The following is a 53,111-nucleotide window of genomic DNA, read 5'->3' on the forward strand; positions in this document are numbered from 1 at the left end:
GGCTTATTTTATTCTGTTACCTTGTTTAGTAGTGCTAACTAGGTATTTTATTAAAATGTTAAATAATATGTTTAAGATTACTTTTTCTGCGGTTATTTTTGCCAAACAAGTCAAAGTGACTTTCTATGGCTGATACTACAACGAACGGGTTTCCCTAACAAGTACTACCACCTGTTTAAGACGCTCTATACTGGTAAAAAAATTCTTCTGTCACTTAACCAGCATTCATCGTATCAGGGCACACTGATGAAGTTGTCAAGTCTTTGACTTACCCTGGATCTGCCGTAGCGGATAACGATTCAATTGAAATGGAAGTCCAGTCACGCATCGCTAAAGCTGTGTCTATTATGACTGTGTCGATTATGACATTCCATGTGGTCAAAGCCTATTATCAGCCAAAAAACAAAAATTGTAAATCTACAACATCACCGTAACGCAAGTCCTTCTATACGGTTCTGAAACAAAGCCAGCTGCTGTTTTTGTTTGTGGTGCCATAGTTGTCATCCAAAAAAAATTCTGACACTAACGCATCAGACCCCCAACTCTTGTCAGCTCGCCGTAAGAGCCCTATGGTGGTTTGGCCACGTAATTCGCCTGCTAGCAGAAGCACCCGCCAGAATACTTTTCAATTTTGATCCTCCTGAACATAGCTGGAAGCACCCCCGTGGAAGACCCCAGTTCAGATTGAGGGACAGCCTTACCCATGTCTTCTCCTTGACCTCCAAGAAGCAGTCATACTTGTGCAGGACCGTTCGGAATGGAGGTGAAGAGTCACATCTCTCTCTTTACATTGAACCACCAGCAGGAGCTTTAAATCTAGTCAAGTAAAATCTAGACAAGTAAAGTCTAGTCAAGACACGATGTGCACACAGACTATTCAAATAGTGTGTCTGTATTATCACAGGAGTGGCTTGGGAAAGTCGATTTGAATTTTTCAAAGAATTCTTTGTGGCCGAACGGACGTCAAATTTTAACTTAGAGTATATAATTTGACCCAAAATTCCAAAAAAAAAGTTCCATGTATCTTACACAAAATTTATTTTTTTACATTATATGGCTCTACTACATTATCTAAATGAATATTTTCTAAAAGTAGACTGAAAGCTTTAACAATAATCATTATTTCGTTTTTCTTCATATCAGATAAAAAGGTGTTACTATTTTACTCAAATTTTAATTGAAATAGGTAATCCAAAAAAATAGTTTTTCAATAAGAAAGAAAGAAGAAATTACTTACACCCTGAATTACAAAAGGAGATGAGATATATCAACATCATTTCCGCATTTTTACCATTTTTGCTTATCTATCGTAATAATAGAATAACCAATATACATGCTGCTTTGAATAGCAACAAACTGTAGGATATTTTCTAATTTCTAAAAAAGACATAAAAAAACAAAAAAAAAAAACACGCAAAGTGGTGAGTGTATGATACCTTAAATAAAGGAAAATAGTCTCAACAGAAGAAATAGCAATGGATTCCACGCCAAAGTGCACTAAAAAATCAAAAACTTTCAGATTAGTGCTTGCAAATATCAATTTTATCTTCCATATGATTTTGGATTATCGTAAAATTTTACAGAGTTCAAAAAGTTCATAAAAGAACAGTTTAATAAGAAAATAGGTCAGAGACTTGTGTACTTTTACTACTGAAGAAAACAAGCTAATTTTGGTTTCTCTTTCCGAGCAAGTTTGAAGTGTATAAAAAGTTTAAATTAAATAAACTTTAGGAAAATTAAATACAAATCTGCTCTGTTAGCAAAGCCAAAAAATCTATTTAGTTTATCAAACAAAAGATTATTAAAATGATTTCAACCTGTATATGATCGGAATTAATTTGGCCAAGGTTTTAGTATGATTTCTAAAGAAAAATATTTCGTTAGAATGTCGTATGAGTAGGCAGTTTGGACAAACACAATAATCTGTAGCATGTAACTCTAGACTTGTTTAAAAACAGCAACTATATTTTATTAGATGTGAGTTTCTTCGGTTCTTAATTTTATTTTTTTGGCATAAAAAATTTTGTCTTTTCTCAATATTTTATCTATAGGCTATTTTGTTCAAGCTAATTTTTTCCTTTTTATTTTCTATCCCTTTTCACGGTGATAAGGGTTTTCGGATGTTAAAAGAAATATTCGGACTTTTTTTTATTATATGCATAAAACAATTTTTTATTTCGGAGTTTGCAGTCATATTAAAAGTTTTATCCATCTTCAGTATATCTCATTTTAACCATAAAGGTAAAGGCAGTGAGATCTACGTGACTGCTTAGGTACTATATCAACAAACCTGTCTGGGATCTTAATTTTATAGCATAGTTCAGGTTCTTTTGTTTCTATTAAATGAGGGTCCTAATCAAAGAAAACATCTTGTGTTTAACATTTAATAGTTACAGTACACTTGCAATAAAGGGTGGAGTCTACATAAGGTTTTCCTTTGTTATAAAAAAAAGAATGTACCAGAAACTGGCAGTGGCGTCGTTTTCGGGGGGGGGGGCAAGGGAATTACTCCCAATAATTTAAAAATTATTATACAGTCAATACCACTTGAATAAACAGACATGGAGCCCTCTTGCCCTCTTTTAAAAATGCTTGAAATTCGCTCCTGGAAACTGACATGATATTTTGTTTCCAATGAAGAAAATATTTATTATTTTTATTCTGGTGATGTTGTGTAGTGAAGGCAGTTAAAGCCTCATTAGCAAGCAAGAGAGCCAAACCGTTTTACTGGATATCGTTTTGACTAGAGATACGCTAAGTCCCTGTAACATTGCCGTACCCTAAAGTATTTAGTTGTTGCATATAGCTTTAGAAAATATAAATTATTCCCTGTAGCTGGCAGGTAGTTTTTTCCAGGAAAATGAATGAATTATTATGAATTTACAAAATAAAAATATGTTTTTATATTTTTAAACGATCTATGGTTTAACTTATGCCACAAAGCTAGGCTTAAAATATAAATTATCCACTTGGGAGATTGGAGAAGAAATTTATTTAAATCTTGTTGTGAATGCACCAGATCTAGCTTGTAGAAGTGGTACTTAACAGAATGCACTTCTCAGACCAGTGAATAAAAACAACGAAAAAAGGTAAAATATATGTTAAGCAGTTAAATAATAGAAGCAGAGCGACGAAAAAAAAATTGAGTTTCTTTGCGGCACAAACTCATGCAAAATAATTTTCCTTTCGAGATGATTTGTCCTCAGAGAGATCTTCTTGACCTGAATGCAAAAAGTGCAACTAAGCTTACTTTTTCTTTGGACCATATACAAGATATGAAGTTTACCCATGCTTCTATACTTTACTTTCAAAGCCTAAAAGCCAAATACTTATGTACTTAAGTGCAATCGTATGGAACTTTTACTGCTGAAACTTACATACCGAGTACTTGGTAGGCATAACAAAATAATTCTCGAGAATTTGATCTATCACAGGTTAAATTTTTAGCGCAGAATTTTACATAAAATAAGCTCTATTTCTTTTATATTTATGGTTGCATTCTATGCTATTCTGCCATCTATTTTGGTTTTTCGAAAATGTAGTAATATATTTGAAAATAGATAAGCGTGGACGTTTCTGACAAATAAGTAAGCACAATAAACCGTATAATTCAAGATTGTGTTAATATTTTTGGAAGTAAATGAATCAGGGAAATGAATATTTGGTAAAATTCTTGTTTAGTGACTTTTGACTATCTCGGAAAGGGGTTAGGTTAGGGAAATGAAATTTTCAGGGATGTGGCTAAAGGCTAAAGTATGTCACCAGAAGGTAATTTGAAATGCCCACCTCTACTCCTTCTCCCTCTAGAGGGTCCTACCTTTAAAACATGTGTGTTATAAAAATTAAACCTTGCAAAATAGATCTTCTGCTTGAATTAAGTAGGATAGCCTACAATAAATTTGTTTTTGGCTTCACAATTTTGCTCAATCCCAATTTATAAGGTTTTAAAGATATTCAAATACTTTCCCTAAATTTTGAAAAAAAATTGATATGGCTCAGAATTCTATTCCCAGCTTCACAACTTTGCTCAATCCCAATTTAGGCTATAAGGTTTTAAAGATATGCAAATACATTTCCTAAATTTTGAAAAAAAACTTTGATATGGCTCAGAATTCTATTCAAATAACATAAATTGCATTTTCAGAACTAAAGGCAGAGACAAGAAACTGGTAACTGAAAAATAAACTTCAGGGCCATCTAGAGGGAGAAGGAGTAGAGGTGGATACTTCAAAATACCTTCCTGGGATATACTTTAGCCTATCGACCCATCCCTGAAAGTTTCATTTTCCCAACCCTATCCCTTTCTAAGATAGCCTAAAGTCAATAAACTAGAATTTTACCAAATATTAAAAATTTTGACCTTAGACCTGAATTAGTTTATAGTGTATTATTTGTTGTGGCTATTATATATTATATTATTAGGTGTGGCTCTTGAGGTGTTTCAAGCAGGCAAAACAAGCTAAGTATGTCTACTTCTGTATTAACAGCATTGTTTATAATAGGCCTAAGTATTCTTCTTAATTTAAATTCTCTTAGGTGTTTTCTATAATGTCTGGCTTGTGAGGTGTTTCAGACAGGCCAAACTAGCTATTTAGGTCTGCTTCTGTATTAGGCTACTAGTATTGTTTGTAATAAGTATTCCTCTTAATTTAAATTCTCTTAGGTGTTCTCTATAAGGTGTGGCTTGCAAAGTGTTTCAAGTAGGTCAAATTGGCTATTTAGGTCTACTTCTTTGTTACTAGCATTGTTTGTAATAAGTATTCTTCTTAATTTAGATTCTCTTAGGTGTTTTTTATAAGGTCTGGCTTATGAGGTGTTTCAAGCAGGCCAATTTGGCTATTTAAGTCTGCTTCTGTATTACTAAGTATTCTTCTTAATTTAAATTCTCTTAGGTGTTTTCTATAAAGTCTGGCTTGTGAGGTGTTTCAAGCAGGCCAATTTGGCTATTTAAGTCTACTTCTATATTACTAGCATTGTTTGTAATAAGTGTTCTTGTTAACTTCAATTCTCTCAGGTGTGTTCTATGAGATGTTTGAAGCAGGTCAAACTAGCTATTTAAGTCTACTTCTCTATTACTAGCATTGTTTGTAATAAGTTAGTTAGTAAATTATTTGTTAATTATGGTAGGTTTAGTAGAGGACAACAGATAGGGGAACATCCTACAGATAGGTAAGGTACTTCCATAGGAGGCACAGACCTAGGGGGACCTTGTCCCTGGGGGTCCATAATAGAAAATGGGCCACTGTTGCCCAGAGCCATAAATACAGATAGAGGAGGAAGAACAGCCCTCAAATGTACACCCGATAGGGCCCACTGGTGTGTCAACATGTTCCAAGGGTTACAAAGCTTTTCCTAGTCATGGGTTAAATTGCATTGGTGATGCAGAACACCCTTGTGGGAGGATCCTCTATAGGAGGACAACTGTGGCAGGGCATAAGATCCAGATCTATAGACAATGGTCTCTGCAAAGGGCTGCCTCAATCCTTATGGGGTACCTGCAAGACTAGGGACTGTATCGTCAACTTTTCCTGCTTGAGGAGTGGCACCCCTTGAGGAATTTATAGCCCAGTAAACAATACAGCATTTGCATGGGACTCTGATTGTTGGATATTTCTTCTGGGCTTGGTTGGTTTTGATGGGTGTTTTTGGGCCAAAAAACCTCTTCTTAGCTAATTTATCTACTATGTGTTGTCTCCCTGTAGTAGCATAATATTTGTAGGTATGAATATATGATGAGTCAGAGGTAATAGGCATGGGATTGTCAGTGCAGGATTTTGACTCTTGTTGATAGATGAGTGTTGCCAAATGCTGAGAAATATGTTGTGACCAAGATGGACCTAGGATTACACAATGCCTCTTATCATACTGGAGGTCCCAGGGACTTCTTGCTGTCTGGTTCTAAGCTGGCTTGAGTAATGTGGTGTTGGTCCCCTTCCTGCATTGGTACCTGGGATCATTGCTTTTCCTGAGGCCAAAATAATTTCAATAATTTATAAATTAGAACTAGGAATGTTACAACTTTAAAAAATGACTATTGTATTGACATTTTGACTGACAAATTTAGATGGTTTTAACTGGACTTAATGGGAGTTTCAGAAACTCATATCCCAGGAGTAGGAAGCATGAAATTAGGTGATACAGAATTTGTTTACTCAGCCAGGAAGGATGGGGTACATAGGCAGGGAGTAGGGCTCATGATGAATAAGAAAGCTGCTAAGTCTTGTTTATACTTGTAAGGTATTGTTTATACTTGTAAGGTATTGATAATAGAATACTAATTGCTCATTTTATGACTAAAAAGTTCAGGGTATCAGTTATAGTAGTATATGCACCTGCTGAACTGACTGGCAGAGATCCTAGTGACTCAGATGAATTTTACTTACAGTTACAGGAGCAAATAGACCAGGTAGAAATATAGTGTTTTTACTAGGAGATTTTAATGCCCAAGTTAGTAGAAACAGGGGTAGATGGTATCCTAGCCTTTGTATATTAGGTGTAGGAAAAGGAAACAGTAATGGCTACAGACTTTTGCAATTTTGTAGGTGTAACAACCTAATTATAACCAATACAGTGTTTGGTCATAAAATGACACATAAGTTGACATAGTATTCATGTGATGGTAAGACAGCAAACCTTATTGATTATGTTATATAAACTGAAGACTAGCAGGATCAATACAAGATACTAGGGTATATAGGAATACTGTTATTGATGTTAAAAGTAAAGATTACCATCTAGTAGTGTTTAGGGTTAATTTAAAGCTGAAATTTTGGAAGGGTCACTACCTTCCAGGAAGTTATGATGTTGGTAGACTCCAGGATGAAATTTGAGAGAAACTTTCCAGGAACAGTTGAATACTAAACTTGAGAGTTTAAAATTTGACAATGTGGAAGATAGATGGAGTAATTTTTGAAATACAATTTGTGAAGTTGCTGATGGTTTCTTAGGGAAGAAAGCTACTACTACAACTAGGAATGTTAGTGAAAAAGCTTTATGTTTAATAGAGAGTAGAAGGGAATTGTACAAGAATTATCTGAGTGATAGATCATATAAAAACAAAAGGAATGTAAACAAAGTGGGGAAACCATTAAAGTATGAACTAAGGAGGGATAAAATTGTCAAGGTTTTGGAAGATGCAGCTGTACATCATAATAGTAAAATATTATACTGGCATGTTAATAAATTGCAAGGCAGTAGTCAATCTTGACTTGTCCCAGTGAAAATAGGAATGGGGCCACAATTAGTGATAAGAAAAGAGTTAAAGAGAGAAGGGCAGAGCATTTTGAGAATGTGCTAAATCAAGATACAGTTACAGGAAAAATATAGAGGAAAATGAAAAAGTTTGTGATACCTTGAATGTGAAGGAAGATTTGTTTTGTGAGGAAGAATTAGCAACATTACTAAAAGGATTAGAGAAAATGATAAGGTTCTAGGTGCTGATAGTGTGGTAGATGAGTTTCTTGAATATGGTGGATTTGAGGTTATAAATAAGCTACTGAGGATTATGAATGTGGTTTTTGAAAAAGGGGAAGTACCTAATGATTTTAGGAAAACCTTATTTAAACCACTGTATAAGAAAGATGATAAGAGTGAGTGTTGTAATTGTTGAGGCATTAGTCTGGTCTCTATAGGTAGCAAATTACTTAGTAATATGATACTTTTTAGACTGAGAGATGCTGTAGACAAAGTTTTAAGAGAAGAATAGTGCAGGTTTAGAAAAGGTATAGGATGTTTCAACCAAAGTTTCCCTATTAGGTTAATAATTGAGAAGGGCCTTAGTTGTCAAACACCTTTGGTCCTCAGTTTTATAGATTATAACTAAGCATTTTATTTTGTGATAGAAGAGCTTTAGCAAAGGTCTTATCCTTATATGGTATACCAGACAAATATATTAAAGTGATTCATGCTATGTATGAGAATAATACTGCTGTGATTAAGGTAGGAAATGAGGTTAGCAGCTGGTTTTGTATTAGATCAGGAGCAGGGTTGTGTTCTATCCCACTTTATATAGATTATTTTGATGGACTTTGTCTTAAGGAGCACAGGAAAGGCAATGGGAAACCACTGAATCAAATGGGGGAGGGGGAACTCTCCTGGACTTAGATTATGCTGATAATTTAAGCATATTAGATGGAAGTGTGAGCAAAATGAATGAACTCTTAGACTTTTGTGAGTTCAGGGTTCTAGAATAGGCTTGAAAATTAATGTTATGAAGACTAAGTCACTAAGGCTAGGAATAAGTGAAGATGAAAAGGTGATGTTGAGTAACAAGAAGATTGATCAGGTGGGCAGCTTCACTAACCTTGGTAGTATTATTAGTAAAGATGGTGAGAGCAGTGAACATGTTAAAAGTAGAACAGCCAAGGCTCAGGGCGTTTTTTCACAGTTAAAAAAAAGTTTGGAAGAATAGCAAGATCAGTCTGTAGACCAGTATTAGAATATTGGAAGGTACAGTGATGACAGTGGTCAAATATGGATCTGACACATGGGTGCTCTGAAAAGCAGAAGAAGAATTAACTAAGTGTTTTCCAGAGAAATTACCTACAGATTTTTCTTGGTACCTGGCTGACTGTATTTCAAACAATAGGCTGTATGAAAAATGCAGATCAATCACACTTTTTAGGGCTATAATGAAAGAAAGGTTGAGATGGCTTGGCCACATTCTACAGATGAAGGATGACAGATTGCCTAAGATTGTCCTTTTTGGTCAACCCTCTAAGGCTAAATGGAAAGCAGGTTGTCCTTGTCAGAGATGGAAGGGTGTCATAAATAAAGATTTAAAGGAAATGGGAACTTCTTAGGAGGGTGTAAAGAGGGAGGCTCTGAATAGAAAGTGGCGGAGGAGGAGCATACATAGCTGTGTTGGCCTCAGGCCGTTTGGTGCTGTGGTGAGTTATTAGTAGTAGTATTAGTAGTACAACTATAGAAGCGAGAATAATGAGGACTTTTTTTCCAAGACCAACAAAACCTATTTGAATATTTCGGCCCTATATCTAAGGGCTGTTTTCAGCAAAAAAAAAAAATAAACAATAAAACACTTACAATAAAGTAGTTTTTTGGGAAAAAAGTCCTCATTATTTTTTCTTCTGTAGTTGTATCATGGAAAGGCAGTGTGTTCTTCATCATTATTTAAGTATTAGTAGTGGATATTATTTCTAAGCTAGCAAAGGATGCTTCACCCTAAATTTTTTTTCCAGCCTGAGAAAGTAGTTCTGAGCCTCCTGCAGGCCTAAAGAGCCTCTAGTTCTTTGATTTCCATATTTCATTTATCACTAGGCCTAGTAGACAGGTTTCAGACCAATATTTCCAAGAGAACAAGAATTTCCTAGGTTATATGGAGAAGGAAAATTAAGTGCTCTAGTACAGTGGCGTCCAGAGCTGTTCAAAGAGAGGGAGAGCAACCCTGGTATCCTGGATGGGGGTTTGGCCTACTTTGATCAAATTTATCTCTTTGATTTGACTGATTTCTGCTTAGATTTGAGTAAGGAGTGGGTGTTGTAATTAATTTTTCACTGGGTGCCACCTCGGCACCCAGGAATGGCTCTAGCAGCGTTCACGTCACCAGCCTAAATTTTCATAAAAATTCATTGGACAAATTTATGGTTAATGTCTAGCAGTTCTTCAGAAGGAGATATGCTAGAACAAAAAGAGAAACTTTTTAAAATTGCTGATTTTATGTTCATTTTTAGGGTCTTGTTGGAATGTTTGATAATTTTTCTCCAGCCTCCTCTAATGGTCCTATATAGCTCTAGGGTTGGCATTTTTTAAGTTAAGTTTTTATTATTTTTGAAATAATGTTGAGACATAAATGAGACACAAAATGGTGTGGCACAATTACCTTAAATTACATAAATCACAGCTCGGAGTGAAATAAGGACTTTTGATCCTGTTGAATCACTCCTTGTGATGACAGTTGCATACGTGGTTGATTAGATTCTGGTGCATCCCAGTCAAATCTCCACGGTTTGTCTCTCCACTCAGCATCCACACGGTGTTTGAATACATCTGTTAATTCAGCAGAAACAGTGTTCTCGTTGAGGTTGTTCCAGAGGTTCACAATCCAGTTCAAGAAGAAGCTACATCTTGCTCCAGTCCTTGCATGAACTTTGCGGATTTGTTTTGGGTGTCCTCGTGTTATGTGGGAGGGGTCAATTTCCAGGAGCTCATTTTCTTGATTGGTAGAGAGGACTTTGTGTGCCTGGATCATATCCCCCACGTTTCTGCCTGTAGCCTAAGAGGGGAGGTTGAGTTTCCTCAGCTCTTCACTGTAGGGCTTATTTTCCATACCGGCAATCAGTTTAGTGGCCCTTTGTTGGATTTGCTCAAGCACTACCTTATCCTTTTTGAATCGAGGGGTGGCCGGGATGGTCCCCACCTCAAAACATGGTCTTGCCAGTCCTTTGTAGAGCTTGGTGATTACATGTCTACTTCTGCTGGTAATGCTGTGTTTAATGATGCCTAGGGCTCTGCTAGCATTGGCTGAGATCTTTTGTGAGTGGGAGCTGAATTTCAACTGGGAGTCTACAATAACCAAGGTCTCTCTCCCCCTGAACATGCTCCAGTATGTTGTGACTCCCAGGGTTTTGGGTCATTTGGTATTGTTGCTGGAGGTTGTTGTGTCCAAAGTGTATGACCTTGCATTTTTCAGCGTTGAATTCCAGCAACCATCTTTTGAACCAGGAGCACATGTGGCTGAGATCAGTTTGGAGGGATTGGCAGGCAGAAGGGGTATTGGCAGGACCTACGAGTTTTGAATCATCCGCATAGAGACTGGTTTTGTTGCTGGTGGTAAGGGCTAGCTCATTTACGTATATATTGAACAGGGTAGGGCCCAGGACACTGCCCTGGGGGACCCCGCTGGTGACTTTGACTTCATCAGAGAGTGCGTGACTGTTTGGTCTAGTGGTCACTTTCACTTGCTGCGTTCTGTCCCTCAGAAAACCCTCGATCCAACTGGTCACTTTTGGACTAAGAGACAGGGTGCATAGCCTGTGAATGAGGTAGCAGTGAGAAACTTTGTCGAAAGCTTTGGCTAGATCCAGCAGGAATGTATCCACTGGTACTCCTTTTTCAAGTAGGTCAGTTACAAGACTGTAAGACTCAAGAAGGTTTGTATCCACTGATCTCTTAGAACGAAAACCATGCTGGGTGCTGCTGATGAGTGAGTTAGCCTCAAGATGGTTAATGATGTTTTTGTTGAGAATTCTCTCCATAACCTTGCATGCCACACAGGTAAGGCTGATAGGTCTATAGTTTGCTGCTGAAGTTTTGCTACCCTTCTTATGAATTGGGATGACTATTGCCTTCTTCCAATCCCTTGGAAGCTTTTCTTGTGTTAGCGACAAGCTAAATAATTTTACCAAGGGCGCTGAAATAGCAGGGCTTAGTTCCTTCAGCAGTCGTGGACTTTGCAGGCTGTGTGGCAAAACTAATCCATCAAAAACTAATAAATACAATTATTTTCAATATGTTGATAATGCAAATTTCTTCTGTAAAAAAGTAACATAACGTTTGATGAAATCTGATTAAAAAAAAAGAAAAGAAAAAAAAAACAAGGAAATAATGTAATGCATCATATAAAACACACTGTTTATTATTGACTTATCAAGAACAGAAGAACTGTCTTGTAAAATTGTAAAAAAAAATCTACTCGAATTTTTATAATGTTGGCTTTCTGTAGATTTATTTCTGCACCCTGAGCAAAATTAGTGTTTTTTTTTTTTTTTTTTTTTTTTTTTTTTTTTTTAAGTTCACATAATGGAAAAGTTTCATTTCTATAGACCTACATTTGGACAATTGAAAACTATACACCTGGTACTTGACAGCACATTGTTACTTGAAACATTTGCAATACCGAAACAAATTGATAGAACTGTCATCTTAAACCCAGCATCCTGCAAATCCTTCAAGGTGATCTCTTTGATAATACAAGAAAGGAAATATTTGAATCTAATGCAGATCCAGATATACATTTATACCGATATACATACTTTGTGCAGCATCTCTTAAGCCCAAAAAGTATCATCTTACTAAGTAATTTGCTTTTTACAGAAATCAAGCTAATGCTTCTATAATTAGCACACTAACTCTTATCACTTTTCTTGTACAACAAGTTCATGAGCTGATTTTTACAACAAGTTCAGGACTTATCCTGTTTTGACTACAAATTTTCACTGGTCACCTGTTTGCTTCTAATCTTGCGGATTAAAAGTCTTTGCATGGTTCTGGTTACAACAAGATAGAAACTGCTCACCTTTCTACTAAAAGTTGGTGGTGGAAGAGGAAAAGGTGTTTTGGAGGGGCTGTGGACCCAATTTATGTCTCTAGTCATAAATATTGAAATTTAAGTGAACGATCCTGGATTGAGTAAGGTGTAGGCTAACATGCCACCTTTTCAACTAGTATGCATTGTAAAGAATGGGTCATTTGCATAATTTAGGATCGTAGCTCTTGGGGCTCCAGATATCATTGAACCACCTTAGGAAAATTTTGTACCTTTTGATTATTCTGAGTGAAATGACTATCTCAATATTTTGGTTCAGTCCCATGGGGAAGAGTCTACTAGGACGTCCGTGAGCAACAAGGGCATGGGAGGAGGCTGTTGCCCTTCTGGTTGGTTTTGGCCTTTAAAATGAGCAGTAGAAATCAGAATTTATGATCAAATGAGCCCATCTTCATTTTCCTTAAATTATTTATTCTATATGAATCACTTTTCTCTGTAAATGTGCTGGTTGCTTATATACCCATTAGAGGACCACTTAGGAGCTGTGTGAATTAATTTTCCAAAAAGATTCCAAAACATTCATTCTTGTGGGATGAAATAGAACCTGAATTGTGCAGTTTTCTTTTCTACAATTTGTTTTTTCTAACTTTTTTTTCTGTATTTTTTACTTCTAGCACAATGTCTTATGGTGAGGGTGCTGAACTGGGGTTTTGTGAAGAAGCTGAAAGCTGGAATCTTTTAAGTCGCTATTTGCCATCCAAGGTTGGAGGAAAACCATCTTGGCTAGACTTAAAAAATATACCTAAATCTAGTGATTTGAAATGTTTAAATTGTGGAAAGGGATTAGCATTTTTACTTCAGCTATATGCCCCTGTTGATGACAGTAATGGGGAACCAGTGAAAGCCACCTGCTACCATAGGACTGTTTTCGTTTTTTGTTGCAAGGAGTGTGGTAAAACATTCAAGACCTTCCGTTCTCAGCTTCCTCAAAGAAATGAATTCTACCCTCCTGAAGACCCTGAAGATAGAGAAAATTGGCACCCAGAAATTATTGTTGATAAATTCACAAAAGTATGCAGCTACTGTGGATGTGGGAGCATGTCTGTTTGTTCAAAATGCAAGAAACGATCCTACTGTGGAAGGGAACACCAAATTGCTGACTGGTCTAAACATAAGAAGTTTTGCCAAAATACTAATGGTAAGATTTCTCGGTTATATTGCTGTGTTTAACTCAGTCATCTTAAAAGCATCATTAGTTTTTTTTTATTATGGTTAAACCCTGAATGTGCAACTGCTTTTTAATTTTGTTTTGGAGGTTAAGTGAAAAATTAAAAAAAATTGACATTGTCTTTAATGTATAGCCTCAGTAGAAGCAATAATCCATGCTTGGAAAGCTTATTATTTCCTCAATATTCTTTTGATTTTTTTATTTTTTTAGTGAATAATATTAATTTTCAAAATTAATGAGAAGTTCGTTGTTCTTTTTTGTCTTTCAATTAATTCTATTATTTTTGTGGTAGTCCCAAATCTTAAGTTTGCTTTCATAAAGATGAAAGTACAGTTATCTTCTGCAAGTTGCTAGAAATAGGATGTACCCATGAGCTAAGGGGGCACTCTAGTGCCAATATATGATACATTAAATTTTGTTGTTGTTGCATTTTTACTTCTGTTCTGTTGCTGAGCTTAGAAGTTATTGCGTTGATAATCTTATTGAGTCTCACTCACATGTAAGGGTTAGGAAATTCTGCATGCACAGCATCGAAGTGGCGTCTGAGTACACCTTTCACAAATTCGCTTGACAATATTTGTGACTGCTTACAGTTTTATGAGGTAAACTTGAAGAGGGGTGTCCTCAAAGAAATTGTAGCCTAGTTAACACCATATCATAGCACTGAATTATTAGAACTGGTTAGTTCCTCTATTTAGGGTTTTTGTTGAGCATTTTTGGCTATTTAAGCTTCTTTTGCATTGCTATTTTGTGATAAACATCCTTCCAATTGTTGTATCATATTTGCAGGTATGAAACCATCAGGAATTAAAGATAAGGCTTTAGGGAAATGCCTGAGGAGGACATTGATAAAAGCATACCGCCATGTGTGGGGAACCAAATACTGACCAAGATGGACCCCTACTTGACATGTACTCCTTGACATTGCTAGGCCAAGCTATCTTGGCATGTTCCCAGCCAGTCTATTGTGACCCTACAGACTAAAAACACTGTGATGAACTTGAGGACGTGTACGAACTCTCTTTGATTGGGAAGAAACAAGCCGAACTCTGTGATTCCCCACTATCCACAATTACAGTGCAAATGCTGCCTATTTCCCAGCGTAATAGAATATACTGTCGGTCTAGATTTAATTGGATTCATTGGCATCAGCTGGTGGAGAGTTGCGTTACGAACTCTGACTTCAGCACAACTAGAAAAGAATTGGAGTTTTTTTTTTGGATTTGTTATCTCATAGCTGCAGGATTGAGCTTTAACGACGTTTTGAAAATTCAAGGAAAGTAGAACCAGTTATTTCGGAAGTGCTTTTGGCTTATTCCTTAGCAGGTGTAACTAATACTTTTACAACATCCCTTTATTCTATGGGTTTGCTCCCTTATACGTTTCCTTTTTGTTGATTATCCGATTGTACAAATCAGGTTATTCTTCTTGCTATTGTTCAAGAAGTGCAGAGGTGAACTTGGTATTCATAGTATACCAGTGTTGTTGACTGTGGCTCATGGCCTCCGGTTCGAAACTACCTGTCACAAGTTCTTCTTTCTCTAGGGAAGGTGATCCTTGAGGTAAATGTAGCAAAAAATTGGCATGGCTTTGTGATGTTTTGGTCTCTGGCAGCTTCGTGCTGTGAAGAATTTTGGTAGTTGTAGTAGCACTACAAAAAAAACCCTGTTTACTCTATTTTGACTTAGTTCACACTATTTATCGCTTAAAACGTAGCTAAATCGTTCACCACCCCTTTGGAAAAAAAAAAAATTGAAGTTGGCTCTTCAGTAAAATCTGATTAAAAATTTAGTTGTTTAGTGAGATTTAGCTATGGGCCCCCACTGCTTGGCAAAGACCAAACAACAGCCTTTTGTGACGGTAAATTTTGCTTTTTCTATGGAGAAGAAGAGTGCCCACAGACACAATTTTTATACATATTATGTTACCTACCATATACAGATAGATAAATAGATATATTAAAGAAAACAGATTCAATAATACAATGGTAAATCCCCACAAAGGCTCCATGGCTTGTAAGAGAGGGGTTTAAAAATCTCTCAACACTAAACTATTAAACATTTAAAGAAATAACATCTAGAACATTTACTCATCAAAAAAATAAAGAAAAAGAGACAGAAAGAAAGCGAGAAAGAGAGTTCATTTAAATATGATAAACTCTACTACTGAAACCAGAAAATACGGGACTTCACAGACCTGGTGAAAAAAAAACCTTAACTTTAACAGAGAGACAGTGGGCTGAATGTTTTCCCCTGGGGAGGTGGAGATTTGAAGAGCGAGAATGCTTAGCAAAACAACTTGTTGGCCAAAAGTTATGTCTTATGCTCTTACATCCACGAAAATACAATTCCATCTAGGATATCTGTGTGCAATTTCCATCTAGGATAATAATGGAAGGTTTGATACATCCAGGTGCGCTCAATTGTTGCATCATATTAAGTTGGAAGATAGGCAGTTAGAAGTGGGAAAGTTTGAAAGAAGAGGGAATTTAAGAATGTGTTAAAGAGACAAGGAAAGCTTTTGACATATGATAAGATTTTCATCTTTCCTCCCTCTTGCTTAGGAGCCTCCTTCTAAAGTAGTGCTGAAATAAAAAAAAATTCAAGATTTTCAAAATAAGTCAGGTCAAATTATACCAATAAAAGCAGTAATTGTCTTTCGAACTTTTAGGGAGTCAAACCAAAGAAGAAGAAAGCAGGAACGATTTTCTATTCCCAGAATTTAAAATAGTTATAGAAGAAGAAACTCTTGGTAAAGTAGAAAAAACAGTCAAATGCGAGTTGAATAGATTGAATGATTTGAAGAAAGAAGGAAAGGCTGGTATATTTGCCGGTAAGTAAGAACGTAGTAATTGATACAAAAAATACCGACGAGAAGGTTCAATCCAACGAACTAGCGCTACTTAAAAATTCTGAGATGGATTGATTATCCATCTCATCGATTATACCATTCGTGACAACTTTTATTTATGCTTTTTTTTTATTAATTTGAATTCCATGACTTTATCATAGGATGCAGAGTATTTCCTTTGGGAAAGGTGGCCGATTTTATTGTTGCGAAACCATCAGTACTATGTTTAAACAGAGTCTAGTAGCCCTACCCATTCTGGGCACTAAATTCAAGCTCTGGCATAAGTTATTCATCCATAATCTATATATACTAAATAGAGTTAATTGCTGATCGAGAGACATAAACAAGCAAAAAAAAAACTTTAGTGTACACTCTTTTGTGAAAACTTAGGGAAAATATTTCGCCCCTTTCCCTCAACACAAACTTTGAAATCCTCTTACCCCCTTTCAAACCCAAAAATTTTCCTTTAAGTTGTAACTTGATCTTCCAGCCGTATAAAACTTGTATTGAATTTTATTTGTTTGGCTTCAGGCTTCATGTATTGGTTATGTAACATCATACGATTTTTTTCGGATCTGAATGTTAATGACTGGCTCGAGTTACCGACATATTAGCATTAAGTACTGATTTGAAACTGCTGAGTGATGTTCAATAGCCTCTTCCTTCACACTAAATACAAAACGTGCAAAAATTTAATGTTTTATTTCATTAAACAGTGTTTTTAAAGATAGTACCAGGGATCAAGCCTCATTTGCTGAAAAGAAAGACTAATCTCTGTCTCTAATCTCTCTCTATCTAATCTTTATGTTTGTTGAATTCCTCCTATTTTGCATCAAAAACCGTTTTGTTAGCCTTTATAATATAGTTTAAAGGGCTTTGAAAGTTTGTGCAAAGATAGAATGGAAATGAAACATTTCAGGGGGGGGGGGGGCAAACACAACTTATAAGACGAACCAAAGTTTTTAATAACGGATGAATAAAGTTTGTATCAAAAACCGTTTTGTTAGCCTTTATGATATAGTTTGAAGGGCTTTGAAAATTTGTGCAAAGATAGAATGGAAATGAAATATTTCAGGGGGGGGGGCAAACAAAACTCATAAGACGAATCAAAGTTTTTTCTTACATGTATTCTTGTTACGTTTTTATGAGTCAGACAGAAATATCGGGGGGTATGATTAATAAGTTCTCTAAAATACAGTTAATATAGTTTGCTCTGGTCTCAATGAGACTGGGTTTCAAGTCGCCTCCTCTAAAACTAAGCTTCGTGTCTACAGTTCATCTTAACAACTTCCCGTTGCTATCAATGTCAATATATATTTTGTGGATTGCATTTTTATTTTTACTGTAATATACTGCGTTTTATTTTGTAACAAATTTAAAATGGCTATAAATTTTCACGTTTCAAATGTACTCGATTTTTCTTATTTTCAAGTTTGTTCTCGTATTTTTATAGCTTTCCCCCATTTTCTCCCTCAGAAATAATTTTTATAACTTTCGCAGCTATTTATAACTTAGCTGATTATTTCTGCCATTATTAGCCTATAATTTGACACACCGCAATGCTACAATATCTTATTCATGCTATTGATGTTAAAATCTAAAGGCAGTTATATAGGTAAATTGATATATTCTTAATTAAATTGAATAATAAACTCAATTCAGTATTCTGAGTATTTATGTTCTAGGTTGGTGAATATTTCTAAAAATTTGTCAAAAAGACATCTAATTATTATGTAATTCCTCTCTGTTGCGATCTTCCTACGTAAAAATACACCCCAGAGTATTTCACTATTAGTTCCCACAAGATATTAAACGTTGCTGTTAATCTATTAACGGAACAAATCTCTACAGTAAAGGAATTTGGAGGAAATCTTTAAATGAAGGATGAGATCAGAAAAAAAGGATGGGAAAGGATGAAAAATGTATTCTCCCTTGGTCCTTGTTCGATGGTGTAACACATTACCAACTTTATAATCAAGATATTTATTGAAACGCTGACGTATTTCTTCCTTTTATATTTTCACTTTTTAAGCATCTTGGCAAGAAGTTTTTAAATTTTCAAAATGAAGCATCTTTTGTATTAAATTTTTACGGGTCTAATTTCATTGTGTATATTAAAGACATACAAAATCCTCTTTCCTTAACGGAATTTTCCTCCCTAAGATTGGCCCAAAATATCCTGAAAAATTGAAAAGTTTAAAAATTTTTTACTTCGTTGGTACGAAAATTGAAGATGTTTAACTAGTAATTCTTGGCATTTTGATTTTAGCTGGGGGAATTATCGAACATATACGATGCCTCAAATTGATGTCTAGCAACCATGTTTTTCAATATCTCCCTCCAACCTTTATCCATTTATATTAAGATGATCCTTTCTTACTAGGCTGCTAGCTACCAATGCAATCCGGATATCTAGTTCCAAAATTTAAAAATATAGATATACACACACCACGGAATATAACAAAAAACTTGAGATGTTCAAAGCTGGTTTTGAAAGTTCAGAAATTAAAATTAAAAGTTCAGAAGGATTTTTTAGGTTAAGAAGAGGAATATATCTCCATTGTTGCCGTTTCGACATGCACTGCATTATAAACTTTTTAGCCAAAAACTTTAATAATGTGTAGGTGTTTTCCATCCTTTAGATTTTCGTATTTTGCAATAAATTGGTAACTAATGTTAATATTTTTTGAAGGGTGGTTTTCTGAAGCCTACTAAAGACGTAGAAACTTACTTAAAAGAGTTGTGTTTCCGTTTAGAGATCTTTTATAACTGGGAAGGGCTGCTAAATGGTTCTTGTAAAAATACGGGCTAAATTTAACTAAGTAGGCTTTATTAAAGATACAGAAAATATCTTATTCTTCGTGGATTTTTCCCCTGAGCTGACCCCTCGTCCCCAAAGCATATGGTTTGAATTTAACTATGTGAATTGAAAGATACAGGAAATCCCTTATTTTCGTAGAATTCTCCCTTGAGACTTCCCTATGATCCCGCTCCCCCAAAAAATGCCTAAGGTGACCGAAATTTCTTTTAATCTACACCATTAAAAATTAAGAAGAATCAGTTTAGTGATAAAGAGGAATAGGTCTTCCTTAAATTTTTCTTGTTTCGATATGAAATACATTGCAAACTTTTTAACAGAAATCTTTGATAATGTGTAAATGTTTCTATTTTTTGAATTTTGGTATTTTCGAAATAATCTAATCCTCAATATTAACAGTATTAACAGATCCTCAGTTTAACTTATTAAAGCATTTGTTGTGTTTTGTATTAAATAATATATAAATATTTATTAAAGGTTTTAGGTCTAGTTTAGTGAAGCGTATTAAAGACATAGAAACTTTAAAAAAAATTAGCAAACACTTTTGCAAACACTTTGTTTCCAAAAAAAGAGAATTATTTTTGCAAACATAAGGATTGACGTGTAAGGAGTGACGCGGGTCAATAGTAACGAAACTCTAAAAACCGGAATTTTCATACCAGTAGATATCATACAGTTCGTGGTAACGAACTGTAGTAACGAGCGACCCGGCTCAATAGTAAGCGAAACTCTAAAAACTGGAATTTTTATAACAATAGTTACATCAAAAGGATCGCATTTTAATGTTGATTTTGAATATATATAAGTTTGATTAAGTTTAGACTTACACGTCAAAAATTACGAACCTGAGAAAATTTGCCTTATTTTAGAAAACAGGGGGAAACACCCCTTAACAGTCATAGAATCTTAACAAAATTACACCATCAGATTCAGCGTATCAGAGAACCCTACAGTAGAATTTTAAAGCTCCTATCTTCAAAAATTTGGAATTTTGCATTTTTTGCCACAAGACGGATCACGGATGCGTGTTTATTTGTTTTTTTTTTGTTTTGTTTTTCCAGGGGTTATCGTATCGACCCAGTGGTCCAAGAATGTCATGTGAGGGCTCATTCTAACGGAAATTAAAAGTTCTGGTACCCTTTTTAAGTAACCAAAAAAATTGGAGGGCACCTGGGCCCCCTCCCACGCTCATTTTTTACGCAAAGTTACTGGATCAAAATTCTGAGATAGCCATTCTATTCAAAATAGTCAAAAAACCTGATAACTATGTCTTTGGGGGCGACTTACTCCCCCTCAGTCCCCGTGGGAGCGGCTACAAGTTACAAACTTTGACCAGTGTTTACATATAGTAATGGTTATTGGGAAGTGTACAGACGCTTTCAGGTTTTTTTTTTGGTTGTGGTGGAGGGGTTGAGGGGAGGGGGTTATTTGAGGGGGGCTTTCCACGGAGGAATTTGTCATGGGGAAGAAAATTTCCATGAATGGGGTGCAGGATTTTTTAGAATTTTTTTTTAAAGAACATTAAAAAAATAGATTTGAAAAAGTTTTTTCAACTGAAAGTAAGGAGCAGCCCTAAAACTTTAAACGAACAGAAATTATTACGCATATGAGGGGCTCACCTCCTAATACCCTGCTCTTTACGCTAAAGTAATTCTATTAGTTTCAACTATTTATTCTACGGCCATTGTGATTCAGGGGTCATTCTTGAGGAATTGGGACACAGCTTAAGCCTTAGTGTAAAGAGCGAGGTATTGACGAGGGTGTGACCCCCCTCATATACGTAATAAAAACATAGGAATGTAGAAGGTCGTTACGTAAGTTAATTCGTAAGTTACGTATATTTTTACTAATAAAAACGTTCGTAAAAAATTTAAAGTTTTAGTTGCCTTTTTAAATAACCAAAAAATTGGAGGGTAACTAGGCCTACTTCCTCCATCTTTTTTTCTCAAAATCGTCCGATCAAAACTATGAGAAAGCCATCTAGCCATAAAAATAAATTAATATGCGAATTTCGTTTTAATTATTCATATACGGAGAGCCAAAATCAAAAATGAAGAAAAAAACAAGTTTTTTTTAACTGAAAGTAAGAAGCGCTATTAAAACTTAAAACGAACAGAAATTACTCCGTATATGAAAGGGGCTGTTCCCTCCTCAACTCCCTGCTCTTTACGCTAAAGTTTTTTACTGTTTTAAAAAGTAGAATTGAGAGAAAGAGCCAAACTTTAGCGTAAAGAGCGGGGCATTGAGGAGGTAACAGCCGCTTTCATATACCGAGTAATTTCTGTTCGTTTTAAGTTTTAATATCGCTCCTTACTTTCAGTTAAGAATTTTTTTTTAATATCAAAAGAATTGGATATTCTTATCAATGGCTAAGAGCCTGAGAGAATTTGTATTATTTTTGAAAAAGGGAGTAAATAGCCCTTAAAAGTTGGAGAATCTTGATGGTAATCACACCATCAGATTCAGCATATCAGAGAACCTTTTTGTTGAGGTTTCAACCTCCTATCTGCAAAAATATGAAATATTGAAATTCTTTGCTGGATGAAAGATCATAGACGTGTGTTCATTTTTCTTCAGGGGCGATCGTATCGAACTAATTGTCATAGAATATTGGGATAGGGCTCATTCGAACAGAAATTAAAAGCTCTGGTGCTATCTTTTTAATTGATCAAAAAGATTCGAGGGTAACTAGGTCCCCTCTACCGCCCTCTTTTGCTAAAATCGTCTGATCAAAATTTTGAGATAGCCATTTTGTTCATCATAGCTAAAAGGTCCAATAACTATATCTTTTAGTATAAAATGACCCTCCACAGCCCCAGGGGAAAGGGTCTTACGTTATAAAATTGGCCCATTGCTTACGAATAGTATTCGTTATTAGGAAGTATGCATACATTTTTGGGTGGGGGATGAATTTTATGCAAGGGTTTTCTCCATGCGGGGATTTTTCAGGAGGTGCACTTTTCAGGAGAAATTTTACAGTGGAGGAACTTGCCATAATTCCTATACAAAATTGTTTTTATGACTTGGTTTCTCTTTTCTGTTTCATTTTTACGCATGGGGATGCTAAGGATAATTATCTGGGGTAAATTTTCACCTGGATTGAATTGCCTTGGGGATAATCCAGTGGAGAGGGGCATTTTTCTGGAGGTGCAGCCTGATTTCCCGCCGTCATTGAAAAAAGATCAGTAATTAAATAAAAAAAAGCAATTTTTTCAACTGAAAGGAAGGAGCAACATTAAAACTTGAAACGAACAGAAATTATTATGTATATGAAGAAGGTTGCCCCCTCTTCAACACCTGGTTCTTTACGCTAAAGTTTGAATTTTGTTGCAATTCTTTAAGATTGACTCCTGAAACACAAGGGTCTTTTCATTAGAACAACAAGAAACTCTTAAGAAAGTACCAAAAAACTATAGCGGAAAGAGAAAGGTGTTGAAGAGGGGGCAACCCCTCCACATACATAATAATTTCTGTTCGTTTTAAGTTTTAATGTTACTCCTTACTTTCAGTTGAATAAAAACTAGTTTTTTTATTTAATTTTTGTCGGGAATGGTTACCTAATGACTCTCGTAGGCTTGTAGTAACTTTAAAGGCGTTACGTCACGTGACTTGAATTTTAAAGGAGAGCGGAATACATAAAAAATGCATTACAAGTTTTTGCAAAGAAGCTTCTCGTCCCCACACTCAAGTTCCTCCTCCCCTCAAGATCCTCCTTGAAGAGCCGTAACACACAAGCCTTATATCTAAAGCTCTGATTTCTATCTATTTTTAAAATGACATAATTAGATGTATCGTATTTCGAATAATTAAACAACTTATCAATATCTTGATAACGAAATAAATAAGAGAAAAAAGACCATACAAATCGTCGTAACAGATTGGACTTTAAGATAATGGGCTATTACTCTCAGTTTGAGGAGCATTGTAATAAAACCTTCTAACTTGTATAAGCTGATCTGATAGTGTGTGTTTTGTATATTTTCAAAGACTGGAGGTTGAAACTGTGGGACATGGAGACTTGCCTAGTTCGAAGCCACTTAGCAATATTGCCAAAGAAGTAACGTTGATGCTAATGCTGTTTGGTTTAGTCTAAAATGGGATTTTAGTAAGCTAGCAGATTGTACGTTCAGTCAATGCTCAAAAAGTAGATGAGCTCAAATAAAAGTAGAAGAGTAGAAAGTAGAAGCAGAATAAAGAACAAATAATAGAACAAAATAGCAGAACAAATAAAGAATAAAGAAGTTGAATTAGAACAAATGAAAGTAGAAGTAGAAGAGATCAAATTAAAGTAGAAGAGTAAAAATTAGAAGTAGAATAAAGAACGAATAATGGAACAAAATAAAAGAACAAATAAAGAATAAAGAAGTTGTAGTAGAACAAATAAAAGTAGAAATCAAAGAAATCAAATAAAAGTAGAAGAGTAAGAAGTAGAAGTAGAATAAAGAACAAATAATAGAACAAAATAAAAGAGCAAATAAAGAAATTGAAGTAGAACAAATAAAAGTAGAAGTAGAAGAGATTAAATAAAAGTAGTAGAGTAAAAATTAGAAGTAGAGTAAAGAATAAATAATAGAACAAAATAAAAGAACAAATAAAGAATAAAGAAGTTGCAGTAGAACAAATAAAAGTAAGCGTAGAAGAGATCAAATAAAAGTTGAAGAGTAAAAAGTAGAAGCAGAATAGAGAACAAATAAATAAAACAAAACAAAAGAACAAATTAAGAAGTTGAAGCAGAACAAATAAAAGTAGAAGTAGAAGAGATCAAATAAAAGTTGAAGTGTAAAATGTAGAATAAAGAACAAATAAAAGAACATATAAGGAATAAATAAGTAGAAGTTGAACAAATAAAAGCTGAAGCAGAAGAGATCAAATAAAAGTAAGAGAGTAAAAACTAGAAGTAGTATTAAGAACAAATAATAGAACAAAATAAAAGAAACAATTAAAGATGTGGAACCAATCAAAGCAGAAGTAGGAAAGGTCAAATAAAAGTAAAACTAATAATTCAAGCACATCTTTACACTGATATTTTATTAATTTATTTATTAATTTTATTGATTTGTAATGCATTCTCTGTGCTTGAAGACTGAATTCCTTAAATAACTCCTACTGTCCTCCTACTTGGCGTGCTTTGGACAATGTTGCTGACTATTTTGCAACGAAATAAACGAGCATCGTCAAAATTAATTCAACTATTTTTTTTAATTTATTAGTTTTACTTTTAATTAATTAACCTTGTGTCCCCAAAGAAATAAAAAAACATAAAAAATAAAATATAAATATATAAATAATACAATATAATAAAATGAAAAATATAAATAATAGAGGTATAGTATATAAAATCAATTTAACTATTTATTTTCAATTTATTAGTTTTACTTCTAATTAATTAACCTTGTGTCCCCAAAGAAATAAAAAAACATAAAAAATAAAATATAAATATATAAATAATACAATATAATCAAATGAAAAATATAAATTATAGAGGTATAGAATATAAAATCAATTTAACTATTTATTTCCCCAAAGAGGTAAAAAAATTATAAATATATAAATAATATAATGTAATTAAATAATATAATACATTAAAAATATAAATAATAGAGGTATAAAATATGAAATTAATTGAATTATTTGTTGTCAATTTATTTGTTTTACTTTTAATTAATTAACTTTTGTGTCCCCAAAGAAGTAAAAAAAAAATAATAAAAAGAAAAAAAAAAAAAAAATCAGCCGTCACAAAATAATAAAGAAACAAATGGAGGGTTTTACCATTAGTGCGAAATGCTTTTTTTTAAAACTATAATTGTGTCCTTTAAATAGTTGGCTTACAATAGTGTTTAATAGTTGTATTTTCTGCGCCACTCCCTTTCTTCTTTTGTTCCTTCAAATTCTTGCATTTAGTGCCTAAATGTAAGAACACCCCAGAGTGTTTCACTGTAACTCCTCTGAGATAGAGAACATTGCTTTTAATCTGCTGGTAGAAAAAATTACTTCGGTAAAGATTTTCAGAGGAAAAAGAAGAATATTTTTCTTCTTTTCTGTTTTAGTGCTTAGTGTTTTGCCATCAACATGCAATAGATTAACATCTTTTTAGTAAGGACTCAAATTTTGTTTCGCTCTTACATTCTCCAGTATCGCCACGTTGGAAGAGCGCATATCTACCTAGATATCCTAGAGATAGTCTTGCTAGATATCCTGTACTTATTTCTTAGCAAAATTACAAGAAAGATTACAGAATAAATATTATGGTCGCATTTTTCTCGTGTTTCGGATTTCAATGGAATTGTGTTAGGGAAATAATTTTACTGGCCAGAGGAATGATTTTCTCATATCTTATCGGGAACAGAAGTGAAGTGAATAGTACCCACGAAACAACATTTTGTTTTGGTGATATAAAAAGTCCAGCTTCACAAGCAAAATTAACCTGCTGCCAGTACATACCTCTGTAGCTGATCATAAGGATTACATTTTTAAAAAATGATCCTACTGTGGATTCTGCAAACCAGAGAAACGAAATTTAACATAACCTGGTCAGAAACAGAAGTGAATGGTATAGTAAAAAATATGTACATTTTTATATACGATCCTACTTTACACACAGAGTTGAACGCCATAGAAACATAGTTGTGCCAAACTGAACTACAAATTTGCCAAACCTGGGAAGAAACAGAAGTAAATAGATTAGCCTCTTACGTAAATGTGTTTTTTTTTAGCAGCGATGTAAAATCTGGCTGTCGAAGTGAAGTTCACTTACTGTTAGAACCTACCTCTATGGTTGTCGATTGAGAATATGGATTTTTACTCATGATCCTACTTTAGGACCAGCGAAAAATATCATTGGGACATAATTCCACACAATCAGAAAAATGGAATTTTCATATTCAAATTGAAACAAAAGTGAATAGAATAGTTACCTTCATGAAGGCTTTTTTTCTGCACAGTGTAAAATGTAGCCTGCGAAGTGATATTCACTGATTTTCCGAACCTTATTCTACAGTTTTCATTGAAAAAATATTGTATTTTATAGACGATCCTACTGTAGATGCAGAGCTGAACGCTATCGGGACTTCAGAAGATAAACATTTTATGAAGTTTAAAGATCTAATCAAACACAATCAAGATCAAGTAATTAGGTACAACAAGGCGAAACCTCTTTGGGTCTCAGACAAAAACATCCCTAGTGAAATAGACATAGCTAAATGTCAGTATTGCGACGGCAAAAGAACATTTGAATTTCAGGTTAGTTGGTCTCTTGTTTATTCATTCAATAACCAACCTCAAATTTCGGATTGGGTAAGATGTTTTGTGATAGTTTTCTTTTTTTTTTTACATAATACCAAATTCAGTTTTATTTCAATTAATATAAATTTGTTTCGAGACATCAAAAAAAGAAAAATAATAAGAATATCCAAGATTGGAATCTTGGGCCAAAGCTAACTGGAATTATTGAAATTTATTTGTATTTTTTTATAGCTCATCACAAGCTATCCATAATACCGAAAGAAGTGACTAAATTGACTTTGCAGCTAGTTGAACGCTATCCTTATCAATCGTAGACATCGTGATGGATGAAACTTGAAACAGTATCTTATATGATCTAGATGGTATCATAAAGCTATCCGTAACTTTTCAGGGTCAAAATACCATAGATGACACTCTATAAAAAACAAACAAAAACGGTTTATCTATTCTCCAATTCTACTTTCGGATCGTAGTCCCAAGGAAAACATTTTCTTTATCGTAGATTTTTAGAATAACAGAGATCAATAAAAAGTTTTCGACGATAAACCACCAAAATGAGGGGTCCACCACCAATATTAGTCCATGGAGCTTAAGGAAAAGTGTCTTCTTTATACTGGAAAAAATAAAATGTTTTTAAAAAACATTTTAACCGAATATAAAATTTTGTTCTGTACTTAATTGCAGACATTACGTTTTGGGCCGGTATTTCTGAGAAAAAGACAATAATATTAGAACACACAGACAAATATTCCATTGAATACAGAAAACTGTAAGTTAATTCTTATTTTTTCATAACGTTCTTTCTTTGCTAAAGTTTTATTTAAATAAAAACCTGTTTAAATCTCAAGACGTGTTTTAGAAATATATAAATGCAAAGCAATGAATTTTGTATAGTTGAAAAGGCAAAACGCATGTCTTTCTTAAGTTTGAAGAGCCTTACAAATACAAAAAGACGCTTAAGTCGATAGTACTGTCATAAGTACAATTCCAGAAGCCTTCTGAAAGAATATTATGAAAGTAAGAAGAAGAGGAAGAAAAACATTAAACAGGGGGTAAAAGCTGGAAAAAATCCCCCGAAAATGTCAGTTTTTTCCCTCGAATTTTAAAGCTATTCAAACAGTTCTAGTATTGCTTTTTTTTCTAACAGGAATAGAGAGAGAGAGACGTAGGGAGCGGGGCTATTTACAGGGCCATATCCAAGAGGGTTACCTGATTCGACCCCCATCTCCCGAAACATTTCTTTGACCCGTAAATTGTTGTTAATAATGGAGGTAAAAAAGCTATTACTTCAGAAAACGAAACATCTTTCTCCGACTCGTAAATTAGTCTTAAAAGTGTGGGTAAAAAAAATTGATACAATTAGGCAAAGACCATGGGAAGTATCATTCTTTTGGAATTGTTTCTGTGTTTTTTCTTCATTCGTTGTTCATTCTTCTGCAATTATTCCGTATATAAGGGGGGCTGCCCCCCCCAAACCCTCGCTCTTTACGTTAAAGTTTGAATATGTGTCGCAATTCTATAAGAAAGACTTGTCTGTTTAATTTGAATTGGAAGTATTTTACAAGAACTTCAAGACTTAAGAGGAAAGAACAAGGGTTGAGGAAAAAACAAATGAAGAAGAAAATCTAGAAAATTATTTTTGATATATGGGATTCACATATTGTTTTGAGGGTTTTAGAGCACGTTGTGCTAGTTGGTAAAATTTTGTTTAAAGGAGACGTCCCAGACAAGGGGTTTTGAATATTGTTATCTTCTATAACAATTTTCCTTTATTTTCCCTCATAATTTGCTTTCTTTCTTAGTTTTAGCTCACTATGGCTCAAGGAGGTATGTTTAATGGAATAGTAATGCTGTAATAAGTATTGTATAACAGTGACCTCAAAAATAAACAAAATAGGAACTAATTAATTGAATGGAAGTAAATACATTCGAAGAACACGTTCCACATGTTATATAGCTTATTGGCTTTATCCCCTTCTCATAGCAATGTCTTGAAAAACATTTTTAGTAACCGCTGTGTGTCCAAAGCGAAAATGTTTTTAGCCGAATGCGAAATGTTTTACGCAAAGCGAAGTGTTAAGCGTTATTTTTACGGTAGGGTCATCTATAAAAAGATATGAATTTAAACTGTAGTAAACTGGATGAATAAAACTCTAGAGGAAAGTAGCATTTGTGTTTCGCTTCAGCGACATCATTTGACGATGCCCAAAAAACATGAAATGAGAAGCTATTTGGTTTATACGGAAATTAAAAATATCCGTTTTTTCTACTGACAGATTTGTGTTTAAATAAATAAAAGCTTCCTGTTGACTCACTAGTAGAATTTTGCTATTTGTATGATTATTATAGTAATTATTATTATATTTGTGCAATTATAATTTGTATAAAATTCTGTTATTTGGATAGATAGCGGAAAACGTTCCATGGAATGTGCCACTTGTCAGCTTGTGGTACAGAGCTTGCACTTCCTTTATAAGCACAAACCCTGTATCGCAGGGCTATAGTACTTCCTTTGTACATCTATTTCTACTTTTACCTTTCTTCTTCTAGGCTGGATATTTATTGGCCGACAATTTACTGTATTCACTGTCTTTTTGTGTATTTTAGGTTATGCCACAGCTTCTGAATAGTTTGAACCTTGATCCATTAAAGGACCCACTAGATTGGGGTACACTTGCTATTTTTACTTGTGAAAACAATTGCGATGAAGGTCCGAATTACAAAGAGGAGTTTATTTGGAAACAAGATTTTGTAAGTGAAACATAATAAATGTACATTCTGCCTCCTACATATGTCTATTTGTCTTATTTTGTTTTTTATTTGTTCATGAAGTGTAAATTTGTATTTCAGTTAAAATGATATTAGGATAACTTGAAATTTTACGTAAACCAGTTAAGAGTCGCAATTTTTGGCGCCTTGCCCCGGACCTTCATGTTCAAGAACTTTGAAATTTAAAAACTGGAAGACGTATTATTTCCCAAACAAGCTACATTTTAGTCTCCCAGAAATTCACAAAAAGGAGTTTTACTACCGCGTAATGACGCTTCTTGTAGCTCTTCACCTGTCAGAGTGGGAAAATGATTGTCCAAAGTTTTTTGTCCTCATATATGTGGGCAAAATTTTTAAATAAGAAATCAAGTCACCTTGCGGAATAGCTAAAAGTTTCGAGATAAAAAAGTCGTGATGCTGATTAATGAAAATGTAGGGGGGCAAGAAAATTTTTAGATTCTTCGTAATGAAGATAAATAAAAAACAACATCAAGCCAATATACCTAAAAAAGGGGGTAACCATAGATCTTTACTCTCTTATTTAGCCGCTACCGTAGCAACCATGATGTACTAGGTTGCAGCTACCTCTGCAACAACGATTAAAATTATTTTTTGTTATTTACAAAAGGAACTATATGTAGCAATAGCCTTTAAAATGAGGCACGAAACAGCTCTCTATGATGTTTCAGTGCACCGCTAGCTGCAGAGAAGGAGAAATGAAAATAGCTATGCTTTTGATGCAGAATATCGTGGTTTCAGCCACTTTCCTTGTTTTTGAAGTCTATGGATTTTCCTTGTTCTTTAAGCCAAAGGACTCTACGTTTCCTGTTTAGGGTTTTCGGACAAGGCGGTTCTAATGGTGTACTTTGTGTTTCAAGAGACCTGTGCTTTTTAATAGCTGTGAAAAAACAAGGCACAGGGGGTGACAAATAAAAACGACCAGTTACCAGTCTAACTGTTTTAATATAGCACATAGCTAAAATAGAAAATAGCAATAAAATATAAATAACTAGCTGTTGGGGTGGGGCGCTTCGCGCCCCCCCAAGCCCCCCGCGCGCGTAAGTCGTTACGTGCCATATTAGTTACGCGCCATTGTAGTTGTGTCCCTGTGTCCCACCTGTGAATATAGATAGATTTATATATGTGTTTCAAACTACGTAAACATTGCGAATATACAACATTCTTGGCTTTCCCATTGTCTGTGCATATACAAAGCCGTATGTACTAATAATGACGTCATATGCAAACGCTCTTTTTACAAACAAACAAACATGCATACACACAACTCGTTTTTATATAGATAGATAGATAGATAGATACAATACAAATTAACTGCGTAAAACTTGCGAATATACAACATTCTTCGCTGTCCAATTGTCGCTGCATATAAATAGATTGTCAGGTTTACCGACCCTCGAACATGCAACGTACAATTGTCCATGGTGGGGCGCTTTGCGCCCCCCCAAGCCCCCCCGCGCGTGTAAGTCGTTACGCGCATTATTAGTTACGTGCCATTGTAGTTGTGTCCCTGTGTCCTACCTGTGAATATAGATAGATTTATATATGTGTTTCAAACTACGTAAAACTTGCGAATATACAACATTCTTGGCTTTCCCATTGTCTGTGCATATACAAAGCCTTATGTACTAATAATGACGTCATATGCAAACGCTCTTTTTACAAACAAACATGCATACACACAACTCGTTTTTATATAGATAGATAGATACAATACAAATTAACTGCGTAAAACTTGCGAATATACAACATTCTTCGCTGTCAAATTGTCGCTACATATAAATAGATTGTCAGGTTTACCGACCCTCGAACATGCAACGTACAATTGTCCATGGGAAAAACAATCAGTATTAAGATCTATACCACATTTTTCTAATGATTGACCTTGAGCTTTGTTAATGGTGATTGCAAATGCTAATCGAATTGGGAATTGCAATCTTTTAAATTGAAAAGGCAGATCCGTTGGAATCATGGGAATGCGAGGAATAAGAACAGCCTCACCCTCAAAAGGCCCTGTCAAGATTGTGGCCTTTATTAGGTTTTCCATTGTTTTTTTTTACGGCAAGTCGCGTGCCATTGCAAAGCTTTGGTGGGTTGATATTTCTTAAAAGTATTATTGGTACGCCTATTTTTAGTTGTAGCACGTGTGGTGGAAACCCTGAAAGATCTATGGAATTTGAAAATTCAGATGGATAATTAACCGCTTCATTTGGTTCCAAAACTGTGTCGACTGACTTGTAAAGGACTGCCTGGTCTCGAATCTTGGTCAAAACAATATTGTTGATTTCGTGGACGTCTATATTTTTGGGTGCGAGAATCGCTCTTTCACTTAGCCATTTATTATTTTTATAATTTTTTAGAATATTTGGAAATACTTTTTCAATCAATTCATTTTTGGACGTCACTAAATTACAGAAATCAGCAGGTAGTTGTATACGTCCTGAAATTGAGTCTACTGGGAGCTTTCCGTTTCCAATTGCCAGCAATTGATCTGAAAATGTTTGACCAGAGTCATCGTTTTGCAATCGGACACGCATATTTGTAGTTAATTTTAATATTTTTACGTGTGCCCATAAATTAGAATTTTTCAGGCAAGCATTCATTTCGTCTGCAGGAGTTGATCTAGGTATTATAGGTAATGTTTGCCTGAAATCTCTCGCAAGCAATATTAATGTGCTGCCAAAGGGTTTCGACTTGCCTCTCAAATCTTTCAAGCATTGATCCAGAGCCTCGAGCGATTTTTTGTGTGCCATTGTGCACTCATCCCAAATAATAAGTTTGCATTGCTGCAATACTTTACCCATCCCAGATGATTCGGAAATATTGCACGTGGGAGTTTCTGTAGAATGCAAATTCAGAGGCAATTTCAAAGCGGAATGAGCAGTTCTTCCACCAGGCAGCAATGTTGTGGCTATTCCGGACAACGCAATTGCCAACGCTATATCATTTTTTGATCGAATTGATGCCAGAATCAGTTTTATCACAAACGTTTTACCAGTACCTCCTGGCGCATCCAAAAAGAAAATTTCTCCAACGTTGTTATCGACACAATGCATTATCGTATCATAAATGTCTTTTTGTTCCGACGTTAACTTGGAAATGTTATTTTGTACATACGACAATAGATCACTCGTACTGTAACTTTGTTCACGATCCAATTCTACACATGTCGAAACAGCAGCGATACGGTTAGGTGAAGGCATTCCCAAATCCTGAAGAGGTTTGTTTGCCATATGTACGCACAAATCTTCTATAATAACTAAAGTGTAGTTATAAATTTCTGATGTAAAATCAAAAGTCATATCTGACGTCTCTAACTGTTTTCGATGGAGTATATCTTCGGACATTTTTGACTTATATTTTTCCCATAACTCTGTAGGAGCTGATGGAGAGCAAGTTGTTAAAATGATGCCAAACAATGCACGAATTTGACTTGGGGTTGACGTTTCGCACGCGTCATTGATGCAGTTATCCCAGTGTTGGTCATTCTCCAATAAATTCAGAGCTTGGCATGCACTACGGTAAGTGTCATGTATAGTACCGTTTACAGTTCTCAAATACTCAAAGGATGTCGGACCGGGTACATTCACCAAAAGCAGGCGTAGAAAGAAGCATTCATGTTGATTGGGGTGAACGGTGTAGTCTTCCTATCGTGGTATTTTTGAAGATGGTAGGTTGGCCGTCGACTGACTTACCCCGTTTTCGACGTTCAAATACTTTATTTTTAGTATTCCACGTGTAATACGAAGGCACTTCAGTATACAGCAGTTTTTTTGCAAAAGAATCATTTTTGCAAAGCGAAAAAAAAGCTGTTAATGTTGTATCCGGTGGATTCAGGGCTCTTTGTTGCACGTTGGTTTCCGAGAAATAAACACGTTGACCATTCTGTAAATGTACCGCTAAGTGAACAACAACTGGACTACGTTCATGTATCGGAAATGAAAGAATTCGCCAAACAGCTTCAATCTTTGATTTCGGGCTGCAAGCCAAAAACTGCCATGTCACTGCCTTTGTTGACGTATTTACATATGTATTTGATTGCCTTTACGGAGTTACAGTATTCAACGTTTATGTGTGCATTAAATGTTTTTGATAATAATGGGGAATATGGAACAACCCACTGGTTATCTACTTCGATGGTGGTACCGTTACGCTTTTTTATTATTGCTGTTTTACCGCCATCTTCAGTAGATCTTCTTCTATATTGTGGGTAACCATCATTGCCAGTAATTGTCTTTGATACTAAAAGTCGAGGATATTGCTTTGTGCACCTTCCTTTGGCCATGCATGGTGAATTTTCGTTCAGTGCACCGCAAGGTCCATGTATCATATTTTTTACAATAATATCATGTAACCCCTTATCGACATTTTTATCAGGTTTTTCAGCGGAAATCACATCATCAATTTCGTTCGAAGTAATTTTTTTATGTAGCCAGATTAGTATATGTGCGTGTGGCAAACCTCGTTTTTGCCATTCCACTGAGTACATCCAGCATCGCACTGACCCAAACACTTCAAGTTTTACTATGTAGTTTATCAGTGATTTCAACTTTTGCCGGAAGACACGGGCCGTAATGTCATGTCTATGAACTGCCGATTGTCCTTGAAGTAAAAGCTGTTGTATCTCGTCCCAAGATTGATTATATGTAAATGTAATAAATAAATCTGGACGACCATAGAGACGAACATACGCAATAGCATCTTGAGCATATTCATGCATATGACGGGGACTGCCAGCATATGACGAAGGTAAAATTGTTAATCTTCAAATGTTTGTGGTATTACCGTCATTTATAACTGCATCTCGCAAATGAATGTATTGTTCAGAGCGGAGCTTGGTCTGATTCAGGCGGATATATAGCAAACGTTCTGATTCAATTTTAGCATACATATCAACGACAAATTGGTGAAACAATTCACGGCATTTTGAAATATAATTTTCTTCATCCTGCCGAATCATTAGTCTATAGGAATAATAATGCATTGCACTGCATTTCTTATTCATTTCTTTGTTAGTGGCTGGATTCATCAATTTAATATTAAAGTGATAGCCGTCGGCTCCATCCCAAAAAATGATAGGATATTGTAGGGCATCGTAGCATCGATGAGTTTCAGCAATTCTTAACAACTGAGCGTTTCGCTTATGAAGAATAATATCTCGAGGTAAAAACTGATCACCGACCATAACGATTGCCACTTCGTCGATAGTTGGAGCATTGTATCTACGCACATGTTGGCCAGGAGGCGTTTTGTCAGCGGAAATAACAATTTTATGCGTATCAGTAGGCATCAAATCGATGGCTGTTTTGAACAGACGCACTAAATTATTATTTTCGTGGAAAAGATGTTGCAATTTGGAAACGATTGTCCTTTCAACCTTGGGAGAAATTTCGCAACGTGCATTCAATTCAGAATTTCTATCACTGATGAAGTACAATTGTAAAAATTTATGATTCTCGCCTGAGAATGGTTTTAGGGACCCTGCTCTATGATAAATTTGCCCTTTTACTTTGAAAGTAGACATAAATTGATCTGGATTTTCGATTTGGGCTCCAAACGACGTCATTTGGAAACATGAGTTGTATTTTCTGATTTTTGACAAAAAACGCTTAGATTCTGACGTAGTTCCAGTAAGGAAAGTCTTCAATGGCTCTGGTGGTGCAGCCAATAGAGGAAGTTTAACTTTTCCTGAGGCGCAACACATTCCCATTGTTTCACCATTGAATTTCACTGCCTTGCAATAGGGACAAATTTTAGACATTGTCCCGATTTGAACACATCTACTCAAGCTATAATCATCGACTGGGCTGTACCTGAATGCCAGGCGATAACTTTCAGGTTGCTCTGATTCCTCGGCACGCTTTCTTTTCTTACTTTCTCTATCAGCAGCAAGCCTGATTTCTTGCTGTTCTTGTGATTCCTCGGCACGCTTTCTTTTCTTACTTTCTCTATCAGCAGCAAGCCTGATTTCTTGCTGTTCTTGTGATTCCTCGGCACGCCTTCTTTTTTCACTTTCTCTTTTAGCAGCAAGTCTGCTTTCGCGTTGCTCTGGTAGTTCCTCGGCACGCTTTCTTTTCTGACTTTCTCTATCAGCAGCAAGTTTTTTGGCATAGACTCTTTGAGCATCTTCATCGGCTTTTGCCATTGTAAGTTCATCAGTCATTTTAAACTTAAACATTAATAGATTTCTACGTGAACATATATGTCTTAAATATCTTTAATGACGTCACCGTCATAGCAAAAATGACGACAACTAACTTCATGACGTCAGCTGACACAGAAACATGACGTCACCTGATCCACAGACAGACAACTTATTTTTATATAGATAGATAAGGTATTTTTCAAAGTCTTGGGGGGAGGGCAAATGCCCCCTACACCAACTATAGGCCTTCGAATGGACAGTTGTATTTTATCTTTTTTAGCTGCTGTTTGTATGGAATTTATTAAAGCCTGCTTTGAAGACCTTTCCTCTAAAGCTGTGATTCCCAACATGGGGCCCAAGACCCACCGATGGGGTACGGCAATGTTTTGGCCAGTCATGGGCAGGGCGTGTACCATTCGAGCGTACTTTAGAGCCTTAATTTTGGAGAAACGTTTTTATGTGAATGACGTCACACTCATATGGTTTAAAAGAGCAAAAAGATATATGATAGTAATGCAATAACGTTATACATTGTATAAACAGTGCTGTATTCGCACAATAATTCCCATTGTGTAAGATATGCCTAGAGGACGACCCGAAAAAAGACACCAATTCTATGGCATTTTAAACACCAATGGTTTGGGAACGAAATTATTTCTGTTTAGGACCATGGAGAGACGTCAATTAGGATGTTCTTGACACATCTTATTGCTCCAGATTCTAATCTCTCTTTTACCTTGTATCTTGAAGATAATCATAACTTGCCTTCCGGGACGTTTTAATTTTCAAAAAATCTTTCAGTATTCAGTTCTCCTTTTATAGAAAACCTATACACACCGATAAATACTTGCTCTTATCTTCCCACCAACCTCCGTGTGGAAAAGAGGAGTATCTTTAGTTGAACGGTTGCTACAAATATGTTTAGAATTCAGATAGTCTGAAAACTTAATTCTATCAAGGACAATTTAATTTGCAACGGTTATCACATCAAATTGCTAGAATCGATTCTAGGAAAAAATGTTTTTTCTAAATGTTTTTATTCGATTCTAGGAATAAAATATGTTTATTGCGACAAGCTTGAAAGCTTACTGTATTTGGTATTAATAAATAAATAAATAAATAAAAAAAAAAGTTGAAAACGGCATCGAACCCAGGTATCCAGTTGACATTTTCCTTATAATGGGCTGTAAGAAAAACTTCACCCTTTCAGTCTGCATTCCAAAACCGAGTGAGGAACTGGGAAGAAAATTAATAAGAACATGTCCCCTTTGAAAATTTAAATAAAATACAGAGTATTTTCAACTCCAGCAAGAGCAAAACCGGCCCATTCTGGGTAGTGATTGTATATTGGGCAGCCACAACTGAATATATATTGTTTCTACATTGGGAGAACCCATCAACAATTAGAAAAGAGTGTTATCTCAACACGAAAGTTCTTAAGCCAAACTGGCCAGCCATGACAAATAATAACAAAGAGAGGTAAAACTCAATGAAAAGACAATAAACGAGACTTCAACCAGTAGAGTGAAAAGATTGAAGACTAGAACCGTGGATATTTCGCCTGTATGTAAACTAGGAACGCCTAGTTTATATACAGGCGAAATATCCTCGTTGTTTTAATCTTTCATCTTTTATCTCTACTGGCCGTAGTCTCGTTTTTGTCTTTTCATTGATTTTCATCTCTCTTTGTTGTTGTTTATCTTAACATAGATTTTCAATCAATAAAGCCATGAATTTACGCCTAAGGCCATGGAATTTTGATTAGATCTTGGACCAGCACGTTTTTGATACCTCAGACTATTTCATTTTTTTTTTAGAAACGGTTCGGTTATTGCCCCACCTCAAGGGCGTGGCGAGGACGTGCATCGCACCGCCCCCTCCCCTTGGTATTGTATTTTGTATACTTGTGGATTATGCCTTTCTGAAGAGAAATAGATGCAAACATTTCGTAAACTATGAAATGAAGAAAATAAGGTGTACCTTAAAATTTTCCTTAATGCTATCCTTAAAATTTCGCTTTGCCCTCCTCTTACCATATTAAGCATAATTTGTACTATTTAGAAACTGGACTAGAGTTGACACGGTAAGAGTCCAAGGCCATTAGAAAATTTTCCGAAGAAAATTCTTAAAATACTCTATCCTCTTGTCTGGTCTTGGCCGCACCTTGAAAAAAACTTAATAAATGGAATTGCTATCTCATCGCGTTATGTTTTTCCCTATAACTTAAACTAGCCCATTTTTATTGGTCCTCTTGGCAACGAAACAATGGAGAAAATTTATTTGAAAGGCCTTTTCTTTAGCGTCGCAATTGCAAAGGATATAGAACCAGCTTCTTGTTTTAATTTGTCCCAGTTTCTTTACTAGTTAGCTGTTATCTCCTAGACTGTTCCAAACAATTATCAATTCATCGCCAAGGCAACAAATTTCTCTCAACAGCTAGAGCCTACAGTGCATGAAATAATAGTAAATTTCGCTCTTCTTTGAAGTTGAAAGGCTCTTGAAGGTGATTCTCGAGAAAACGTGAGATTATGGTATGTTGCGCAAATATCGAAGCTCGTAGATTAAGAGACAATTCCGCAATTTTGTTTTGTAATATTTACTAACAGTAATACGATTCAAATAGTTCCTCCGGTTAGATGTATTAATATAGCCAGGAAAAAAATCGGTCAGCTGCATTCTAGTCCTGTTGACGTTCTTTTCTTTCTTTATTTACGAGTTTAATCTACTTTGTTGCACCAGTAATTGTTATAACCTAGTATGCTATCTTGCTTTTAGGTTTCTAGAAATTCAAGGTGACGGTGACATTTTAAAAAGATTAAATTTGTTTTGGTGATGAATCTTTTTCTTTGAATATTGCAATAAACTTAGTCTTGTTGTTTGCCCGAGTCATGTCGAGTTAAAATTTGTTGGTTTTCTATCTGGAATATTAATGAAAAAATAAGCATGAGGGTCTTAGACTTCTCCAAGGGATATTCCTCTGATAGTTTTTGGAAGTTATGCATGCTCTGAGAAACTGAGAAACTTATTTATAGTCTTGTATTTGCTGAATTGAAATTATTCCTGAATTTCTCAGTAAGTCAGAATTAAATTGGTGCTGTATGAGGTGTAATTGGAAAAAGTTTAAAGACTGGATTTGTGATTAAGAATAAAACTACTGATAAGGTATCACGGTGCATTAAATGAGGTGTGGCTGGGAAGTTCTAAGACTGGGCCTGTGATTAAGAATAGAAGTACTGGTAAGGTATCGCGGTACACTACATGCGGTGTTGTTGGGAAGTTTTAAGACTGGGCCTTTGATTAAGAATAGAACCACTGATAAGGTATCGTGGTGCATTGCATGAAGTGTGGTTAGGAAGTTTTGAGACTGGGCCTGTGATTAAGAATAGAACTACTGATAACGTGCTGCGGTGCATTACATGAGGTGTGGTTGGGAATTTTTAAGACTGGGCCTGTGATTTAGAATAGAACTGCTGGTAGGGTATCGCGATGCATTACATGAGGTGTTGTTGGGAAGTTTTAAGACTGGGCCTGTGATTAAGAATAGAACTACTGATAAGGTATCGTGGTGCATTACACGAGGTTTGGTTGGGAAGTTTTAAGACTGGGCCTGTGATCAAGAATAGAACTACTGATAACGTGTTGCGGTGCATTACATGAGGTTTGGTCGGGAATTCTTAAGACTGGGCCTGTGCTTTAGAATAGAACTACTGGTAGGGTATCGCGATGCATTACATGAGGTGTTGTTTGGAAGCTTTAAGACAGGGCCTGTAATTAAGAATAGAACTACTGATAAGGTATCGTGGTGCATTACATGAGGTGGGGCTGGGGAGTTTTAAGACTGGGCTTATTCATAAGGATAGTATTACTGACAAGGTATTCCGGTGCATTGTATGAGGTGTTTGGGAAGTTTTGGGTAGAAACTTCCCAAAATTGATTGAGTGTCACCAATTATGTCATATCCCTTCCCTTTCAGTCGATGTTGCTTCCTTCGATGGTGTTGAATGTGATCTCTTCCATTGCGAAGATTGGACTTTGTTTCTGGGTCACATATTTTTAATCACGACCACGAGGCTTAAAACTTCTCAGGGAAGTTTTGGAAGTTTTTGATAAGTTTTAAGCCTTGTGGTCGTGAGATTAAAAATAGCACTACGTCATGGCATAGCGTCGCATTGTAGGCGGTGTGATTTGAAAGTTTTAAGACTGAGTCTGCAATTAAAAATAACACCACTGACAAGGCATCGTTGTGCAAAATATGTGACCCAAAAACAAAGTCCAATCTTTGCAATGGAAGAGATCACATTCAACACGATCGAAGGAAGCAACCACGACTGAAAGGGAAGAAATTTGGCACAATTGGTGACATCCAATCAATTTTACGGAGGTTTTTGCATCTTTACGGAATACCATCTTTCATAAGTGAGATACCATTATGTTCGTTCATCAGGGGACTTCTTAGAAGTAGATCCATTGGAATGGTCTGTCAATGCTGCTATTTATAAATTACAAGCCAAGTCGTAAAAGCTTCCTACAAAACCTCATACAATACAAGTTTTTTGAGAACATTTATACCTGGAGCAGGCTTTAATGTCCAAACTAGTGTCATAAATAATAGGTCCTTGGCTAATCGGGTAAGATCCCGTCTCTGTTTATAATTTAATGCTCAGAAGTACGCACTGGTTAATTTATTTCATTTTTAAAGTTCCATCCTAGTTGGCTACATGCGGAAGTTTGAAGCAAGTCACATTTAAGCAATAAGATAATTATCAAGTATTGAGTAGAAAAAAACAAGTTGAAGTAGAACCTCGTAAATCGGCAAAATAGTTTTTATTTAGTGCAAACAGCAAATTAGTTGTATTTAGACCAATGACTTTACTCCTTTTTAGCTACATTAAAAACTGCTCAAATGAGACGTTTCATGAGATATCTTGAGGCGACCTAGGTACAATTGTGGCTTATTCTCATACACTTGAAGAATTCTTCTTACCTCTATTTAAAGAATTAATAGTAGGATTAAGATCCCCCAGAGCCATTACTGGAGCAGATGGAGTCGAATCGACTCAATGGAGTCGTTTGGTCGTTTTTACAGGGACAAGTAGTAGCGTTGCTGCAGTAGGGATTGGCCTCGTACTGTACGGGATTGGCCTCGTTCCCAGGCCTCGTACTGTAAACATAGTACGAGGCCTTCTGCTGCTTCAATCCACTCTGTTAAGGGCAAGTTACTATTGATATATTTTGAGGTATAAAATGTTATCATCAAAGCCACACACTGTAATGCTTGAAGTTGGAAATTGAAGCATTTGAAGGCTGTTCGATGGATTTTTTGTATTCTATAACCCCAACTTTAACATCAAAATTATTGCTCGTTTCCCCGAAAATCTTTCAAATTTTTTAACCTGTTCCAAAATTTTAAAATTGGAAGTGAAGAACTGCTTGTAAGCCATACCAGAACACTCAATTTACATATATCGTTGTCAATTTGCTGTGGTTTTATTATAATCTTTCTTTGTTACGACTAGGTCAGTTTAGGTCAGTCACTTCTCTAAGGATAAATGAGAGTTGTATCAGACAATTTGTCACAACTAAGATTTATATTTAACTAAATAATGTTACTGCGAAGCATGCCATTGTAATTAAAAGGAAAATTTAATTAGTAACTCAAGTAATTTATAACAAACAAGGATCAAAACACTAATAACCTTGGATGGTTTCCTTTTCATTTAGCAAACCTGAAGCCTCGTACAATAAACTGAAATTGAAATATTAACATTAACTCGAGTCAATGCTGCCACAGGTAGTACGAAAATACTACTTTTGGTAACTTTGGATCAAAATATTGCTTTAGGACGTTTTTCCATGAATTTATACATATTTTTCCTTAGCAAATAAGGAGATTTTTAGAATTCCAAGTGGCTTAGATTTTCATTTTCTTGAATATATCATATAGTTTCTAATCAAGGTTAAGTAATTTTGATAGGTGTGAATGCTTACTTATTTCTTTTTTTTTAAACCTACAATATGAAATTTTCTGCAGCAGACTTCAAGATTCTATTCGTGAATTTTAAATGTATAATTTACACATGTTTATGTAAAATCTGGGGAATTTTAAATGTATAATTTACACATGTTACTGTAAAATCTGTGGAATTTTAAATGTATAATTTACACATGTTACTGTAAAATGTGGGGAATTTTAAATGTATAATTTACACATGTTACTGTAAAATCTTGTTAATGTCCGAAATCTGGGGAATGTCGATATTCAGCGGTGAATCTCCAAAATTCCCTTTTCTCTGCTCAGATTCAATTAGCTTCGCGAGTAAACATTTTCAGTCTTATGCAAGCTTTAATGGTAAAAGTTAAATTCAGGTTAAATTGGGATGGATTAAATTAGGCTATAAACCTCAGAAATGGGTTAAAAATCGAACCGAATCCAGCCTAACCCAAACAAACCTAATGTGTCATCATCAAAACTTTCACAAAACTGAAAATGTTGACTGGCAACGCTGACTAAATACAAGGAAAGAAAAAGGTATTTCAGACATTCACCTGTGAATGTTGACATTTACCAGTATCCGTTAACACACATATATCAAAATGCGACTAAAACAAAAGTTTGAAATAAGCAAGCTGAGTAAAACATGCTGAATAGATCTTACAGCTTAATTATTTCTTTTTCTGACAATGCAAAGAAATATCATATTAAGTTTGATGTGACACGAAAATTACGGATGAAAAATATAGTTTATTTACTTTGAACGTTTAGGGCCTTTTACCAGAAATTGACCCATCATTCCTTATTTAGTCAATTCTACATTTCCAAATATTTACAACATATTTACGAAGTTAAATATTAGAAAGGTTTCAGTCAATTTTATATTTACTTTTATTCTATTGCTCATCGAGTGTTTTGGTGTTTCTTCTTCCTTGGTGCTGAAATTCTGACCAGTGTATGTAGGACACCATCAGTATTCAACAAAGTAAGGAGGAGAATACCAGATCCATACTTCTGAAAACTCTGTCTCCATTCTTGAGGATATTATCAGGGAACTGGTAGTTATACCTTCTCTCATGTCTGAGGGGAATCACAGTCAGAATGACGAACCTTCCATGTAGTAGGGTCACAAATTAACCAGCAATTACCCCAATTAGAAATACCTTAAAGTATCACTTCAGAACGGAAGATGCAATGGAATTTATAAAGAGTTCAGTTGCACATGAAATTGAAACATTTATTTGCGAAGTTCCCTGAATCACTAAAGGCCGGTTTAATTCCACAAGAATTGTGTAAGAACATGCCTGTCAAACTAAGTATAAAGAAGGATTTTAGACTTCTGACTTAATTTATCTTTTAGAGGAGATACTTTCATTTCTAATACCATGGAACTACGCATCTTGGGAAATAAATTTGTTATATGGTAGATAGAATTGACAGATGAATTGATCGAATCTTTTTTCATATTTCATTTGATGAAGTGCATTTGTCAGATTGCAGTTGATACTTTTAGCTACTTTTCAGAAAGTCTACGAGGGCTGTTCATGAAATAACTTACGTTTAGATCAAGGGTGTCAGCATGTAAGTTTCCAGCCAATCACAGAACAAATTATTGGTCTTTTGGGCCCATATCCGCAACCTAATTTTTGTTCCTTTGGATGGCAGACTGAAGGAGAGACACAGACGAATATTTTCCTCGTTTGCCCTTTTGCCCCGTTTTCCTATTCTTGCCTCGTTTGGGGGGGGGGGGTAGACTGTGGGAGACACACAAAAGAATAATATGCCTTTTTTCCAGTTTAGGTGGTAGACTATAGGAGAGACAGAGAAGAATATTATGCCTTTTTTCCTGTTCGGGTGGTAGTCTATAGGAGAGACACAGAGGAATATTATACCTTTTTTCCTATTGGGGTGGTAGACTGTAGGAGAGAAACAGAAAAATATTGTGCCTTTTATCCTGTTTGGGTGTTAGACGGTAGGAGAGACACAGAAGAACATTATGCCTTTTTCCTGTTTAGGTGGTAGACTGTAGGAGAGGCACAGAAGAATATTATGCCTTTTTTCCTATTTGGGTGGTAGACTGTAGGAGAAACTCAGAAGAATATTATGCCTTTTTTCTTCTTTAGGTTGTAGACTGTAGGAGAGACAGAAGAATATTATGCCTTTTTTCTTGTTTGGCTGGTAGACTGTAGGAGAGACACAGAAGAATAGTGGGCCTTTTTGGTCCTGTTTGGGCTATAGACTGCAGAAGTAATGAATAAATTAAGTTTGTTTTTAGTTTTCTTCTTCGTTAAGGCGTTTTAGGAACTTCGAACTCTAAATTATAATGTAACTGCTTAAAGCCAACTGGAAAAAGCTGTTATGTGGTTTGCATTCCGGGAAAACAAGCCTTTGGGCTGCGTTCTCTTTGCGCTAAAGTTTTTATTGTTTTAAAAAGTAGAGTTGTGACAACGATTCAAACTTTAACGCCAAGAGTGAGGCGTTGAGGAGGTGACAGTCCCTTTCATATACTGAATAATTTCTGTTCGTTTAAGTTTTAATGTCGCTCCTTACCTTCAGTTAAAAGAAATCGTTTTTTATTTAACTTATCTACGGCTCTAAGACCCCTGGTTGAGTTCTTATGCCATAAAATAACCTATTGGTTATCCTTAAATTCCTAGCATTCTGGTAGAGGCCTTGGGCCGTAAAATGAAGTCTATTGGAACAGAAACGCAGAAAAAGCAATTGTCTGTGAAATTTTTTATCTTACTCTCATCCATTCACTTTCTACTGCTTTTATACGAAATTTACGGGGTTTAATTATGCATACAGGCAGCATCGTTCCTCACTAGTGTCCCCAAATAGGAGCCCTTTGAAACAGATATACGTTCAAAAGAAGCTAGTTTATGAATTCTAATACCTGGGCCGTTTAAAACACTCCCTTTTTTTTATTTCGTATGACTGCTAAGGAACAAACACAACACTCTCTCACTTCAATGGAAAATTCACCTACACGCGAAACTACAATTTAACCAGTGCTTAACGAGTTCTAATGGTAAACCAGTTGGAGGAACGTATTTTGGAAGTCAAATCAAATTAATCGTATTATTCCGTGAATGGTTGTCAGAAAAATAAGGGAATTGAGGTAAATAATTCGGAGACTGCTTGCTCTCTGTTGCTCGCTTGACATCCCAGAGCTCCTACTTGCTCCAGCATACCACAGCATGGACTACGTATGGTACACTTCATGCTTTACGGGGTACAATTCAGTCACGCTTTGGGTGTGCTGCCTGACTCTGGTATGTGCTGCACGATTTACGAAAATGGGCCAATCGCCCTTTGGCGCACCTTTGGTTGAATGGGCTGCTCGAATACATATGATATTCTATTAATCAGCTGTAAGTGTTTTTTTCTTTTTTATTTATGAGATTTGGTATATTTCTAACGATGGGCTGAGAATGCACAGCATTGTGGTATGTGCATGCAACGCTCAAGTGCTTCAAGTAGTGTTTTAATTTTAGTTCGGTATAGAATCTAGACAGACATATTGTAAAATAGCAGCATGTTAACCCCTCTTTATTATATTTAGGGCCATCACTTAAAACCCAACTAATGCGAGAGATAGGAAAGAAATGTCCAATTGTATCAGGGTCTTTGGCAGGTTTGTAAAGAAGCCGTACTCAGTGTAACACTGATTAAATGGATGGAGCCCTTACTGAATATATTACCCCTTTTTTATCTTTAAGTTCCCCTTTTCATGCTCTGCATAGTATTGTAACACTGAAATCGCAATCTTTAAATGCTCATTTGCCCTCTCAAAAATGTCTATCTCCTTAAGTATTACACGATATTGCCCGTTTACTTTTTTCAAAGTATGAGTTTAGTATCTGAACCAAAAGGTACTAGCTTATGAACCCAATCGGATTATTTTTTGTACTGTACTGTGTTAGATTGCGCAATTAACTTGCGGATTTAATTGTGAGGGATTACTCACTTCATACAAAGTGAGTTATTATTATCATAGTTTCTAATTTAGCTCCATAACTGGATATTAATTGGTTACTACCATCTGCAAGCCCCCATGGATATTGTGTGCGAGTGATTAACCTACTTAACATTGAATATATTGGTGTTATCGCTGATCAAAAACTGTCATATTTACTTTTGGTCAAGTAGCCTTGAATTAAGACTGATTAACAGTTCGTGAATCTGCAGTGTCTCGTTGGAATAAATGACGGGGAAAAAGCAGCCCCTCAGGTTACCACCCGAGAAGGATACTCCCACTGAAACCCTTAGCCAGTCGCCATTCCAACACACTTCTAAAACTCTTCCTAGAACCCCCTAACTACGCGATCCAAAATAGTAAGCCACTTGTCAGGAATTCAGCCCTTAGCCGAAACTAACTCTAACGAAAGAGGTGAGACGCCTGGAAAAAAGAGGGAAAAGGATGAAACTCGTTTACCAGTGTTAGTTCAACCCCTCGCTTCAAGTGTCCCAGAAACTAGTACTACCGATTACCCCAATTATTATACTGTCTCAATCAAGAAAACCAATGGCCAACCGCACAACAAAAGCGTCTAAAATAAAAGGGCGTATTTACTAATACACTCTTAAAAATTCGAACACTATCTGCCTCGACAACTTCCAAAGATAAACTATTCCATGGTCCGGTAACTCTACTAACGAAATATAATTGACCAATTTTGTTAAGTGGTTTTATGGGATAATATCTTAATCATTCTTAATCATTGTGACGAGTAGAGTGATAATGGCTAAATTTGAAAAACAAACTTGGATCATCTCATTCACTCCTTTAAGTATACTAAACACATTTATAAGGTCACTACAACGTCAACGAAACTTCAACGACGGGAGTTGAAGCCTAGAAAGTCTCTGCGGATAAGAAAGGCGCTGTAAGTATGGGATCATCCTAGTGGCCCTTCTCTGAACGCTTTCTACTCTATGTTCATCCCTTAAATTTAGTCGAAACCAAAACCAAGGTATTATGCTCAAGAAGAGAGTGGACCATTGATTTATATAGTAGTAAGAAATTACGAAGGTTAAACTTACTAAAGCTTCTCTTGATAGACGACAAACGATAATTTGCATTCTTTACAATTCTCGAAACGTGCTTATCAAGTTTCAATTGGGTATCAAAGTAAACGCCAAGGTCACGCACTATTTAGTTAGAAGGGATTCGTGTGCCAGACAGCTGGTAAGTATGCACAGGTTGGAGTTTACGAGTATAGAGTAGAACAACATACTTAGAAGGGATTATGAACATGGAATTCGGTTCGCACCAATAAGTCAGAGAGTCAAGATCCTCCTGTAAAAGTTGCACATCATTTTGGTCTCGTACTATAGATAAAGTTTTACATCATCCGCGAACATCTTGACAGTAGAACGCTGAACAGAGAAAGGCAGATCATTGATAAAAGAAAAAAATGGACCCAGGCAGCTATCCTGGGGGACTCCTCTTATCACATCAATTGAGGATGACATAGTTTCACCAACAACAACCTGTTGAGTTCTTCCATTTAGATAATCAGCAATAAATGCAATTGTTTTTTTTACCCAATTTATAAGCTGCATATTTGTGAAGAAGGGTGAGTATTGAAACTTTGTCGAATGCCTTCGAGAAGTCGATGTAAATGCAATCAAAGGGTATAGCTAAATTGGCAAAACGTTGAAAATCCAAAATAACCTCAAGAAGCTGAGTATTACAAGACCTACTTTTTCGAAAACCATGATGCATAGGATTCCAAAGATGATTTTCATCAAAATACTTTCGAATGCGTCAAACAATCAACTTTTCCATTACTCGACAAAAAATAGACGTAATTGAAATCGGCCGATAGTTTTTAAAATCCAACTTGGAGCCACTTTTGTGAAGTGGCTTTACCAAGGCCTTCTTCCACCCTAAAGGACACAATCAATGCGCGAATGATAAGTTAAATATATGGATAAGTGGTTTTGCAATTTCATGAGCAATTTGTCTTATCCTTATGTTCGGGAAACCGTCTATATTCGGCGCTTTAGACGTATCTAATTTTGTAAAAATAGCATAAACTCCAGTCAATGAGAAATCCGAATCATCAAATGGAGCAAGAACGTCCGACGACGCAATCATCTCTATTTGAGATGCAAAATTAGCTTCATTTGAATGCATTGGCTTTGTATTAACAAAAACTGAAGATACAATTTTATTAAAAATAAGGGCTTTCTTGGAATCACCATCAATCTTTTGGTGTGTGTCCAGATGTGTGAACGTAGATGCAGATGGTGCAAAGTTAGGCTCGTTCCTATATACATGTTTTCAAAATATTATTGGTGATACGGTGCTTAAATGAATAATACGCGACTCAAGCTCTTCACGATTAGTCCTAATACACCGAGTGACCTTGTTTCTTGCTAGTGTATACGCAAGCCATTCACCTGGATCCTCTTGCAGCTGAGTATCCAAATGTCCTTGCCTGACTACTTTACTATGTCGTGACTGAATATACGACCGCCAAAGACTGTTTTTTTCCCATATTGCTTGGAGTATGTGTCTCGGAAGTTTATTCGAATTAAAATGGAAAAGTTGTTTGCATCAAGCCATGGCTAATTGTAGAAAAAGCCAAGAAAAATAGTCCAATTGAAAAAGAAGCAAACCTGGCATTAATTTCCCTCTTATTAGGATTGTATAAAAAGGAGGTTAGTTCATTTATTAATAGATATATCTATCTATTATCCGTCCATGCAAATTGGATTGGGTAAACGTTGGAAGTATGCGGGTGCCTCTCTAATTGGACCAATACACACTTGTTATCTTTTAGCAAGTCACGCCTGCCAAGAGTCTCAAGCAGGTCTAAAATAGACAGAGGACCATTAGATTGCCTGGATGAGAGGTAAACTAGGGACGCTTACCTATGGTTCAAAGTTATTTCTACGACCGGAAAAATTCTTCACCAATGGATCAAATTTATCCCTATATTCCATCAACATTTTTTTTTACAAAATCAAACGCGGTATCTGGATGAACACGATTATTTTCTATTTCATACATGATATTCATACATCTCATTTGATTTTTTAAAGCGTCATAAATAGCAAATACGTCTTTTCAAGTTTCCAGCCACAGATCACTGTTCAAAATTTCGCTTACAATTCATTTTGATTCTCGCTATCGTTTGTTCCATGCATTTTTCTTTAGCTGTTGCGATTCTCAATTTCATTAGCTATTCTAATCATATTTATCTGTTCTTCATTTGGATCAGTGAACCCCCTAAACTGTTTGAATGAGCTTAAATTAAAATTAGTGCCTTTGTAAAATTAAGTTTTTTTCGTTATTGCACATTCTACTTATACAATGTCTTGTCTTTCGTCACAATGAAAAACATAAAGCCAAACCTTTGTTGTATGTTTTTTAACAGAGGCTGCTGCAGCATCAAGTTCTTCACTAACGATCTTACAAACTCTAATGTCGTTATTCATAGCTATTTCATTGCTTGGAACTTCTATAAAATGTTGAACGTCGACTTTTGCCCTTGCTTTTCTTTTTTCATTATAAAAATAAATATTACCGAACCTTAATCTTTTTATTATCATGACTATCATTTTAAATTTTTAGCACGTTTTGACTCCGCTGTCGCTTATTATCCACCCCCATTTTTCTTTCTTTTTAATTTTTAATTTTTATTACTTGAGACAATTTGTCTCAATCCTAGGTTGTTTATTTTCGCCTGTTTTGAATTTAATTTGTTCGGGTTATTTTATTGTTCTTATCAAATTTGATAGTTCAGGTGGTTCAAAGAATCATCATTTTTATTCTCATTGCTGTCATTTTCAGTTTTGACAAGTTTTGATTCACGCTGTCACTGATATTTTAACGCCATTATTTTGTCTTAAGCCACCGGATCCTCGACATTCGGGACATGGTAGGCTTAATTATATGAATATTTATTGTTGCTTATGTACTAACCACGGATAATTTAATTTTTCGGTTCAAATAAGCCACCCACGGAAAAATGCAAATACTTTCTTAAATTTGTGACCTTTCTGGATTATTTTTCTGTCCAGAAATGTCCATTTAACAATTCCAAGAAGAATATTTATTTTTGACACGCTCCAATTCTCTTTCTTGGATACCGTCTAACCGCCCGTGTCTTTGCTTTCCATTTTAATTTTTAACCCGTTTTGATACTCGCAGTTGCACATCTTCAAACCGTATTTTTATTTCTTCTTCATTTGAGATTTTGATTGCTTAAGACAATTTAGCGATGCCCTTTGCTTTAGCTGCTCGTATTCGTTTTGCCGCAATTGATAGTCTACGTTGTTGATTTCATCCATTGTGAATTTAACTTGTTCGATCCATTCTCTTGGTCTTATCACTTTTGATAATTCAATTGGTGGTTCCAAAAGAAAATCTATATATGTAAAAATAAGTTGTTTGTCTGTGGGTCTGTCGAATGACGTCATGTCGTCATGAAGTTAGTTGTCGTCATGTTTGTTATGACGATGACGTCATTAAAAGTATTTAAGAAAATCGTTCAAAGACAAATTTTTAATTGTAATAAAATCGTGGACGGAAAAATGTTTAATTGTAAAATGACTGAAGAACCTACAATGGCAACAGCCGAGGAAGCTGCTCAAAGAGTCTATGCCAAAAAACTTGCGGCTGATAGAGAAAGTAAGAAAAGAAAGTGTGCCGAGGAATCACAAGAACAGCAAGAAAACAGGCTTGCGGCTAAAGAACGCAAAACCGCGCAGTTAGATGAAAATCCACCTGGACAGCCAGAGTCAAAACATATCAAAACTGAAAATGATAGCGATGATGACTGGGTTTGGGATTTTGACTTGGATAAGGTCATCAATGCCTACCAGATTTTAGTTAAAAAAACAAAGGTTCGGCGATATGTATTTCATAGTGACGCTGAAAAATAAAGAAGAAAAAGAAAACTGAAAAAAGAAAAAAGGTAAAAAACTAAAAAAAACAAAAAAGAAAAAAACACTCAAAGAGAAATTACAGACCGGGACACAAATGACGACCGGGACACTCAAAGAGAAATTACAGACTGGGATACCGGGACACAAATGATGACCGGGACACAGGGAATATAAATGACGACCAGGACACAGGTATTTAAGAATATCGTTCAAAGACAAATTTTTAATTGTAAGAAGATCGTTGAAAGAGAAATTTCTAATTGTAAAATGACTGAAGAACCTACAATGGCAACACCCGAGGAAGCTGCTCAAAACGAATGTATTCAAGCCGAAGTAGCTGAGTTGGTAAAGCGTCATGTTTCAGGTTCTAGGTCTGAGAGGCTCCAGGTTTGAACCTTGGCTTTAGCATTAATACAAAAGAAGAAAAAAACTAAAAAAGGTAAAAACTACAAAAAAACTAAAAAGAAAATACTAAAAAAACTAAAAAAGCTAAAAAACTAAAAAAAGGTAAAAAATTAAAAAGAAAAAAAAATAAAAAAAACTAAAAAAAACTAAAAAAAAAGGTAAAAACTACAAAAAAACTAAAAAGAAAAAAAACTAAAAACTAATAAAAAAACAAAAAAAAAACTAAAAACTGAAAAAGAAAAAAAAAACTAAAAAAGGAAAAAAACTGAAAAATAAAGGAGAAAAAGAAAACTAAAAGCCGGGACACAGGGAATATAAATGACGACCGGGACACTCAAAGAGAAATTACAGACTGGGAATTTGGGACGCAAATAACGACCGGGACACTCAAAGATAAATTACAGACCGGGACACAAATGACGACCGGGATACTGGGAATATAAATGACGACCGGGACACAGGGAATGTTCGATTAGCAATCACCATCAACAAAGCTCGAGGGCAATCATTAGAATAATGAGGTATAGATCTGAATACGGATTGTTTTTCCCATGGACAATTTTTGTTGCATGTTCAAGAGTCGGTAAACCTGACAATCTATTTATATGCACAGACAATGGGACATCGAAGAATGTTGTATATTCGCAAGTTTTACGTAGTTAAAAACATATATATATCTATAACGAAAAGAGAAATCTTTTCTCTTTTATCTATATTCACAGGTGGGACACAGGGACACAACTACAATGGCGCGTAACTAATATGGCGCGTAACGACTTACGCGCGCGGGGGGGCTTGGGGTGGCGCGAAGCGCCACCCCAACAGCTAGTCTTTTCTAATAATTGCCATTTTTGGGTCTTCCTACTGACATTATATAGCTGGTCGCGTTCAAAACTGTAAGCTTAATCACGTATAGAGTAGATTAAGTCTATTCTAAAGATACTATTTTTTAATTTTCATGTATTTTTTTAATTTGAATTAAAACATTAAAATTATTGCTCGGACACCTCAAATGTTTTTGCAGTTTACGAAATAACTGAATGTAGTTTGTTGTAGAAACTCGAATCTATTTTAAAAATGATTGTAACGTCGGTGCAGACCTTTATGTTAGTGATTGACGTCATTGCAAAAGATAATGTATCCGGCGGTTTCACCGCATGAAGCCGTCAGGCTCCTATATATGTGTTTTCATCGCCGCTTATCTTTTAATCGCAGATAATTTGAGCCTTTTTGATGTCATAGCGTCACAACAGGTACGTTATAACCATCCTGGGAAGAATAAATTTTCTCTTAAAATCCTGATCTATTCAATTCATTTGGAGTATGTGATAGTTACAATGCAATTCGACCATGCAAGCAGCAGTCTCCAAATAAATTACCTTTGTTTACTACTTTTTCCTCGGGAAAATAGATGGTTCCACCGTGAATACAAGCGATGTTAAAGGGTCCCAATGACTTTTATGTAACACTTATTGAGTTTGTGGCATCTTTTTACGTATGTACTTCGTTTTGTGCCACACGTTTTTGGTGTCGAAGATTACGATGCTAATCTTCTTCTAATCTAATATTTTTTTTCTTTTTCACTCAGATGTTTGACACGTTCTAATTCTTGGTGTCTCTTATCTTCTAGCCGCCCGTATCATCGCTGTGTCGCATGTCTTCTAACCCTATGCGTCTTTGCTCTTCATTTTCAAATTTGACATGCTCTATTTCTCGTTTTCGCATATCTTCTAACCGCTCGTGTCTTCGCTCTTCATTTTCATTTTTGACATGTTCTAATTCTTGTTTTCGCATATCTTCAAACCGTTAGTGTCTTTGCTCTTCTACTATGTGAATCTCGTTTTCGCATTTCTTCTAACCACTCACGTCTTTGCTCTTAATTTTCATTTTTGATACGTTTTGATACTCGCTGTTGCGTATCTACTAACCGGATTTGTCTTTCTTCTTGATTTTTAATTTTGATTACTTTAGACAATTTAGCAATGCCCTTATTTTTAGCTTATTTTTCACAGGGTGGCTGTATCAAACCTGAGGTGACATCACGACAACAAGGAAATGCTCAAATCGTCTGCAGTTAAAAGACAAAATGAGAATCCGTACATAGAAGCCTGCCGTTGAGTGCCGGGCCCACAGTTTGACACGTTTTGATTCTCGTTGTTGGATATCTTCAAACCCAATTTATCTTTCTTCTTCATTTTGGAAATTCTTTATTTCAGACAACTTGCCAATGCCCTTCGTTTTGTTTACCTTATGACGCAGGTTGTAAATTTGTTATGTCTTCAGGTGGTGGGACAAAAACTTCTTTTTCTTCTAATGAATTATTATATGTAACAGATTAATTTTTATTTTGGAGATAACGCTTCCTAGGTACCCCTTTATCAACCCCTTGAGGTTAAAGAAGGCCAAAGCGAAAAAGAATAGAAATAAAAGCTTAATATTGAAAATAAGTATATTCTGTATAATTCTATTCAGTTGATACTTCAGGTTCAGGTTATGATGCTTCAGGTTTATGTTCCC

General features: G+C 35.4%; 1 protein-coding gene across 2 annotated transcripts; it reads left to right on the forward strand.

Annotated features, from left to right (window-relative positions):
• Positions 1–3,531: 3,531 nt before the first annotated feature.
• Positions 3,532–29,149, forward strand: LOC136028936 (programmed cell death protein 2-like). Of its 2 annotated transcripts, none has more exons than XM_065706918.1 (5): positions 3,532–3,587; positions 12,898–13,421; positions 16,122–16,283; positions 26,147–26,358; positions 28,969–29,149. In XM_065706918.1, the coding sequence occupies exons 2-5, from the start codon at positions 12,902–12,904 to the stop codon at positions 29,125–29,127; spliced, it is 1,053 nt and encodes a 350-aa protein (XP_065562990.1). In that variant the 5' UTR covers positions 3,532–3,587; positions 12,898–12,901; the 3' UTR covers positions 29,128–29,149. The 2 variants fall into 2 exon arrangements, with proteins under 2 accessions (XP_065562990.1, XP_065562991.1); XM_065706919.1 differs by lacking the exon at positions 3,532–3,587 and adding an exon at positions 4,345–4,463.
• The last annotated feature ends 23,962 nt before the right edge of the window (positions 29,150–53,111 follow it).

Source organism: Artemia franciscana, chromosome 7 (assembly GCF_032884065.1).
Source record: "Artemia franciscana chromosome 7, ASM3288406v1, whole genome shotgun sequence".
NCBI classification, from domain to species: domain Eukaryota; kingdom Metazoa; phylum Arthropoda; class Branchiopoda; order Anostraca; family Artemiidae; genus Artemia; species Artemia franciscana.

Coding starts and splice junctions, on each gene's coding strand:
- LOC136028936 (XM_065706918.1), top strand. CDS start 12,902: ATGTCTTATGGTGAGGGTGCTGAACTGGGGTTTTGTGAAGAAGCTGAA. Junction 13,422..16,121: donor GTTTTGCCAAAATACTAATG/GTAAGATTTCTC, acceptor TCGAACTTTTAG/GGAGTCAAACCAAAGAAGAA. Junction 16,284..26,146: donor AAAGGCTGGTATATTTGCCG/GTAAGTAAGAAC, acceptor TGTATTTTATAG/ACGATCCTACTGTAGATGCA.